Here is a 72,089-nt window from a genome sequence, read left to right as displayed (position 1 = left end):
GACTTTAGGTTTCTGCTTCATATGCAGTGTAACACAGTAGACCGTCATTTTCATTTGAAAACTTTATGAAAAGAAACTGTCAAGCAGCACTAAGGGGTGCGTTATGAGGGACAAAAGTGATGTACTTTGATTGTGATGCTTAATGTTTTGAAGATTTCTGTGGATTATCGGTGAGAAAAGTCATCTGCAAGCTTACATCTGATTTTACAGGCAAAAAAACAAACAAAAGAAAAAACAAACAAAAGATCAGCATCATTAACAAATCTAGATTTGTAGCATATTCTTGCTACACTCATTAAGTCTTATGAACTGTTGGTCTGTCTCCTGATCCAGCCATTCACAGCATGTGCTGTTTTAGTTTATATATTTTGATGGAGAGTTTCAACTCAAAAACTGTCCTTGAAGTGGATACAAGAGACATGTAATCGGTAATGGGAAAAAAGGGTCATTTATTGCCGATGCTTGGTAGACAGTGAAGTGATCATCTGAATACAAGAGGGAGTCAGGCCAAAATCGTGAGAAGATTCTAGTAATAGGCTCCTCTGCAGGATCAGAAGAAAAAACACTCCTGTGCTTTTTCTCTCTTTTCTTGGTATACTGGGAAAAACTGTGACAGAGGAGGAGAAAATCCACAAACACAAAAAGAGTTTGGGAACGGGAAACCCAGAGGACCCTGAGGGCATCACCCTCTGTGTGAAGCATCTCTGATAAGAATCAAACCAGGTCTGGGCACACCAACTTCTCTGTCTCCTCCTGTGTCATTGCATAACAAGTTTGTCACAGCCTGAGCACACGATGGAGTATTTGTTAGGAAAATGTGTGACTTCAAACTTCTGATAGGGAACCTTTCAGTGTTTAGAGTTTACGTGATTCCTCAACTCGGCTCCTGAAGTTTTCTCATTTCTCAGTCCTCCATCACTCATCGTCACAACGGACACCAAAGAACAGCCATAACGTAACAGGTGAGCAAACACTCTAACTCTAAGCTGTAATTACTCTGCCATTCCCATTAAAGTACTTCTCTCAAATGGTGAAGGGTAATTTAAATTCCTGCCACTCTAAGCTCTGAGATCATCACCTTTCTGCCCAGAAAGAGGTCGGCCTCAAACACCTGGAGAGCTGGTTCCTGATGAAGCAGTGTCTTACTCACACATATAACTGGTAACAACTTTTACCGCCTCTCTTCTTCCAGATTATCAGGGTGGTAACACCTGACCAACACCCAACCCCTGCTGTGCCCATTGGGATCCCAACATGTGGCATTCTCAGTGGCAACCATATACTCCTAGCTACACACACACACTCTCTCTCTCACACATACACATTAATGACTGTCTTTAGCTAGAGTGAGTCAGCATTTCTCTGTTTAAATTAACAACTCTCAGGAATCCAGCCCGAGGGGGAAGCTTGTCACACTGACACTAAGAAGCTGTTAACACAGAAACATATTGAGTAATGAACGGTAAACTATGGAAACAGTTTTGCTATGAGAATCCAAATTTATTATTCACAACAGAGATGTAAGAAAATCTTTTTTCTGATATAATCACTAAAAAAAACATATCACACGTGACTTGTTTGCTACTGTAGGTAGGCTAACCAAAAACTAAACTAAAAAATAAAAACAATAAAATATACAAGCAGTAAGTTCTTTAATATCAGGTTTGGTTGGATTGGGCATTGGGTAACTTTTGAGATTGGTAATGTTTTACTGAGATTCTCTATGATCCTTAATTATGTTCGGAAAGCTGCTCTCATTTCCCCCTTCGAAATAACTTCCAGACAAAAGGTAAAGTTAAAGTTTGACTCATTTACTTTTTTAAATATGACTCTTTTTTGACCAATATATCACTATCATTATCAATGTTAAAATTGATACTCTGTTACATAACATAATGGATAGCACTTGTTGAGGTTGGGTCCAAAGTTGGTCCTCAAGTTGCCATGTCATGCGTAAATGCGGTGTGACATGTGAAACCTATGAATTGTGTTTATCTAAGGCAAAGTGAGTATTTAAGGGGTCACACCAAAGATGAAACAATGAATTTGGATTGATGTTGGATTAAAAGTGGTGTGTATGTTTTATCCTGAGTAAAGCGTGTTTTGATTTCTAGATTCTTGACAGTTATTAATCAGCAAATTGACCTTGGTGTTGTCAAACTTAACTCACAGTGACTGTCACAGAGTAAATCCTTTTTCACAGTTTGTGTGTGTGTGTGTGTGTGTGTGTGTGTGTGTGTGTGTGTGTGTGTGTGTGTGTGTGTGTGTGTGTGTGTGTGTGTGTGTGTGTGTGTGTGTGTTGCCCATCTCACACGTGCCTATAGCATCCGTCTCACGTGCAAGAAATCTTGAGGATAGATACAAATCTCTTCCCTTCACACCCAGCACCTTTCCCTACCCAGCTGTGTGACCTTTCTGAGTAATAACAGGTTGTGTGTTTTTATTGGTTTACAAGGAAACTACAATAATGATCTCTTTCTTTGGTACTGTGTTACTGGTTGAGCTTTAAGTCCATGTGTTCATTGGCTTTCTTGGTGCAGTCTTGAATCATTCATGTTTAATGTTTGCCTCGACACGTGGAGTTAACAGAGTTTCACTGCTCCAGGAAGTGAATACAAAAGCTAGGATTTATACTTCTTTTAGAGTTGCTGTGTTTGACCATTAAATTGTGCAACAGGACCACTCAATGTTCTCTTGAACCTGCTTAGTGCATGACCACACGTAGCCAGATACTTGGGAAACCACTTATATTTTTAGACCGGTCGTCCACACGAAATGGCAGCTGTATGTCACTAAAATCTATGTTTTCTGAAAACTCTGCCCAAAGTGAAGATTTTGGAAAACTCCTGTTTCATGATTTTGGTGCGACGCCAGTAAACAGAGTTTTCAGTTCTCAAACGCCACAGCTGAATGACAGGGGCTCATTCAGATTGGCTGGCACAGGTTTTATGTTTGGAAAACACTGCCAAGTATGGGTTTGGCGTGCCTGAGCCACATTTATCGGCAGATTTGCCCTCTGTGTGTGGATGAAAATATTTTTTTAAAACAAACAAAGGGGGATATTCGTTTTTGATAACACCAGGCTACATGTGGACATGGGCAAGTTGACACTTGATGAAGCCCACAGCCAAATGGTTTAACCTAAATGTTAAAGTGCAAGGAATTTATGAAGGACCTACTCTCTCAGAGCCAGTCACTGGCACAAACAGGAAACTAAACAGCAGGATAACCAAGACTCTGTGACTGCTCTGAGGCTAACAATTCCAGATCAATGCCACACTTCTGCTGTCATGTGATATATTTCTGACTTTTCATGGGGCACAGGACTTGCGTATGTGGTTCATTGTCGTGAGCCTTTCCCTCAGAGGACAGGGAAAGAGTCAATACAACTTCTGAATTTATGCTGCATTAAAGCTGTGTGATTCCCATCTGATCCAGTAGCACGGGTCACAAAACTGGGGGTCACAAAACAGTGAATGGGTGGAGGGCACAAAATCTAAAAGTATCCAAAATATCATATTTCATCCATTTTTGTAAAAAATATAAACAAAATATGGAATACATTTTATATAAAAGCATGCAAAAAGAACATTTTTATTTGTTTTCTGAACTTTGTTGTTACCACAAGACCTCTACAGTGACAATGATATCTGTGGTGGGAGACTCATTTAGGAAACACAGGAATGGCCAAATCTTTACCCCTTTTCTTTAGTCCTTTTTTGTCTGCTTTTAGATTGACCTATTAGTGTATATTCCCACCGCAGAGGGTTACTGGTCTCTGGCACCGCTATTATGAGGGTTGTGGACTGAAAAGTTTGGGACCCCCTTAAAGGGGAACATTTGCAAACTACAGCATAACAGGAACAAAATTATGTTTGGTCATCTGATCAGGATCCAGATATAATCTCTGATCCATTAACTGTTTCGTTGAGCAAAATAAATAAATATTTCCCACAGGCCAGACTCTGCTGCTCACCTCAACCATGGAGGTAGGAAGAAGAGGGAAAAACCCCCGAAATCCCCACTTTCTGTGTGGCCTGTGTAGACCCCACTTTTACAAGATCCCCAACTATTTTTCCCACAGCCACACCGGACTCTTTTGAACCCCACTGAGGTCGACAGCATTAGTTGAACTGAACAAACCCAGAAATTAAACACAAGTCCAAGGCTCAAAGGACACAACTCCTGATTTATGGAATGTAGTCCCAAAGAAATATCTTTAAAAAATATATATGTATTTTCATCAATTTTGTCCTAAAACCTGCTTCTTTCCTCTATCTGTCTGACTTATTAGTATGAAGACATACTGTATGACTCCACAAAAGGCTAGACAAGACCACTAACAAGCCCCTGCTGGCCTGTCATAATAATCTGAGACTAACTGATGGAGACAAGCCAAATTTAGGGAAGGAGACTTAATCCCTCAGTGCACTAACAGAACTACTGTGCCTGTGTGAGTGTGTCTGTGTAAGCCTGTGTGTGTGTGTGTGCGTGCATGTGTGTGTGTATGTGTGTACCTCCCTGAGTGGAGGAAATGTTGCCTCTCTTGAGGCCATTACCCAGAAGCACCATTAGCATCGGAGAAAGGAAAACGAGCTACTCAGTCTTCTCAACTTCCGTCTTCTGTGGAAGTGCCACTCACAAAATGTGATTAAAGAGAGAAACAGAGAGGTTGTGGTTTCTGAGTTTTACTGGTTAAGTCACATAAGCCACTAAAAACAAACAAAAATGTCAACACTTCTATATTTTTCAGGCAATTTCAAGACTTTATTTGTTTTCAAAAGGTGAATCCTTTGCTAGAGTTCTGTTGCTAATCATTTAGCTACCATGAAGATAGTATTGCTTGGCTCTTATTTAGTGTTATCCAAAAATATCTTCAAGGCTTTACTGATTGGACTGCCATCAAATTCAGCCCAGTAATGAATGCACCAATATGATGGTCTCTGGAGTTGGATCCTGACCCCCAGTGCTAAATCCAGAATTCATCTAGAATTTCTTTTTGGTCTTTGGTTTAAATACTGCCGTACTGAAGCTTTACACCCCTGTATGAATGAACCTTACAATCTAAGTGGGACTCTTGTCTTCTGATCAGGGTTTAATGACTGTTTCAACCTCCAGGTTTAAGATCTGAAGAAAGTGTTGCCTTTGCATCAACTCTCAAAAACTCCTTGTTTCTGGGTGTAGGACCAGGAGAGTCAGCCTTCAAAAAGGCAGCTAAAAATTTTGTTTGTTTGCATAATGCTTAATCTTTTGTGTGTTGCTAGCTTTCCCTGTACTCCTATGTTACCTCTGTTTCTGTTTTTACTAAAATGTACTCACTAAGAATAAGTACTTTTATTATTTTATTCATTGTCTTTATTTTATTTTATTTTTTTTTCATCCTTATTTTATGACCTCTGCTCTGGAAAGATTCTTTACAATTAAACATTTTGCTACATTGTGATAAGTACTAATTGACAAATATTGGCATTTTAATCGTATTCAATTCTTAGACCAGCCTGAGAGGGATTAAGTTTGTATCACAGTGTCAACAGGCAGTAGTCAAATGTGGTGACCTCCCTTAAGAAGATAGATTTAACAGAAAGTTTGTGATCAGTTTGTCCATGATTTTTATTGTTATGGAGTTTTAACCAATCAGAAACAAGTATTCAAACAGCCTAGAAATACAGACTATTAACTTTGCTTTATCTCATAACCTCTAGATCAGGGGTTCTCAAACTGTTTTCCCCCTAACAAGTGCAAAGCAGTTTTGGCTGGAAAAAAATGTGCCATACTTTTAGCGTCTATTGGATATAATTTTCAGTTTATGAACTTAATATTATATAAGATTCAAACATTTGTTGAATAAATGGTGTTAAAGAATTTTTTCTTGCTTGCTTTTTTTGAATATATATTTTTGAATCTTGCGTACCCCCTGGAGTGCCCTCACATACCCTCAGGGGTACACACACCCCCATTTGGGAACGACTGTTCTGGATCAACCATAAAAGCACCTCTTTGTGCTTTCCTGTGTTTTATACGCATATGTTAAAACCATAGACTGTATAATTAATGGACGTAGTCGCCCTAACATCACCCTTCTTTTTCTGAAATGGACTTTTAAAGCAAATTGGCTATCAAGGTTATATTGGATGTGATGGAGGCTTCGGGTACAGCTATGGGGCGCCCATCAGTCACATGAGCTGAGCTGTGTCTCTGATTGGGAGAGCACATGATCTAAGTATCCTCTAAACTGCCGAGTTAGAAAAAAAATTGCTTCCTGTACAGTGGGTGCCGATTGTATAATTAGCAATTAAGACAGGATTTTTAGACGGAAGGTTACCGCTTGGATAAAACACAAATATAACATTAGCACTTCTTCACTTGTTCAATTCAAGCATCCTAAAATACAAAATCAAACTTATAGGAATGTTTAAAACTCTATAGACCTTTTCTGTTGACATAAAAGTTGTCAGTTGTCATAAAATTCAAAAACTGTATTAGTATACACAACCTCATAAGAAGAGAATAGAAAAGTACTCAAGACCTATTCTCTCCTCTCAAGGCCCAGGCACCTTCATCTTTTGCATGGGCATGTGTTCCAGATAATGCGTAGTTAATGGAAAATACTGCATGCAGCAGGCATCTCTTGCTCAGTGTGTACACATTTAGGTTATTGTTGGAACCTGACAGTGTTTAGAAAGAGACCTGAATCACCACCAGTGAAGCAAAGCATACACCAGCTGCAAATATGACGAACATAAAACCTGCTGAAGCTGCTGCTTCAAATGATATGGACATGTTTAAACTAGAACAAGACAAAAAAGAGGTATTTGTTCACCATTTAAAAGTCTTCAGTGTTAAATCTATTTCCCATCAACATCCCTTTCTATGTACAGCTCTCTAAGGAAATGTAGGATGAAGAGCTAAACCCTCTGATAAACAATGATCTCCTGATGCTTTGCTTCAACATCCAAACTCAACGAGTAATTCAAAACAGGTGCTAGATGAAGTAAGAGAGCTATCTTAGAAAAATACCATCATAGGGCAGATATGAGTTTGGGCTACAATCCAAGAATAATTAGAGAGTAATATGGTGAACAGGTACACCTGCAGAATGAGAGCAGAAGAGCAAACACAGGACACAAAGTCCTGTTCCTGCAGACACACAGCTTACAGAAGATAACTGCATGTTGTCAGCATGTTGTAGCACATAGAGGCAAAGCCGTGTTCTTTCAGCCTGTATAGATATGGCTTATCTTCTCTCTACACACTTGGCACATACATACATTCATAAATGTAATGCATGATCACAAATATGTACCTACTTAACTACTCAGGCTCTGTCAATGGACAGGCTGTCTTTTTAAGAGCTTGTGAAGAGTTCAGAAGTTTCACTAGAAATGTGATTCAATTACATTATTCTCTTGATACATATAATAACAAACTCATAGAATTGATTAATCAAAGTTGTAAAAAAATGTTATATATTCATGGAGATCAGCCATTGTCCAAAAAAGTTTATTATTCTGCCACCCAGCACAAAATTCTATTAATCAACAGCTGAAACTAGGCCTTAACAAATGCACTAATTGCCTATGGAAGAGTAATATTTGTTAGAAAAAATTGTAATGCCTGATTTTTTTTTCTTAAATGTGTGTTTACCGCAGATTTTTTGAAAATAATGATTGAAGTTTTGTCTTGGATTATTGACATTAAAAAAGATACATCTTGTGCTTTTGTGCTGCTGATTTTTAGTTCACCAGGGGGCTGACAGGAAATCCATCAGAAGCATTGTGATTTTCTGCTGATAGCAGTTTTTAATGATGATTAGCATAAACTCTTTTAAACATCAATGCTGAATATAAACAGCACACAAGTTCAAAGCAAAGTTGTTGTTTTTTTAAACTTAATTGCGTCCTTTTAAATGATATAGAAATCTGATCCTATTGTACTTGACTGTTTTTTTGTGAAATCGGCATTTACGTTATGTGATTTATATTTCATCCAGCACCTGTGCTCTAGTTTTCTGTATTATACAAATTCACACATCCATTAAATTCTCTGTTTATCCAACATGTAAGACAAATCTAACTCCATCACTCAGAGTGAACCTGATGTCCTGCTTCAGCCTGATGCACAATACATAAAAGTCAACACAGAACCAATGCAGATTGTAAACCAGACTTAGCACCCGCCTGGAGGAGGAGTCACTTTCATAATAATTTTGCCTTGGGTGCATCTAAAGAAGTTGTAAATGTAGGTTAAAGGTAGGGTCTGCAGGGTTTTCCTTAAAACAAAAATAAAATATCAACTTTTACATAAATAATTATGCTCAATCACCACTTCTTGGCATCAATAAATGTGTGCCAGTGTCTACCTCAACCCTTCCCCTGCATGTATGTGGATGTTTTGGCTGTTTTTGGACATTTCTGGGTGGAGTATAGCCATGGTTACCTCAATCACGGTGTGCAAGTGAATTTGTGAGTTGATTAGTGAGTGGAAGAAGCTATCCTGAGCGGCTACTTGAGTGAACGTAGAAGGAAGGAAGAAAAACACAACCAAAGTAAAATGAACGAGGTAAAACAAACAAAGAGCAGCTCAAGATGAAGAGCAACGCAGGTTGGCTTTCTGTGTCACCAGGTATGTGTCAAATGACCAAGGAATCAGCTTGTGCTAATTCGCTAAGGTAGGTGCGTGACTCTTGAGTGTCTTCCATGTAGAAAGGCGATGCTACAGGTGGTTGCTGGGCTAGTGACTGTGTTCATGTGGCCACGGTCAGAGGCTGCGGGTGTGGGCTGCTGCTGGCACTGAGCCAAGGATGATGAGCCAAGTTTGAATGTTGTGTTTGTTAACAAGTAATAAAAATTCCTGCAGACCCTACCTTGAAACATGGTTTTTGAAAGTTTAGATTTAATAACACTATTAATCATTTATTTTTATAAAATTTACTACATGGAATTTACTTTGTTGGGTTATGTTGAGTTACATTTTCCTTCTTATCATGTGTTTTAGCTCCGTTAGGCTACAGTACGTAATAGAACAACCCCACATCAAACTCATTATGGGCATTTCTGTATCTTTACATCAAGTTTGTGTTTGTATGTACATAATGTGTACACATGCATGTTATGGGGGTTATTTTCTGGGTTTGAAACCACTCTTCATACTGGAGCAGTGTTGCTGTCTGTGCAGTGTTGTCTGACTTGCAGGATTATAACTAACACACTTAAAAAGTCACAAACACAAACAGGCACACATGAATCAAGGCACGTATTGCTTATTCCCTGAAGGACCTGACCACAAACTGACTCTGTAATGCAAAGAGGAAGCGAGGGGTCTCGCTGCCAGAGAACTTCAAAGGCCCCAGATGAGACGCTCATTTGCTCGGGGAGATTTTGTATTTAGATGCTTTTGCAGCCTTGGCACCACAGCAGCACTATCACACATCTAGGAAGCCCCACAAGTGGAAGTTTATTCCGTTGACCGGCCACTCAGTTGACCTCATTCCCTCCATCCTGCCGCCTCTTGTTTGTTCATGCAATCGTTTTTTTTTTTTTTTCAGGTCTTAAGCTTGAGTGAGAAAAATATACACTGCATGCATGCCTGGCATAGCTCTCCACTCCACATCAAACAGCATAAACACAACGATAACTTGGGTATATTTGTTTGTCTTTTTCTTTGATATGGATCTCCATGCCATGCGTTGTCTAATTCAAAGCTTTTAAGGGTCCTAGTGATTCATATCCTCGGAAAAATGTTCTTCCGGCTCCGTCTTAGTTCTTTAGTTTCATTTTTCATATCAGCGGTACTTTCAAATATTTATAGATGAATTAAAAAATGTGCTTTTGAGATGTAACATTTATGTAGAGTCTACAAACCATTAAGAAAACCTCATAAACATTTTTTTTATGACAGTGACTGCTTGATAATACTCAAGTATGTGTGTGTGTGTGTGTGTGTGTGTGTGTGTGTGTGTGTGTGTGTGTGTGTGTGTGTGTGTGTGTGTGTGTGTGTTTGTGTGTGTGTGAGACGGAGAGAGAGAGTATGTATAAAGGCCCCACAGTCATTAAGTTCATACAGACAACTCATAAACATAATTGACTGATAAGGAAGAGGAGACGTGATGAATGTAGCTCAACTTATCCTTTGGCAGCTGACACACACACACGCACACGCACACGCACACGCACACACACACACACACACACACACACACACACACACACACACACACACACACACACACACACACACACACACACACACACACACACACACAGACTCACACACACAGACTCACACACACATACACACAGCCTTTCTTTTCGAGGACTGTGATAGGTTATCAGAGGTCATGCCGTACACAAACAATGAGGCAGACGAGTCTGCAGATAGAAAAAAAAAAACTTAGCTCACACAAACACTTAGCTGTTGATTCTGGTAACTGTGTGTGAGTGTGTTCTCATGAACATAAACGTTGTAAGGTAAGGGTAATTATTTGAAGACAAAGAGGAAACAAAGAAATGGAGGAGGATGCAGATGGAGAGGAAGACATTAGAGGATTAAGTGTTTATCATGTTTCAGGTCTTACAGGCTGAGAAATATGAATCAAGCTCATCAGGTTTAGCAAACTGAACTCACTGCTTGTTGTTTTCAAACAGGTAGTAAACCACATATATTGCTTCTGCTGACACACAATGGTCATCTGAAGAGCTCTGAAAAGCTGGAGAATAAGTACTCTTGAGCTATTTAGGAAGCAATACATACAAGTCAGCAGCACAGCTTCATTACATTCAGCATTTAAACTTTGATTACCAACACCCTGAATCTCCAGTATCTTTTTACCTTGTTTTTTCATGGAGCAGTGCACCCATCAGACCTCTTTTATCAAACAGACCCACCTGCAAACCTTCCTGCTACTCACTATAATAAGAATCAAACCCACGCAGTTAGCATGAATAATACTGCCCTCCGGTGGTGAATGTCAGCAACGTCTTGAATCAGTCTTTACATGAGGAGACAGCTGAGACTTAAGTACTGTTTGTTAACATAGGTTTAAAAAAAATAATGTATATTATCTGAAATGAGGCACAATGAAGGACCAGTTTCTAAACACAGAAGACATCCGTTTCTCAAAAAACAAAAAAAAATTATCCACTATACTGCAAGTGCATATCATCACACTTCAGGTGCTGTTGTGCAGCATTGAGAAATATGAGCTCATTCTTAATACCTAACACAAAAGGCAATTTTCCAAACATTACATAAGTGTTTTTGTACTCAGACAAGATCTTTGTCTCTCTCCATCAGCTCACTTTAGATCACTATCTGTGCTCAGATGAAAGACTTTTTTTGAGATCAACTTACCTCTATCACTTAAACACTCCTTCAACTCTCTGTTGAATCATCTCTGATCATGGTTAAGAGATTTTTACTCACCACTACTACGGTAGACGATTATGAAATCAGCTGATGAAGTTTAAGCTTGGATGGTAAAGATACAGGCTAACTGTTATCAATGCTAAGGGAAATATGCTCCTACATGGAAGCTAGCTGTCTTATCACCCTTTTATTTTCTTTGACTCAACTTTTTTATTTGGTAAAATCAATAAAAACGTCAAAATAATTTTAAAAAAAAAGAAACTGTTGACCAAAAAAACTCTCCCACAACTTTGGTAACACTGACTGTATTCTACCTGAGGGCCATTTTAAAGCTGAAACTTCACAATGAAATATCCGCCATAAAAATTTGTGCCATAAAAACATGAGAGCACACATCCTGATGTTTGATCATCACTCATGCCAGTTTGATAAGATCAGCCTCATAAATGTGTATGAATGGGTAGTAAAACCTGATTCTTTAATGACTGCATCTGTTTCACAACTGTCAGGGTGAAGTTGTGCAAGAATGCGCATCGGCAGTTGAGGAGTTGATACTGTTTTCTTTCATTGCCTGTGTGATTCACGTAAGTGTCCACAAGAGGCCAGCTCCAGAAGCCCAGGATGACCCTTTAGCACTCACCTTGAAATCTCTATTTAAAGCAGAAACAAATGTTTAAACTCTGGTCAAGAAAACAGTGGTGGAAAGAGCTAGGATTTTTGCTCGGTAAAAACGGTTGACAGCGACCTTAAAAGAGTGGCTGTCACTGTTTGGACTTCCTTCTTCAGAAACCAATGAGATGTCACTGAAGCTACCGTTTTGTCTACTGCTGCTTGTTGAGATCACTCACCAGTCTTTGAAATTTGTCCTCAGCTATTTCAAGGGACTCAGAAATATCGCCACCATCGTGTTGACTCGTGTTGTCCGTTTCATTTTCTGTAGTAGAAAAAAGAAAAAAAATATAAAATATCTTTGTTAGATATTTATGGATCCACATTTTTCAACTGCTACATTTCTTTCTTTCCTTCATATAGTGAAGAGTGTCTAAAAGACATTTGCCCTCTCTGGGACACTTCTTCAAGTATGATTACAAGATTCAAAACCAAGAGGTCTGTTAACCGGCTGGAAAACCTTGAAGTTACTGAGTTCAACACTTACATGTTTTAATGTCAGACAGGTGATATGTGGCACCAGTGCAGGTGCTCCTCATGTAATTCAGTTATGCAACACACCAGTACACTCTGTGCTGAAATCTCACTTACTGTGAGAAATATCCTGTTACCACCTCTGAGGTTCATCCTGCCTGATGAAGCTCAGATATGATCCTTTCATGATTCATGATGGTTTTACAAAGACATGACAGAGGTACAAGTTGATTCACTGCAGCAAATGAACAATGAAAAAAAAAAAATCTTTCAAGTTTCCTGAGGTTAGCATGAAGCTAACTTTAAAATATATGTTAGTTACTCATCAATGTGGAGTTATGTTTTAAGTTATTCTCGGGGCTTTTATGCCTTTAATTTGATAAAAGAGAGGACAGTGGATAGAGTAGGAAACAGGGCAAGAGTGAGGAGTGTCACGCAGGAAAGAGGCCACTGGCTGGATTCGATCCGTGGCCACCTGCGCAAGGTTGAACCTCATGGAGTGCAACTTAAACCACCAGGCCATCTGCACTCCTAATTTCAAGTTTTACACATTGATAAAAAATGATTTTGACATTAAAACATGAAAAAATAGCCGCGACAAGATTAAATTATCACAGATCAAACACCATTCCTCTCCCTCTGCTGATGTAAAGCATTTTTACTAGACCAGAGGTCTTATAGCACAAAAGTGTTTTTAAATTTTCCTTTTGATATCATAACGATTTTTTCCACTGCGTTTCCACATTTTACTCAAAGATCATAGTTCACAAAAAAACAAAAAAAAAAACAAAAAACAAAGCCTGAAACCACTTCTGATCATTCTTTCTCATGCTGGGCCCCAAAACGTATCCTTCCCTTCCTTGTGAGTCTTGGTTATCAGTGTCACCAGGTTTGATCATGACATTTCACTCATGTCTGTCTGCTATTTCTGGATCCAGTTACACACACACACACACACACACACACACACACGCACACGCACACAGCTTTTGTAACAAATGCTACCTGATGGCACTTATCCAGAAGAAGGACAAGCGTCATGAAGGCACAGTTAGTGTGTTTGTGTTTGAGTGTGTGTTTGAATTTGTGTATGTATGCATTGTGCACAAAAGTGAGTGATCAAAGTCAACAGGTCTGTCTTCGCTGTAGGTCACAGGAGGTGACAGACACAGCTGCAGTCACAGAGGAAACATTCAGGTTGTGAACGACAGTTGAACTGGTTCAAAAGATTCACTTCAGTTCAAGTCTGGAGTCAGCTTCAGCTCAGTGGACATGTTTGAAATACACTCAAGCCTGTTTGTTATAAAGCCAACCATGTCCTGTTACACTCTAACTACCTCTGTAAGAATCATCTCTCAAGATAAACCTCCAACAAAGTCCCATTCAGCACTGACCTACATGGTGAGGCCTTTTCAAAGAATGCAGGAACTATTTCAGAGAACTTCCATTTAAAGGAACCTAATTCAGTGGTTAATTCATGTGCCACAATTAATTTTGCTTAAGTTCCCAGACCTGAAGTTGTTGAGTTGGCAGCGCTGAAAATCACTGAGTCAGAGAGTCATTTACATTCCAACATCATCTGAGCTCTACTCACACACTGCAGTTCATCCACAGTTGTTGCCAGCTTGAATATTTGGCTTTGATATTTGCTGTCCTTTTCCAACTCGGCACATGTCCTAGCCAGTATCCGAGCAAGCACCAGTCACGCAACTGTAATTAAAAAGTACATGTTGACTCTGTGTTGTTGTCATGTCACAAGAAAAACTTACATCTTAAAAAACAAGTGTCTGTTTGAGACTGGCAACTGGCACATTTTGTGATCGTAGCTGTTTGAGAGATGTTTACTACACAAATATATATTTATGGAACTCTGTGACATGATAAACTGGGTCACTGCAAGCTCATGAAAGGCCATTGGAGCCAGCAATAGCTCTTAAGAGTGAGAACCAAGACTGATCCAAGAACACAGCTCACACAAGAAAAGTGGAGCCTTTAGGTTCATAATCAGTGCCAAAAATCATTTTTAGTTTTTGTTCAATAACATGTATGAATTAATACAGAGCTTTTTTCACAACAGACAACCTGATGTGATGTAGAATCAAGGAGTCACTAAGAGCAAGAACAGGACAGGATTAAGAGCAATAACAGCCACAGGAGACAAGAAGCTTAGAAGGAATGAGACCCAACAGATAGCAGCAGTGTTAGCTAAAAACATCTAACACTAAGTTCACGTCACAGGTTGTTGGTTCAACACATGGGTGGCCAACCTGTGGCTCGTGAGCCGCATGTGGCTCTTTGCCTTTTAGCATGCGGCTTTTTGATCCATTCATAAAAAAAATATGTATAGATATGTATAGTGTTATGAGTAGTGGTGTGCTGCTCAATCTAAAATATTGATATATGGATGCCTACGTTGGGATCAGTATTGATCAATACTTGGGTGATGAAATTGATACTTAAGTTTCGGTTTCTCTTCTCTATATGTGCTCCTCTCAATCGCTCATGCGCTCATAGGTATCTAGATAGATAGATAGATAGATAGATAGATAGATAGATAGATAGATAGATAGATAGATAGATAGATAGATAGATAGATAGATAGATAGATAGATAGATAGATAGATAGATAGATGGAAATGTATTGCTTTTCATTTTATGTCATTTGGTTTATGTGTGAGAGGAAATGTGTTTGTAAGACCACATGTGTGGTGTGGCTCTTTGTAGTACCACAGTAATTTTGTGGTTCTGGGTCTCTGACTGGTTGGCCACCCCTGGTTTAATACAACGCAGTAAAAATATAGTTGATTTAGAGAAATAAATATAACTCCAATGATTAGGCAACATAGGCGATAAGGTCAAGAACAAAAATTGGCAGAATCAAATACGGGCCGTAAAACTCACCTGTGCTTGCAGTTCACCACAGGAAGTGGTGGGGGCAGTATTGCACAAAGGATGCTCAAAACAGTAGAACCAGGGCTTCCAAAGTTTGGGGACATTTGATCAAAAACGAATTGGTGAAACAGGTTGAGTACAAAGTGTGTGCCATTATTCAAATTAGCTTTAGCTGGTTGAAATTCATTGGTGTGAATGTTTCAGCAGCTGAGGTAAAACAGGGATCCAAGTAGTATATAGAGTAATTGTAATTAATTGACAAATCCAAAGTAAATAATGAATAGATTAGCTAACATAAAAGATAAACATTATTTTCAGCCCTCAATTTAACATGGATCTGCCTTTTTGTCATGCTTTGTTTAATACTTGGTAAGGGGTTCAGCCACTTTGTGTTTGAGTTGATTCCCTCTGATTTACATCTTTATGCTTTTTTCTCTATGATCAGAAAAAGAAACCCACAAGCACTAACATGGATGCGATGGTCATCAGTCTGCAGTCTGAAATTTAGTGATTACTTCTTCATCGTCAACATTGCACCTCATGCAGCTCTTTTTCTGTGTGCTTTTGCATCTCTGTACGATATGCATGTATTTTTTTTTGCAGATAAAGGAAAAGTAAGGGATAGAAATAAAAAAAAGTGTGAAAGAGGAAGAAAGACTGACAACTGCATCTAAACACTTTAAACAGAAAATTTTCTGCCTCCACCTTATGGAAAGAAGAGTTTAAAAATATGTTCTGACATCCCAATGTGATGTAATACAAAGAGATTTTGAAAAAAAAGTGTTATTTCATTAACTAGAAAACACTTGATATGTAGCCAATTGTCTTGGAAAACATTTTTCAATTTTCTCAGCAGCTGTTTGTGACAAAGTTCTAAATCATTTTTGCAGAACAACAACAATCTGCAGACTGCACTAAAGACTTCAAAAGTATCAGAGCTCCTGAAACACTGTCATTGTCATTTGAAAACCTGCTCTGACTCCATCCCTGGCTTGCATTATCTCAGTATTTATGGCTGAATGATTCTTCAGTTTAGAATTTAGTTTGCATTTACCTTAGCACAAGTTTCTTGCCCTTTCTGCACAGCTCTTTTGCATGTAATTTATCTGTTCTATGAGAACAGAGAAGAGAAGCACAAGTTGGATTTCAAAGCCTGTTTCCGACATCAGTAAGGAACTGATGCTCCTGTAACAGCCTCAGGTCAGGAACATGCTGGGGCAGAAGGAATCTCTACATTCAGGCTGACATTTCCTGATTAAAAGATTTGCAACCATCCATGTCACTCCAGTTTATCAGCTGGCATCTCATGCACTCATTTAGACCTCCTGATGTGGATAACGCCTCGTCACTTTCACTCACTTCTTTCACTCGTGAGCATCTTTCTTAACAACAACAATGAGAGAATCATAAAGTATTCCGCATGAGCACTACGCTTGACTTTGACTGACTGGAATCCATGAGCTCATTACACCTGAACTTTGAAGAGAAAAAAGGAACTGACAGTGAGGGCATCACTGAAATCAGAGAGAGGATTATATCATTTTTTACTCAACTTAAACATTAAAACCATCTAATCACCACAGGAACATGAATACCCTTTCTAAAACCTCCATTATCCAATGCAACAAAAGCCATTGTTTCCCACAATGCACAGGTCTTTCCTATGAGGAGAGACTATCCCTGTGAAAGAGCTGGCTGGTGGTATCAAATACACGGTTAACACTGCACGTCAATCCCTCGGTCATTGGATCCAATGGATAAATCACTAAATCACACCACAATAGCCGTGGACTCGGCTCATTCACACAGGCCACATGAAAAGGGAAAGGGAGAAAGAGGGAAGTCAGACTTCCATGGCTCGGGCCAGACAGACAAAAGGCTCTGGAACATCACTGCCTCGGGACAAAATCATATGACACTAGCACACAGGAAATCACCCAAATTGTCTATTGTCTGGGACAACATCAAAATCCTTCTGTCTCTCCAGCATGAGGAGAGACTGCTGGGGTAAGGAAGACAGGAGAAAGGGTAAAGTGTGAGAGCTGGTTAGATGGTGCAAGAAATTTTTGGTTTATTTCTTCCCCATTAAGATTGCATGAATGTGTTGAAAGGCCGTCTTTGTCACCTATGACTGCACGATCAGAGCAAATATCTTTAATATGCATTTGAGTGTAGCTTTTGGCTGCAAACTATGTCCTACAGCTATTAAACAAAGCTAACAACCATGGATGGAGCAAAAGAGGATCTAAGTCTCTGTTTTGGATTGACAACATGTTTTCCTCCCACTTCAGCTCCATCAGTGAACAAGTCAGCAAGGCTTTTGATTCACAAATGAAACTTTTATGAAGTGTTTCTTTGCTTAGGAGTAAGTTATGCTAAATTTTAGACTTAAAGCTCATAAGTTCACTGACCATCAGACATGACTCAACACTAGACCCATCTGTTCCAAGCTGCATTCTCCAAATTCACAGATCATTTTTAACTTGATGTTACTTTTTGTTGTTGTTTTTTATTTACTTGTATTGTGTAGTTTCTTTTTAACTTTGTTTTATTCAGTAGTAAAGTTATATATATATATATATTTGTGTGTGTGTGTGTGTGTGTGTGTGTGTGTGTATAAAATCTGACTTATTTTACAGAAGTAACATGCTCACACGTGCTTTATTTTGCTTGTATTATAGTTGAACAAGGTTGTATAGTGATCTCCATTCATAATGACATCTGTATCTGACTACAGCCAAGTTTCAAAAATTGCCTCAAGACATTTTTTCTTTTTTTTGTTTTCAATATGAGTAGACTAGAAATGCAAATATCTAAGTATGAGTACACAGCTGGTGAAATTTAAAATTCCTGGCGTGCCAATGAAGAGAAAAACAGCCACACCAACAGAATAATGATAGGCCTGACCAACTGTTGTATGGTCCATGAGGAGGACTTCTCCAAGTTTAAAACTCCAGACATGGACGCCAGACTGAGTGCTGTTTACACATGCTCATTGAACATGGTGAGGTGTGATAAATCCATAGTGCTAACACCCTGTCAGTTATTGTTGACAGCTATCTGCTATGTATATCAAATCATTGATTTATGTGCTGAACCAACATCACTTTATTTGCATCCTAAATGAAAAAAACAAAAACAAAACATGGGTGCTCTAGTGGTATGGTTTTGTAAGGCCCATGTGTTTGAAATACCACATCACTGGTAAGAAAGTGAACACAGAAAAAAAAAACATGGAAACTGAAGGTAAATTACCTGGAAACAGACTTAACCAAGGCTTACACAGAAAGCAGTAACATTTGTAGAGTGTCAAAGAGTTTGATCAAAACAAAAGAAGATGATATGTAACCTTTAAAACCAGACTGACTCCCCCCGTGTTCAGAGATGTATTTGAACAGGTGAGTACAGTCAGCTTGAGAATGATGAGCAGGTCGGCAGCGAGCCAGCCTGTCAGGTAGAGCCTGAGGCCACACCGGCTCTCATCTATTCATCTACACAACACACAGAGACAGACGGCTCTCCTCTGACCTTCTCATTCATCCCTCATTACAGCCCCCTCTCAGGGAATGACACCTTACAGAAACACACACACACTCACACATACACAAACACAAAGTTTGGGGGTTTTCATTGGGTATCTGCATTGTCTCATGTCTTTTTCCTGCTAATTCTTTTTTGACCACATCTGAAAAAAACAAAAACAAAATAAAGCTATTATACAGTCAAAAAGAAAATACAGCAAACCAAACAGATTTAAAAAAATCCACTTTCATGAGGGTTTATGTTTTCAGCTTTTGTAGTTACAGTTTTAGGGGGTTGTGCATTTTAGGATGTAGATTTTGGTTTGTACTAAAGTTATAAAGTTAAAGATAATGTAGGGATAACTTCCATCCACAGTAAAATCCCAAACCTTGCTACAGTTTGTGGTTTTGTCAGTGTCAGTTTTCCATATGTTCAATCAAAGTCTTTGTTAATTAACTCCTAGTGTGTGAAAACATCAGGAAGCTGTCCCTGACTGCATTTTGCCTACCTCTTTCAGCTGCTGACAATTTAACTATTAACCACTTTTCTGAAGTTTTAAGGTCTCAAAGTAAATTTAGAGAATATTGGGAAACAGTTTTTAATGGTTGCAGTGCATGGTTTCCTCTTTGCATTGTTTAATTTTAACCTGCAAAAGTGGATGCAGCAATAAACTTTTTCACAGAAAATGTTTTTTTGGAAATGGTTTTGATCTCATGCAGTGATTTCCACTAAAGAGACATGTCAGTTTTGGTGCAGTTATGCTTGGGGGACCTAAGGATCACACAAAACAGCAGGTATTTTTTTAGATCTTTTCCCTTTGGTGCAGATGTCTCCATTCACTAACAGAGCGGTGAACAGCTCTCTGAGACTGTAATCTTAGAGACTCAGTATCTCTGAAATGCCCTTTTTAAAACAGTCACGATTCTTAACTGCTGCAAATTAACCCTCTTAGTAGGGAGTCTTTTTCAAAGTGTATCTTTGGCATTATTATTTTTTTCAGTGGCATCAAACTTAAAACCAGCATTTTGTTTTCATTAGTTTAGAAAATATTTTGGATACAACATTTCAACTGATGCCTTTGCTCTATTTGTAACTAAGCATGTGTAAAATGATTATCAAACTGTCAATACTGGGACTCTTAAATTACAAAAGTATGGAAAAAAGTTTGAATTTAAGTAGAAAAACCAGTAAAATATTTGATTGTGTTCATGCACATTAATGACCGTTGTATTTTTGGGGGGCTTCTTTAGGATGGGATGTTTGGAAGGAGAAAAAGCAGTGGGTTGCATTCAGGACTGTTTAGTATTGCTGCAAATTAATGACAGCCATTATAGATCTCAGAAAGACTTCCTGTTTCTAAAAACCTAACAAAAACTAAAGCTCTATGAAACTGTCAGTTATCAGCTTTTTCTGCATCACCGTGAGCAAACAGCAGTCAGTCTGCACAAACACTTGGCTGTGCACACATCTCGTCACCTCAACAGAGGTTGTGTGTGATCTTAAGTGGCATAATGGGAATAGGGGTCATTATGCAAATAGTTACAAAGCCTGTTGTGTAAAAACACAGTTTTCTGAACCATATCATTTTGCAAAACATACACTATTTTGTATTTGTTACAATTTGTAACTTTTAAAATCAAATGGTTCTTCAGAAGGTTCTAGCTTTCCAGTTCAGGGGTTTGATTACTTTAAAAAGTTTAGAGGATGAAGCATCAGTGATGAAGTTTGCAGTTCAGTATTCCCTTCTTTTAATTGGGTCTTGCAATGAAGTTTTCAATAAGGGGAGAAGGATTAACTTCAGATGCTCTGTCTTATTTCACTGAGTTTATCCAACTGTGAGCCTTTTGAGCGTAACTCTAAATTTCACCAGCTCTAACTTGAGTGAGCGTGACATCTAACTGAACAGTTTAGTTTGAATATGACATTGTGTTTTAGAATTTGCGCTTGTCTTTACGTTTTTTTTTTTGTTATTTTCTATGCATTATGTGTTTAAGATCCATGACAAAGGCCACCATGATCCTCTTAGACAGTCAATGGCCCTCTGTGTGTCCACAGGCGTGTGTGCATGCATGAGTTCAAACAGTGAAACAGCAGGACCATAATCCGTGTCTGTGCTAATCCCTCACTAACCAAGCATTGTCCCTCTGTTTGCTTGAGTATGAACATGAAGTTTACTCATTTGCTTTTGGAAATCTTAACAACAACAACAGTCACACTGGACTCTTCCCCTTTGACAAACTGACGTGTTAATCGTGGGATTGTGACATGGATTAGTCGCTGTCAGTTAAAAGTGTTATCACAGGATTACTAGAGGATGGTCCACAGTGAGTAAGGAAGGGGCTCCACAGGAGACTGTGTAAACTACTGTCTTTAAGGAGAGGAGCTCAAACACCAACTGAACTCTAATGAATACCCTTAACTTACAGAGGTCTGCTGGATGTAATGGCACTTGTGCTGTAATGGCCCCAACACTGTCCATGAGGAAACTACAATGTTTATCTTCATCAGTTTCCATTAGATAATCTTCATCATCACTGAGGAGCTGTGTGGACAGTGTGACCAGGCTCTTTCACACCGCCGGATTCCCTATACACATAGGTAAACAAATAGCAGGAGTTCCACACGCGCATCAGCTCAGACATACACAGAGCTGTCCCATCCTGCCAACATTGTACTGTGACACCAATTCACCTTTGTTATGCCTGCGTTACTATATCAGACCCTGGATCAGTAGATAGGAAAAGTGGCCTCACTAAACCTTTCTGGCATTTACACAGGCAGAAAAATATAACCAAGCTGCAATCTCTAGTGATATACGAAAAAAAGGTCATTACACGCCAAAATCTGCAGTTACTTGAAAGTCCACTTGAGGATCACTCAAAAACCAGGAATCCCCATGGATGGTATTCCTAATTCTATGTTAAAAAGTAAACATGTTTAAAGCTCTCTTTTTATTATTATCTTTTCTACTCTAAAGATGCATGAATCTGCATAATTATGGTGTGTCTACTTTGACAAAGGGTGGGAATGTTGGAGTTGTTTGCCAGGAGGCTCACCTTACCTTCACCTCTGTCTGTTTCCAGGTTGACCGAAAGTTGTGTTAAGCCATAACTTCCTATATCGGGAGTCGGGACCACTTTGGTTGGCTTCACAACCTCAGGAACCGACAGTTTAATTTACTGAACCAACTCAGAGTTTTCCCTGTCTGTGTTCAGCGTCTAACATCCACTAGGTAAATGTAGCTCTTTAATCCAGTCTCCATGTGTGCTCCAGCATGTTTGATCGAAAGCAGCCTTGGCCCTTACCTTGTCTGATCGTACAGTGAGCTTCGTCAACAGGCCACTTTACTTTTGGTGAAGTGAGAGCTTTTTTGCTGCCTATTTAAGCCTTTTGTATACACCACAGACTGCATAAAGAGAGGCCAGCGTGGGTCTGCCATTTATAATTGTACAATTTTGAAGCCATAACTCCCCCATCACAGGCACTGACATTGCGCAACCAGAGTCTGTGCAGTAGAGACTATGAGGGACTCTGAGAGAATCAGAGTGGAGCCGATGACAAAAAATAATTATTTTTTCTTTGGGAGAGTCTAATCTGTTCTTCGTTCTCCCTTTCGACGTATTTTATTATTTCCGAAAAAGTGAACAAGAGCTGCACCTGTCAACCATTGTTGAATATGACATGAAACCCTGTTTTCAACGTCTAATAACTTATGACAACAAAACTTACCGGAAAAAGGAGGACTTTAACATAACACAGCCCAATAATATCTTCACATTAGCACAGCAATTGGATGTGAGGAACATTTCTTCAAGGGGTATTTTTTTTATTTTTTATTTGTAACATTTGATCACAGCTCATCTTGAATGCCTGGGGAGATTGATTTTTTGACCTATACTGCTGCCAGCCACCAGGTGGAGCAGTTTTTGTGCAGCCTCACTTCAAGCCGAGCAAGATTACGTCATTTTGTTTTTGTTTTTTTTACAGTCTATGGTATACAGCCTTTAGCTCTGATCTGAAAAATGGAGACTCAGTTATATTGTATAGGTTGTGTCTATGGAACAAAAGCTGGTGGTGCTAGCTCTGCCAACCTTGGCCCCACTTAAACATTATTTGAGATTTTTTTACCCACAGACTCTGTAATCCCATGTCTTGAATATGTTGTGCTTAACTTTATGTGACGGTTCAGTAAATCTGGCTCTTTCCTGATACAGCTTCCTCTGAGTAATCTTGAGTCTTGATCTTAAGTGTCCTCCTCTCATTCTTAAAATGAACTTTCGGTCTTTAACGTCACATGGGTCAAATATTTAAACAGAGCTATAACTAGGACAGCCTGTGAATGAGAACGAGCATGTGTGTCTACCACCTTTTGTTGATCTTCATTTCAGCTCCTGGAGGATTAAAGACAGCACCATGCAAACAAACCCTATCATTAGCTCACAGTCAGGCTTTAGAGAGATCACTTGAGCCTAGAAACTGGCCTTTGGTAAACTGAAGTTTTAAGCTTTCAGTCAACTGAAATAGTACTTTTTGGGGACTTAAATCAAGCCAAGGCATAAACAGAGAATTAGATTTAATGTTTTGTGTTTTTTTTTCTTTGATGCTCAGAAAAAAGACACAATCGAAAGAAAATATTTAAGTTTGTAAAGAAACTAGTAGGGTGTATAAGAAATAGAGCACATTAAGGTAATAGTTAAACCACAGAGCCTTGAGTATATGTAAAACATTACTGTTAAATGTTTCAAGGGCTGGAGTAAAAGACAAAACATTAATACAGTGGCCTCTAAAGTAGGAATAACACAAGAGTCCAGACCTGCTGTGAGGTTTAATTATGTCATTTTTGTTTGTGTTTTGGGGCCCACTCTCATAGTAAAAGATTCAAAATTTGACCAAGTGTCATGCTGAGCTGAAATAATACTTCTGGATTTTATAAAAGGCTTTGTATTTTATCTATTGTGAAAATAATTCAGCAGGTTTAGGGGTTTTGTTTAGTTTCCTTTGCAAACATTAATGTCAGTTGAAGGTTCTGAGGAAAATGACCACAGTGGTAGCATAAAATCCTGGAAGCTTCACAAGCTGTTGAGAAAGTTTCCCTATAGTCAAACTTTCCTATAGCCTTTGTTTGTTGGACAAGCAGCCAGCCACAGGACCAGGAAGCAGAGACATATGGCTTTAAAAATTGTGAAAGTGAGTAGTCTTTTAGCCCATAGAATGAGCAACCTCACATGGTTGCTAAAATGGAGAGAAGTCTATTGAAATGTTATACCAGGAATCATCCAGAAAATCCTCTGTTGCACTAACTTTTGAGATTATGTTTGACTACACTACAGATATATCTATGGGGCTGATGTGTTTTGTAATAGGGATACCACAACTCATATGTTCAATGGGCCTTGTGATCATAGACTGTGTATAGAGTGGACAGCGTGGCTCCGCCATTTACCATTGTACAGTTTTGAAGCCAAAATTCCCCCGTCACAGGTGCAGCCATTGGCAGCAATGGCAGCCAGAGTCTGGGCAGTAGAGACGATGAGGGATTCTGGGAGAATCTGAGTGGAGCTGGGTGACAAAACAATAATTATTTTTTTTTCTTTTGAGAGTCTCATTACTTCTTGATTTTACCTCCCGACACATTTTACAATCCCTGAAAAAAATACACGAGAACGGCAGCTGTCAATCATCGTTAAACGTTACGTAAAACCTTGTTTTTAACCTTGTATAACTAATCAGAATGAAACTTTTCAGAAAAAAAGAGGACTTGAATACAAGACAGCCAAATGATATCTTCAAATCACCACAACAATCCGATGTAAGAAACATTTCTACGAGGTGTATTAATTTTTTAAAGTTTGACCACAGCCCATCTGGAATGGCTGGAAAGCCAGATTTTTTTACCAATACTGCAGCCAGCCACCAGGGGGAGCAGTTTTTGTGGAGACCTCACTCCGAGCCGAGCAAGCAGATGTCCATTTTTTTTTCACAGTCTAAGCTTGTGATACATAGACTATCAAAGATCCAAGAAACAAGCATCAGTATTAATGAAAGACCCTGCTGAAGCTCAATTTCTTTCAGCAGAGGTCAAGGACAAAAATAGCCATGAATCCTGTCTATGATGATTGTAACTAGGTTAAAGTAAATCTCTATTGTCTAAATGTGGCTACCCCCTAATTTCTTGACCTCAATGACATCAAAACTGGTTAAAGCCTTCATCACACAGACACAGAGAAGTACGCTGTTTTTTTTAGCTATTAGCTGTGCTGTCAGCAGGTTTGAAATGTGCACTGTAGTTTACATTACCTCTACATTACAGTGGTATTCAGGGAGAAACCAGGCATGATTTCCCACAGAGATGGACAATAAAACCAATCCAAAGTAATCTAAAGATGTGGTATGTTCTCCGTCTCTCACCCCGCCTTATGTCAACAGAGTCTTCTCCTAAAAACAAGCACACATGTAAGTGGATTAACAATTGGATGCTGGTCCAGGATCATCAAGCAAAAACAGGTCATGGTCGATTTGCTCTGTTTCAATCAGGAGCAGGATGTGAGTTTTGCTTTGTGTACACCACATCAAACATGTGTGTTCTGCCCAGTCACTGTGTATCAAGCAATAATGTCAAAGATGACAATATAGAGTGCCACTGGCAGCTGTGTTGTCTGACACCTGTGCGTGTGAGCACAGTTGAGTTAAACTATAATGCTTCTCTGACACAGTGGAAACATTGCATCAATGTGTTTTAGTTCCTCTGTGTTTTTATTTTATGTTCAACTGTGTGTAATGTTTTGTCTATCTTATATCCTTTATATTGTGGCTTTTGCGGATGTTTTCAGCTTTGTTGCCAATTTGATGGGTCCCTTTTCTCCATTCCTACTCTACATTTATTCAGGCATTTTTCAAAGAATTGAAAAACCCATCACCTAATAGTGCTTTACAAAACAAAGCCACTAGGACGCAGGAGAAGCTGAACCACATGATGCAGAGCCAATCCTAAATCACAGCAAACAAGCTTGACTGAGAAAATCTATACACCACAAGCAAATTATATGTAAGCATTGCAGAATTTTGCAAACGCCAGGAAGTCAGGAGGATATTACTCAATCCAAAATCTAGTTAAACAACAATTGAGTCAAAAAATCTGAAAAAAAAAAAAAAAAAAAAAAAATCATGTCTACATACAACATGAGATTATTCTGATCCAGTACCAAGGAGTACAGTTACACTGAACCTGGTTTTTAACATGAAGACACACAGAAAGGGCGCTTATCAAACCAAAGCTACCATCAGAAAGTTTTCAAAACAAAGCTATTGAAAGAGGGGTATTGTGCCCTTTTTTTTTAGAAGTCTGTATATTCTTCGTCTAGTCGTGCCATAGTAGCTTTACAAGAGTTACAGCTCAAAACAATCCCTATTTTTCTATCACTGTTGTTTTAGAAAACTCTGAAACACTTTAAGACTCCCTGCTCCACAAACCCCCTTCCCTCTGATTGGTTATCCTTCTAAATACCTGTCGGGGGGAGAGCTATGGGCAGACCTTGGTGTTTGAGGCCTGCCTCTCAACAGTCATAAACCAGTTAAGAGAGACTCAAGACGTCATTATTTTAGGAAGTCTCGTTGGGATCTCTCGTTGGGATCTGTAGCTGTTTCAAAGACTGCATAGGAGCATCCAGAATTGATACTTTACATCTATGTCTAAAATATGGGACAGCAGAATACCCCCTCGTTAAACTTCATTGGGCTCAGTGTTGTATTGGTTAAGCCTGGCAGTCTTAGAGTTTTGATGAAAATGTTTTTTGTTTTGTTTTTTGTTTTGTTTTTTTCTGGGAGGTTTTGTAGTAAGAAGAAGCCACACTTTTCCACCTTTATCATCCCAGACACTGAAGTGTATTAGGTGTATGCTGATATGAAGTAGCAGATGTTGAACTGGACTTGACTTAAAGCCAAGTGAAACTACAATTATTTCTTCAAATAGCTAAAGAAACAGAAAGAACAGGTAAAGTAGGTGTATGTTTAAAAACTAAAGGCTATTGTATTGGCATTATGACAGCTATTGAATAGAATAGAATAGAATAGAATAGAATAGAATAGAATAGAATATTCTTTTATTGATCCCCCATGGGGATTTTTTTTTTTTTTTTTGCCACAGCAGCTGCAGTAAATACAATAACAATACGAAATGGAATAATAATAAGAATATGAAATTACAAATTTGTAGGAAAAAGTAGAAAATATAGAAACAATGGATTTTTTTTCTATTTACATAGCCTATTTGCATCAAGACAAAACAACATTTTAATTTACCTTTAGAATCTCTTTGGGCCGAAATTTAATTCTATCAAGTTGTGCAATACAGAACTGCTGCAGGTTTCTGCAGCCCTTTGCCCACACAGCAAAGTGTACAAATAGCCTGACATGCACCACCTCTTAATGTAACTGCCTTTGGAAACAACGCAGACTACAAGCCCTGTGATTGGTACATTCAGTAGTACAATTTTTCCAGCTCACCTCTTAGGTCTCATTTCTTTTCTTCTGTGCATATAAAGCAGTAGGATTATCTCCCCTTAACATTTAGCAGCTCCATTTTTTATGTCACTACAGTGTTAGTAAAAAAAAAACACACAATCCCCAAATAAGGGAAATTGAGGTTTTGCATGATTTCAGTACCACTGAAATCTTAATATTAAAGCAAGTGCACGAAATAATTCAATTATTATTCGAAAAAAATGAAAACTCAAACATTTCCTAATGTTGGGAATCTACTACTTTTCTTGCTGTGACACAATCTGCAAAAGGGCATGGTATTTTAACCTTAAGCAAAAGCTGAAAAAAGACTGTTTTCCACACTTCTCACTTCAACAACTTCAATTCGACTGTGCCATGAACACTCTGAGCCAATCTTGTATTTCTTCTACTTCCTTTTTAGTGTTTGATTAAAGACACCCATCCCCATCCACTCTGTTTTCAACAACCTGCTTTATTCATCTGTGAACTCAGCAGAGAGATCACCAAGTGAGCAGGTAGAATATCACAGAATATCGGGCTTTGGGGGAGGCAATGACCCCCCCACACACACACACACACACACACACACACACACACACACACACACACACACACACACACACACACACACACACACACACACACACACACACACACACACAATCCTGTCACTCCTTTCCACTATTATCTCATGTTGTCATCTCCTTCTTTCAAGATGTAGGGACCCTGATCCTGTGGCCAGACCCCCAAGACCCCCCTCTTCTCCTGACACACACACACACACACACACACACACACACACACACACACACACACACACACACACACACACACACACACACACACACACACAGGTCCAGTGTTCTCCCCTAGGGGCCTTACTGAGATAAAAGGAGGAGTGGTGACGGGGGCTAAAGGAGAAGATGAAACAGAAGAGGTAATCTCGCCCCTCGTCTCTTCTCTCTGCTTGCTCTGCCACTCTCTCATGATAGAAACTTTGCAGTCTTCTCAACTTGAGGCTAACTTTGAAACCAAAGTGTGTATTCATCATTTATCATCATTCACTGGACTTTATCATGCTAAAGACGTTACTTTTTATGCAAAAACAGTCAGTGAAACTGGATGAAAGTAGTTTTCTGTCTTCAAATCTTCTCATCAGTGAATGCTTCACTTTTTTTGATTTTCACATCAGCGGTTTGCAATTGTTCGACTATTCTTTTATTTTTCATGGGATGAGATGGGTTAGGTTACATTCTAAAAAAAACACAAGGAGTATAAATGCCACAGCAACTTATAAGTGCAACATCACCTTTAAACTGTGTGTTTGCAATCAAATGTTGCCACCTGGTGGTGACATGGAACTACTGCAAGGGGAAACATTGAATTCGCTTAGGCGAAAAATACTGTCATATTATTGGAAAATAAAATACAAGCTATGAGACAGGTGAGAAAGACATTAATACACAGTCCAGCTTCTGTACTTATTTGTTCATAAAAGGTAAAATAAATGGGGAAATGCTGGTGTGCCTTTAAATAGATAGAGCAGGGTATTTTTTTCTTCTTTTGTTTTTGTGTTGTCTAAATAACATTCTCCTGGATTACTCCTGATTGATTTCTGTTCATTAAAACATTTCTTTAACTAAGAATGATGAGGAACTGAGATAAGCATCTGCCTTTGGCTGGTGAGGGAAAAGCTTGAAAAAAGAACAGACCTATGTGAATAAGACAGATTACAGTCATACTAAAAGGATAAAGTTTTTCCAGAATTTGCCAGAATGTATTTAGCCAACTAAATGTGTCGCAAACAGACAAGTTTATTATTATCAATAGATTAGATTATTAAAAAATTATTAGACAGAACAGGACAGCAAGACAGAAGGTCAGGACATATGGGCAGGGAGTAGATATACTGTACCGTTGGGAGTAGAAATCAATCCTACAGCCACTGCAACAAGGACCACAGCCTCTGGATCTGCAGTGCCTGCTTTACCAACTGATATACCTGTGGTATATGTGTGTTCCTTATGTGTTTTTAACCGCTGAAATGAAGTTTTATTGGACTTACCAGTAGGGATGCACGATATTATTATCGATTATATATGCCGATTATATATTATCGGCACAATATCGGTATTGGCTGATAAAAGCTTAAAAACACGTTTATCGGTATCGGCAGATATGAAAATTTCTGCCGATAGGCACAGCCGATAATGTGCTATTCAGTTAGAAATTATGTTTCTGTATTTCCATACTGAATGTCTTGAGTTCGAAAAAATAATACATTTCTCATTCATGGTAAAATCAAATGTTTTTTTGTCTTGTTTTATGTGTGTTTCTTAAACAAATAAGACCGTCACAATAAGAGTAACATATAAATTCCAGTACAGGATAGACTTAGCTTTCTTTACAGTGAAAAAAACAAACAATTTTGTGATTATCAGTCTCGGTATTGGTATCAGTATCGGCCAAAAGGGGTTTCGATATATCGGCAAAAATCCAATATCGTGCATCCCTATCAGGAAAGCATTGTCCCAAATTGGATCAACAGTTTTTTGTTTCAATTTCATTTACAGAAAAGTTATTTTAATACGGACCAAACACACATTTTTCTGGTCATTACACCTGCATTATGTTGCTGTCCCCTGATCCAGATTTTCCACAATTTTGTAGACACAACCCTGGTGTTGAAGAAACTCATACCACTGACTTAGTAAAGGACACTAACCCATAGTAGCTCCTAGTTTGGGTGGAGGTTGATGAGCTAAAAGGCCTTAATGACTATAGAGCAGCCTTCAGGGGGTTCTTCTGTCAACTGGGTCAATTTCCTCCCTCTTTCGGCAGGCGCCTCCTCAATAGATTTCCTGTTACCTCTGGCACCCAACACACAACCACACACACAGTCACACATTGTAGTTACTGTCTCATATTATTTTCCACATCTGCCCAAAGTAAGTCAGTGATTAAATCAATAAGTAGGTTGTGTCATACTGTGTGCAAGTGTGCATGTGTGAGTGTGTGTTTATGGGTCAATCCAGGAAGAAAGACTTATCAGGGACAACCCTGTTTCATTGATTATCTGTGAATTTGTGTGTGTGTGGCAAAGAGCCAGTGTGACCACACCATCATACTGTGTATCTCCACAGCAGGACACACACACTTTTGGACCTTCAAATGACCTTTCCTTGGATCTGACATGTGGTTCACAGCTGCACACAAATACTTCAGTAACTCAAAGTCCTGACCATAACTCGTATCAGCATCACCTGCTCATTTGGCTACAGAATAAAACCACACTCATGATGTTACATAGGTTTGAATTTTGTAAAAGAAAGCAGACTTGAGGAATAAACATGACCATTAAGGATTTTTAATCTTGTGCCTGGATTAGCCCTGGTGGTAGATGTAAAACCAGAGTAGTAAAAGCTAATCACTGTTGTTTCTCTTTAAAAAAAAGAAAATACTTAATAAGGTTTGAGGGACTGCTGTGTGAAAACAATGTTCCATACACTCAAAGTCAAGATGCTGTACAAATATATCAACACGGCAGTGATTGTCTTCAGCATTGGACCAGAAGCATTGTGGGTATGACATGGTATCACAGCCATGCTGATATTCACATGGTTGAATCGTTGCCATTAAATTTTTGTGACTTTCCATGTATTTGAGAACATTTTTTTCTGACACATTCTCTGAAACATCTCTATATCAAGGAAAATTATAATGAAATCCATATTAAAATTTACCACAATATGTCTTCACCAAAGTTTATGACATATGCATCTTTATTGAACTAATGCTGACATACTAGGAAGATAGATTTCTTAAGGAGACAGCGACAAGTTTTCCACAACTTTCTGCCAATCTATTTACCCAAATCTGATCCAGGCCTTCAAATTGACATTTTCAAAGCCCATAAACTTTCCATATCTTTTATCACCATGAACCATTTAAAGAATTGCATGTATTTGTACCCAGAAAGAATAACAGTGAGATAAATTGTGTTTGAGAGTTTCAGAGAAAGCCTCTTTTCACAGAGCCTCAATCCTCTCAAACTATGTTCACTCCTTATCATTATCAGCTGCTTCACCATGCCAGTGGTCAACACCAAACTACAAACAACACAATAGACATGATGCTTAACCTCCATGTTGAGTAAAAAGCACACACATCCCAAAAACGTCACAAGATTTGCATATGACACATGAAAGCTAACTACCATACAACCTGAGCCATTTAAAGCCCACATTTTGCACCTGCTAACGCCATATTGCTAATTTGGCTAACAACAGCTAGCTAGACAGCTCCTTTGACAAGCCATATTACAGGCAGAATTCTGTGCTCAGGCATTTTAAATCAAACATGAACAAATATGAACAAAATGAATAAATTAATATCGTTTAATTGACAGCTTCACTTACTGAAAACTGCTGTGGTCTTGGCTTGAGAAATGTAGAAGTTCATCTCCTGCTGTGGTTGCCTCTAATTCAGTACAACTTTATTAGCATCTGACAGCACTTACAGGAGCGCTAACTGGGCAGGTCTGGGTCTCATAAGGCCTTGCCTTGGTCTGCTACACACTGCTTTTGTTTAAAGTTTGGACACAGATCTGAGCACCAAAGTGTGGTGAGCGAGAGAGCATACTGTTTTAATTCATGCCAATTAATGCTGCTGCTGGCTGCTAAATGAGCTCTGTTGTTTGGCAGGTTGGTTTCTATAACATTGTTTAACAAGAGCAGGCGGGCGCACATACAGTCCAACACACCTTTCCTCCAGGCCTGCTGAAACCATCTGGCACATGGAGAACAGCAGCAGCAAATTCAGTTGTAGTTGTTGTGATGGGAGTGTGTGTTTTAGTCCTCTAGATGGCAATGCTGCATTCTGGATCTGCCTTATCCCAAATGGGAGCGAACACTCAACATTAGCTTTTTAAAACTATAAACTGGGTCAGTGTTATATTGTAGGATGAAAAATAAGATTGTTGTAGGGTTATTTTTTTAATCCTTGCAGCTTTTTCAAGGTGGTCAAGTCATCCTGGCTTCAAAATGATGCATGTTATGATTTAGTATTCATGTCTTACCAGTTGTAGGTAATGGATGCTGTTGTTCATTTGGTCTGATAGTAGGAAGATTCAGGACACGTACTGGGAATAGCTCAGGAGCTCTTGAGCTAAAATTTTGAGGAAAAAGGATAGGAGCACTTTTGAAACTTGACATGTTTTAGACTATTTCTCCCACCTTCAGACTTTTGTTTGTGAAAGAATTCAGAAATCAAAACGGTTGACGCAAAAAGATGTCCAAGGAGTGGTCCAATTTTCTTGACATTTTGTCTGAGATTTTTTGTTGTTGTCGCCAGGCAGATGATAGTGGAGTACCCAGGTCACAGAGTCTTGTCAAAACACAGTTATACTGAAATATGTAGAGATTATTTTTTTCAAGTTTTATCTACAAAATAATTTAATGGTATCAAGTAGTTTCAGTCAGAGGATTAAGGGCCACCATGCAGTATGTGAGCATACATGCCCTTTGAGTTGATGCTTCTTTGGGCTGAATTCACCCACTCTGTTTGGCAGGACCGAGGAATGCACAAATAACAACCACACAATCAGCACGCCATGCAGAACTGATCACAGAACATTCAGACTCACCTCCCGCTGGGACTTCCTCCTTCACAATAAAATTTGTAAGCCTCAAACAACACTTCATAATGGCTCACTCTGTCAAGGATGCACTGAAATGTACATGCTTCGAATAAAACAGGCTTTAACATCGTGGCATAGTTAACAAGCCTGCATCAGCAGCAGGGGTGACAACAAACATCTCCGACGGCATTTTACTGGAGGACATAACAGTGTGAAGAACTTTTCACAGAGGGTACAAAAAAAAGCATAGTACCAACAATTTCTGATAGATGCATGAGGAGGCCTCAGGGCAACAATGAGCACTTGACCCCCAAAGAGTCAAACTTACCAAAACCAACATGGAAAAAGTTACTGAGTAAATCTAACCTAGTGATACATAAAAGTTCAATGATATTAGATATTTTGAGTATTCTGTCACCCCAAACTTTGGTTGAAATTTTAGAAGAAACAAAACTATTTTTACTCCATATATATAGTATAAAGTAAAGTAAATAAAATGTAAAGACTTACATCCAGACTAACCAAATTAATTGCAAAAAAAATGCAAGAAATGAAAAAAGAGAAAAGTTCACTCATTATTTTGTAAATGCAAAAATGAAATGGCTGTATCTCTCAGAAATGTAAAAGTAAAAAACATAATGACTTGTGTTCAACATATTTCAAACGTACAGCCTTGTTGAAACTTAATATGTAAAATGTAGCGGGCTCTATAGGATCAAAGCAGTTGAGATGACTCGGATCTGTTCTGCCAAGTACAATAACAAGTGACCTGCAACTCGCACAACCCCAATTAAAAAACTGGAACAGTCCTTTAAGAAATTTATTTTAAAAACAGCACTCTTTCAAACTAGAATTTTCAACAATGAATCTATGGAGAAGGTTCAAACACAGAGAAGTCTCATCTTACACAAGCATTGATGTGATGCTTCAGTGTTTCACATTCTGATTTTTGCCCAGTGTTAGACCTACGACCTATTGTCTGATAATAAGCTCAGGAAAATTTTCATCGTTCACCAAATATTCATTAAAGAAAACTTCCCCCTTGTCTTGTAAAACCCAATCCTCTCCTCTTCAGGCTCAGATTCAAACCCTGCGTCTTGTGAGGAAAAAAAAAGACAGCGTGTTGTATTTGAGAAGTTTTATTTTTTCATTTTTTTCAGCATTTCTTACAACAATACAGACGTCACAGAATACATAGTTTTACAAACACAAAGCACACCACCACCTTGGTTGCTGCTGCTGCTGCTGCTGCTGCTGTCGTAAAGGGAAAAGGGGGAAAGGATGCTGCAGGTCCTGGTGGTTGCCAGTTCGGCCTCGGCCATCCTTCTTTTACAGGAAACTCCCCAAATTTGTTTTAGCTAAAAAGAAGCTGCCCTTCACGGTCGCCATTTTAAGGAAGTTTTTGCAGCATAGCAATGGAAAACACTTTTAGGGAGATATGAAGGGGTGAAAGAAAACGTCTCTAGACTATGATCTGAGCAGGATGTTACTCCAGGAGGAGCAGAGCTGGAGGTCAACAAGAGGAGGCTCAGTTGGACAGTGTTGCAACTTAAGAGCATTTTTCTGCTTGTTTGCTGAAGTAGAAACTCACCATTCAACTAAAAAAATGATCGTTCCTTGCTTTTTTTTCATGGTACTCTGCAGAAAAATTACACAATCTAAATCTTGACCATCTAGTCTTGAGTAGTTTATTATTATTTAGATTTTTTATTCCTGTACAGTGAAATAAAACTTTGAAGGATCTTCAAATGATTTTCTTTTTTAAAAATACAGAAGGCTTTTTTTTTTTTTAATTCCAGCCATTTTTTCCCAGAACATCATTCCCCAACCCTTCCAGCTAAAAACAGGACTTTGATATTATATACTTTTGTGTCTGCATGTGTTTGTGTGTGTGTGTTTGCGTGTGTGTATGTGTGTGTGTATGCGTGTGCGTGAACTCTATGTCATTTACACCCAACATTGTAAACATACATAGAACTATATTACATGTGCTTGCACTGCATCTTGAAGGAGGGAAAATTTTGGTTTACTTCACTAGAACACCACAAAAAAAGGGACAAATAGGAGTGAAGGGCTCGCGAGGAGAAGAGGAGGAGGAAGGAGTATCAAACTCCTTGATAAGGTTGTGAGGTTTTTCTCAGGTTGGTTGAAAGCTCAGTTTTAGTGGGGAGGCCCTTTTTTAAAATTCTCTTAAGCAACGGGGGCATGGAGATAAATTTCCTCCTCAAAAAAAAGGGAACCAATAAGAAAGAAGCTTTCCGACGAGTTCTTGATGTACAGCCTGTTTTTTCAGCACCACTGAAATGTCAAAGAAGAGCTAGTGGGGAAAAAGAAGTCTTTGGAGTCTGTATGAAGAAGTTCCTTCCAGCTCCGGCTGTGTGAAGCTACCAGGTCTCAGCAGGGCTTAGCTGGGTGTTGGGTGTCTCCACTGACTAAAAGTCCCTCAGTGGAAAACCACGTCACATGTACAGAAAGGGATGCTGGCGAGGGAAAGGAAACAAGCCTGTCCATCTGTGAGGTTCAAGATCTTCATCTTTTATTTTTTTGTCATGAGCCAGCACTCAGCCAGAGAGTCAGTGAGTTTCTACTCGGCTCATCCAGTTTGAACCTCCAAAAGAGTCTGTGGCTTCTCAAAGACAGCTTGTCCTGCCTCTGTTGGCTCTTGGAGGGTCTGGAGCTGGTAGACCCAGGCTAGGAGAGAGGGCGTTGAAATCCAAAATGAGCGGAGGAATGGATCAGAATGATGAGGAGGTGCAGGGTGGGAGAGGAGGGTGGGTGTGCTCTTTACAAGTAGACACGCCTTAGGTCTCCGGGTGAGGTGATGGTGTTGCACTGCGGGCACAGCTTTTTGTTCCCCTATGAAGGAGAAAGAGACACAACGGTTAGCTTTTCTTTACAAAGGGGAAACACTGGAACAAGAGGTTGAACTCCCAAAGCTAAGAGATGACGATAGTTTTTTTCCCTCTGTGACATAATGAAATCAACAGAACTGAGCACAGATTGAAACAGCTTTAAAAAGGGCTGTTCTCAGTCTAACGTCCAATCCAACTTGTACCTGTACTGTTGCAAAAGGCGTGTAACACTGTTTGTCTCTTGAACGTGTACCAGCATCTTACAGGTAAACAAAAACCCGTCCTGACACTACTTCTCCCTCCTCTGTGTGAACGTGTCTGCAGCAGTGCATCTTCTCTCAGTCCTTCAGCCCTCTCCTCCTCTCTCTGCCCTGCTTTGATAGTGTGCCATCTCCAGTAAAGCAGCAGGTGATAATATGCACCACAGAGCTGACACTGTAACAACACTCTGACTGGGTGGTCTCTGCTGCTGCTGTCCTCCAGCTCTCCGTCTGCTCCTACCAACCACTCAGCGCGTTCCTCTCTTTTTGCAAGTGCAGGCACATTCCCGCCAACAGATTTCACTGTCTGTGCTGTTTTTTGCATTGGTTACAGATGTATGAACGAATGTAAACAGATTGTGGAAGTGTCGTAAAACATCTGGAGTTAACTTAGAGAGAGAGCTGCAGAGATTGCTGCTTCTTTGTGATGAGTGTTTACAGCTTCCAGAAAACAATAAAAGACACAGTTTTGCTTCTCTTCTTATGATTTAATTCTGTTCTACATGTTCTGCCTCAGCCACCTGTTTGGCATGTCCAGGCAACAAAACTAACCCTGTCAAATGTGTAAAAGGTAAAGTCTGAATTCTGAGTGGGAAAGCATCCTCTGTGTTCATTCAGTATTTTTTTAGTAAAGGGTTTAACTGAGAATATTGTGATGTGATATTATCTAAAGTTTGCTCTGCTGGGATTACAAATTAAAATCTACCAAGCAGCCCTGGTGGATAGTGTGTGTAAGAGTGAGTTTGGTCTTTCATTGAGAAACACTCAGGCTGTGTGTGTTTGTGTTACATCTCGCACTGGTACCACAAAATGCACAGATTTCATAGCTGAAGAACCTGCAGTGCCTCTCAAACCCTGACTGTCCAGAAAAAGTGTTCAGGTTCCTCTGACCCTCACAGATTTATGAGCTTCTTTTCCTGTATGCTTCTGTATAAATGTGTTCCAGTGGGTGCACAGGGTCAAGGTAAGACCAAAAGGTGAGAGGACTGAGGTGGTGCAAGAGTCTGACAGATCTCACACACTCCTGCTAAGAGGATTTGTGGCTCCACAGCCCTCAAAACAGTCTCTTCATGTCTGAAGAGTGCAAAAAGAAGGAAAAAAGGAGGAAAAAAGGAGATCAGAGGAGCATATATACTTTTAACTTTACATAAGTTTCCAAGATATGACCACACCTGTCACTCTATGATCTGTCTTCATCTCTGAAACCATCAGATGTACACTGTGTTCAGGAGCCTACCTCTTGTTTATATCCCAACTGTTCTGTGTATTTCTGTTTGGTGCAGGCAGTAAGTGTGTGGGTGTGTGCCCGTCACGCTGAGCTCCAGCTGTCTCGCTCATTAAAGCGGTGAGGGGCTGGACTGACGTTAACTAGATTCCCAGGCATTTACTTTGATCAGCCTGGCCCTCCCTGTTTTATAACTGTCTCCAGGCTACAAGTTTAATGCCCCATACATTAGAGCAGCTACGGCAGCAAGCATGGCTGTATGAACACACAAACACACACATTCACATCAATCCTCAGGAACAGGGCGGATGGAAAAAATGGCCCTCAGAAGAGAATCTCTTCTTATGGTCTCTCTTAAAAATTGAGTGAAAAAAGGATAAAATAAAATAGCGAAAGTCATTTATAAAACATGGAAAGGCTGTTTGGTTTGTGGTCACGTGAAGCTTTTCATGAATCAGTATTGATTTTATCTTAAACACATGTTCCCAACAATCATTGGAGACATCAAAATGCCAAATTATAATTATAATTATTAATTATACTGTTTCATTACCTCTGCCAAGGAGGTTTTGTTTTTGGGAGAGTTTGTCTGTGAACAACATAACTCAAAGAGAAATGAACAGATCTTGATTAAATTTTCAGAAAATGTTCAAAATGGGATAGGAGAGAGGTGCTTAAATTTTGGTAGCAATCCAGATCACCGTCTGGATCCAGGATTTTTTTAAAGGATTTTTTTATCATTGTGAGATAGGGCTATTTTCACCATGTGTGTATATAACTCCACGATAAATGTCCGGATTGCTTTGCAAAACAGTACAAGACAAGGTCACGATAATTTCTGACACATGTAAAAGTACGATCCGGATTCTGGAAATTTCTGGATACTAAAATCCGGAATATGAAATATGTACTGGGTCATCATAATTTTCAACACTGTCAGGTAACAAATTATCATACAAACCTGCAACTAACACCAAATTGTAGCAGACAGTCTGCTGAAAGGGAGTATAACGTTAAAGTAGTAATCTATGTTTACCAGAATGAGCTGGTAAGAAATGCATGTCAGCTTTTCTCTAGAAAATGGTAATAACTAACTGTTAAAAGAAAAAGAAATCACAAAGATGAGAAGAAGTAAACAAAGATGGTAGAATCTAACTACAGAAAGCTAAAGAAAGGCATCGAGTAGAGCATTAATCCTCCCGGCAGCAGAAATACTGCGCTCCATTTACCACATTATCACCAGCTAATTACACGCTACTGAATATATTAGGCTAACTAATAACCAACAAAACCACTTTGTGTGTGCATGTGTGTGTGCGTGTTTAAACCTGAGGCGCTGTGTAGAACTCATTGAAGGCTGGAGTTGACCACTTTATTCCCACATTTTAACAAGCCTTTTGGGGGCCATTCCATCTAAACTTTCCACCACTGAGAAGTGAATGTGTTTGCATTGCCTGGGTTTTGTTCTGTGTGTGTGTGTGTGTGTGTGTGTGTGTGTGTGTGTGTGTGTGTGTGTGTGTGTGTGTGTGTGGAGAAGAGGTCATTTGGGGAATATTCCATTTTAGTTTCCCTCCCTGTGGGGCACAGCTACAGAGAGAATCTCACAGACTATGAAATGAGGCTGCAATAACTGCATGTCATGAGGAGCTGGCCTGTAGCAAGTACAAGGTGTGTGTGGGGAAGTGTGTGCGTACCAGAGTCCTGAGCCAGCATTCTTCACAGTGGACGTGCCAGCACTGGATGGAGGTGAGTGGCATTGTGTACGAGTCCTAAAAACACAGAGAGAGAAGAAAGGAGATGTTACACTGAATTCAAGAAAGACAAAGGTGTCAGGCAACAACTACCAAAACAACATCGTACACTCCCTGACCGATAGCATCAGACCACTAACCATGAAACAACACAGCCAACAGCCACAGAACCACTGAGCAAGGCAGCATGGGGAGCAACTGAACCGGCAACCTGCATACACACACGCACAAATACGACATATTGGGCAGGCAACGAGCAGAGACGAGGGAAGCAAGCAGAGGGAGAGGAGACAAGGAAGACAGCCGTGAATGAACCCAATTTGATGGGCGCTCTTTTCTTTTCCTCAGGAAAAGAATGGAGGGATGAGTGAGGAGGAGAGGGAGGGTGAGGAAGAGGAGCGGAGGAGGGAGGGAGTGCCTTACCCTCCGTAGGGGCTGTGGGAGGAGCCTCTTTATGCCGCTGCCGTAGCCACCAATCACAAGGCCCCTGTACAGGCAGTACAGGCCGAGGGGGAGGGACTTAGGCTGCCTCTCTCCGACCTCATTGGCCAGTGGCCGGGGCCCTGGCCACACCCCTAGACTCTTGATCTCCGCACCTGACTGGATAGCAGGCTTCCTCTGCGGAAGGGAGGGGTGAGGGAGGGGGGAGGAGAGGGGAGGGGAGGCGAAAGGTGGCAGCTAATCATAGAGGCGGGCTGGTACTGAGCGCAACACTCAACAATCACGCAGGTGGACAAAGTGACAAAGTCTCAAACGAGGGCTGAATGAGACCGGCCAATGAGAACACTGCTGTGATGTACTCCACACTGACTTTCATACAGCAAAGATGAGCTGCTGACGGTCACTGAGAAACTTGAAAAACTTTACTCAGGAGTGTGTAAGCCACCACACACGTGATTAAATCTAAAACTGAAAAAAATCAACCAAACTAGAACTCCTGAACAGTGCAAGTCCATCAACATTTTCCAGGGATCACTGGATGTCAAGGAGTGCTTAAAACCAACACATAACCACAACACACCACATTAACACTGCTGTTGTTCACTCTTATAGGATCGTCTAGCACTGTATGGTGCCTGCACTGATGCTTTTACACAATCAGAGTTCCCACAGGTAAAATGATGAGCTCTGGTTTGGACACTAAAAAAAATCATGAATACCTAAAAAATGATTTGGTAGCTACTTCAATATCCTTTCACTACCATTTGCTCCACTCCCAAATGCTTCTACAATGAGTGATCATGGCGTTCAGTCAAAAAATTAATCACAGGACCAAAAAATGATAATGTATGTTCACTGAAAGTGTTAATGCACATCAGCACTATCAAAAGAGATGTGATTAAACTATTTCATTCCGAGTTAAATATGTGATTAATTAATTTTTAGTATGATTAAGTATATGCGTGTGTGTTTTTAATGCTGTATTGTTGCTTGCTCAAATGCAGAACCTCAAAACAGACCAACAGTTCCTTGATCTGCCAGTAGATGGGGGTAGAAATCTACCAAAAGGACTAAAGCCGCTCTGCGCTTGTTTCAACACGAGGAAAGAAAGACCTCTGGAGCCAACTCGTTCCTTTTCACGTACAACTCGCTCAGACCTACAAGATAATGATCAATGCAAACCGTGTTGAGTGTTACTGAAGCTGCAGAGGACATCTACAGCCGCTCAAAACTAACTTCTCGGAGATACACAACGTTTAGAACGGTGACAGGATGGAGCACAGTAACAAGGTACAGAGACAGAGTACAGGTAAGACATCTGTGTGTGAGTGTGTGTGCGTGTCTGTGTAAGAGAGAGAGGGAGAGTGAGATGAAGGACAGTGACAGATGAGTGGAGAGGAGCTGTGTGTCCAAGGAGTGGTGAATGATCGATCGCTGTGCCTTGCCCTCCGTGTCACCTCAGGCACCCGTCGACCTTTAGGAAGCGTAGGCGTCGGTAATTACCCGCTTTGCACTCACAAACACATGCACACACACACACACACAAAGGATGCCGATGCTGCTTTGTCCACAAGCTCGAAGGGTGACAGGATGGGAAGTTGTCACTAAGTGGGGGACACAAACACTGATGGGGGTGCAGGTGGAGTTGAACTCTGAGAATAACACTGTCATGGCTGAATGCCACATGGTTGATATTATTGATTGGTGAGTCCAATCAATCACCTGAACAAGTCCAAAACTGTTGTCACACATCACAGTAACACACCACTATTATCACACTCCTCCAGAATCCTGCATTTAATATTTAATCTGAGCTCAGTTTGTCAGAATATTTCTCAGATTTGAGGTTTTTAAGGCCTTGAAACCAGACGGGGAAAAGAAGCCAGTATTTGCAGGAGGATTTTCAGGCACACGTACAGCTGACTTGCAAAGCCATGCAGGAGCACGAACGACCACAACACCTCGAGTTCCCTTACAGAGCAGCCAAGATACCAACAAAGTGAGGGGGAATGAGAGGCAGTTTCTACAGTGGTTACAGAGACTGAACAAGTAGTGTTCAACACACAGGAAGTCATCACAAAAGGAGGAAAAATCTGGTCCGTGGTAAAGGATGGTCACTATTATCCTGCTGTGGTCTTATAATACTCAATTTCAGAGGACCAGACTCAAGACTATCACGACATCTCTGTGACTGTGAGACAGCGGTACATTAAACCAAACACCAACATCTTTCTCATGCATTATACTTCATCTGCTGCTAACTCTTGCAGTAATCAGCGTTCTATAAACTTATGGACCTCTGTATGAGCTTGAAATAGTTGGGCTTAGTGTCTTCAGAAAAAAAGGGATGAAAGTACTCATAAGAATTGATGTACATGAAACATTCATATCACATTTGACTCACCATGCAGATGAGACACTTGTATCTGTCTCCTCTCAGTATCTGCCTCTCCAGCTCTCTGATCCGAGCCTTCAGAGCCTCCATGGTGGTGGCCGTGGACTCCTCCTCTGTTACCCTGAAGAAGAGAGAAACAAAGAAGACACATTGATGGCAATCTGCTTAACAAAATTACAAGACATTCTGAGGGAAATTAGACAAGCTTTATTGGCCACACTACAGTATATCATGACAAACTGTCATCATCAAACATGACGAGGGCTCCTATTTTCTATCAAAGCCAAATGCAGCACCACTTTCTCAACTTTATGTTATTTTTCACTGTACTCTCAACACTCCATTAAAATAAGTTTAGATCTGTGAACACCACTGTGCCCAAGAGATTATAAGTTAATCACCAATCAGATGCAAGCAAGAAAATATGAAGCATATAGATTAATTTAAAAAGACTCAGCAGTCACTATTAAGTAGGAGTGGAAGTGTTGCTTAGCAGATTTTGAAATCTAGCAACGGTTTACCGCCAACACAAAAAAAAACACTTATACCATCTAACATCTAAAAAGAAGTTATTTCATTTTTCATTGCCTTCAATTTTAAAGCAAGTTTTTAAAGTCTGATGCAGCAAGATTTCAATCACAGCAAAGCTACAACTTACAACTTATCTTCAAAATGCTGTAGAACAAACTCTTGGTGGACACTCATCTTTCTACTCATCATCTAAACACTTGAAACCTGTACACTTTTGACATTTCTTGTGGAAAATGACTAAAATGAGTGAAGTTTTTTGGCTTAAGTCATCTGAACACGGACCTTTCTGCAGCACAGACCTGCTTTTGCTACACACACTTGCTACTGAACACTTGCACGTCATTATCTTCGGAATCTTCACAATTTGCTCAAAGATCCCACCTCAGCACATTTTCAACTGCAGCCTGTCTTTAAATAATCCTCCACTCTTTTGTTCATTGTTCAGATTTTCTCTGGATACACTTGAGTTTAGTGACTGTTTTTTTCCTCCCAAACTGTTTATGTTTACTTTCCATCCTCTGAACCTCCTCTTTGGTGTTTCCTTCATCTGGTCCATCCTTCACTGTTTATCTCCCCTCCTCTGTTTTTGTTTCCTCTTCACTTCATGTCCTCTACTTCATCCCTGCTTCCTTCCATCCAGCGTTCTCCCTGCCTTTAAGCAGCCTCTGATTAATGTGCAGCATGATAACAGAAAATGTGCATTTAACACTGTCGGCCAGCATATGAAGCAGCCATAACTAAATCAATACAGCAGTCACACAGACCACAACGCTGCTGCTGCTGATGATTTGGCGCTGCGAGACGAGGCCGTACGAGCCAGCTGGTGTTTATTATGGCCATCCACTTGCAAGAGCAGTGTGTGCATTTGTGTGTGTGTGTGTGTTTAAAAGGAAGTGAGTGTGTGTTTATGGTGATGTGGTCATTTTGCAGCCTGATAGCTAGCTGATCTATGGTATTGATCTGGATGGGGAAGGACAAGCGTAGAGAGGGAAGGATGAGGGCAGGAGAGAGCGATAAGTGGCTGCGTGTGCGTGTGTGAGTGTGTCTCGGGATATGGCTTCATTTGCTGCATCCTCAAACAGCAGAGGCCTCAGGAGGAGAAAACAAGGATGGACTTTCTCCATTTCCTCTTAGGAGCTGGGTGCTGTACTGTATACAGTATGATTGCTTTTGCACCTTACTTCCTTGAAGCTTCTGAGGCTCATTAAAATTAATCTAACATCCAAAATCAATAAAAAACTAATTCAAAACTAAACATTGTAGAGCTCAGCAGAGAGGTCTCATATGTACAGACTGTTTAGTCTACTTTTTTTTTGCAAGAAACTACTGGAGGAGCAACAAAGACTTAGTGAAAACTTAACAGTGGTGCAGGTTTGGTTTTCTGATACTAAATATTTAATCAAGAGTTACTATTTATGAACAGGCCTTAAACTCCTGTGCATTAAAGTCAAAGACCACTGAACTACCAGCATCTAATTCTGCTACCTTCAAACAATCCAAAGGAAAAGTCGCCTCCTCCAGCTCCTCCCCCTCCCTCTGTCTGTTAAGTCCTGGTTGGGACTTCCAGTCTGACTGGCCACTCCATCCCCATAAAGTGCTTTACCCTCTCCTCTTATTACTTCTGAGCTTGTAAAAAGCCATTTAGCCTTGATTGGTCTGTGAGCATATAAAGCAGTGAACAGGTTTGTCCCTAAAAAAAATGCTGGGCTCTTTCTTTTACCAGCTCGAATAAAGACGTCTGTCGCTTGGGAAGGAGAATCCCTCCTGTGTCAAAGTGAGTTTAGGGGAGGAGTCGTGGAAAGCTGTCCTTCAGACACTTCTGTCCCAGAAACATTCCTTCTAATTATCCCATCTTCCTGTACTATGAATATTCATCCAGCAGAGCTAATTTATAGAAAGTTGTTTAATTTCCCAATGCTCTAAAGGGACATTTTAATCTATCTTTATGTGGCTGTGGCTGTTGAAACAGCGTGCAAAGAGGTGGAGGAGGGGACGAAAGATGCAAAGATTTACTGGTGGTAAAAGAGAGAACAGGATGATTTCACAGGGCCAAGGAAAGGAAAGACAACTCTCTAGGGCTAAATCTGACACGCAAGGAGATAAACAGCCTCTCAACAAGCAAGAAGCTCAGGTGAGAATCCTTGAGAGGAAGACGGCATGGTTTTTGTGCATGTGTCAGCTTTTTTCCACTGTAAGGCAGAAAATGACATCACTCTGGGACCTGGGTTAAGAAAACTTGTTATCCTGCTCCAAAAAACATGTCAACAGCTTAATCTGGGTAAGAAAATAAAATACAAGGTGCTCCTGGGTGAGTGTTTGCAGCGTGGGAGGGCTTACATTTTTAACACCGCATAAAACTTACAAAACTCATATTTGATTGCGTTTCTCTTGACTATACTAGAAAAAGAAAAGATTGAGTTAGTGCTTCTAACTAATTGATTCATCACAGGAAACAAACGCTTACAGGAGATGATGCAAAGTGATTAGTTTCCTGTTTTTTAAAAAAAAATGTTAAATCTGACTAATAAATGTGCCTAAAAGTGAAGAAACTGAAAATACTCAGATTAAAACCCTCATGATGTCTTTGTTTCATTTTCATGTTATACATCTTTGTGTTCCCAGCCAAAAATGACCGGTCCATTAGGACTAGGGCTGCACGATTATAGCAATCGCAATCGCAATTGCAATGTCAGCACATGCAATTCAGATTTTTCTCCATGATAACCAAGCAAGTCTGTAGACTCATCATGACACAACTTTTTTTATTAAATCGCAAGCACATTTGCAATCGCAATATTGTCCACCTAATCGCAAATCGCACCTTTTCCCCAAATCGTGCAGCACTAATTAGGACTCATCATGAAAACTGAGAAAATACAAATATTGTAACTTTTCGAATTTGAATGTCTTTCGTTCTCATGGTCTCATGGTCTTTTCTTTTAGAATAAGGTGTATACAAAGGTTAAATTCTTTCCATTCCTCTCGAGGACATGAGGTCTTTTTAAAATAGTGACCAAGAAGCTAAATTTACAGAGAAGTCACGTTTTTTTTTGCAGACTGCACACTCGCAGCTTATTTTTTAACCAATGGAGCAGGTTTACACACTACTCTTTGAAAGGCAAGTTTCTGATTTAGGTTGATTAAAAAAAGGGAAACTCCAGATTTTCACTGGTATGTTCTAAACATCTGTCTGCTGCATGTTTGTGAGTGGTTTTATGTCTGAGGGTTTGTGAGCAAGAAGGGACGAGGCTCTGGCTCGGTGGGTTTTAACTGAAGCTGTGGCCTTGATCTGAAGGTCTGGCATCATAAAACCTGAGGAACTAACGCTGAAATACAACTTCCATTCACACAACTTGTGACTACTCCAACTCAGTTACTGCCCCACAGGGCTTTTTGACTGCTGCAAGCGTGTTTGTGAGTGAAAGAAAGTGAAACTGCTGTGCATTTCTCTCTCCACTCATCCCTATGGTGACTGGTAAGAGCAGGAGAGGCTGACAGAGACAGATAGATGGCCTCACCTCCCCTCTATTTAGCGCTCTGTCCCCTACGTGTGTGGGGCTATTTCTCATTTCATTAGCGTGTGTGTGTCTGTGTGTAGCTGAGGGCCTCCACCATCCATCTCAATCAGACCTGTGTCTTAATCTACTGTCTTCCTACATTTTGGCCTTCCTTGTTCCTCTCTCAACCCGATGAAATTATAAAACAAGTCATGTAAAAGAATATGTTGGCACAATATTCCAGAAAATATTTTATACAGGAGGTAGGGAAGTAAATCTCACATGTATGTGCGGTGAAAATAGCAGCGGTAAATCCCTTTAGAGCGTCGTTCCCAGCTGCACCCTGTTAACTGAGGCCTTAACTACACTGACACACCGTGATAAAACATTTAAGTCACTATTGATTTCCCCTGCCTCAGCCCAATGCATGCCTGTTTCTGTGTGTGTGTGTGTGTGTGTGTATGGGGGGGGTCTCAGGTGGCAAAAGGGAAGGAGAGGACGCTGTTTAGTGCCTGGGAAAAATTGAGACAGAAGACGGGACGAGAAGAGAGATGAGAAAGAGAAAGAACAGAGAACCTGAGAGAGGTAACAAGAGAGACTGGGAAGTGTGTGTGTGTGTGTGTGTGTGTGTGTCTGTAAGTATGTGTGTGCCGAGACGAAGAGGAGGGGGGGAGAAATCTAGCTTCATCACTTCCAAATTGAGGACAGATTCAATTATTTGCAGAAACCACATGGAAATCTCTCCGCATTGTTCCAGCTGGAGCACCAAATTTGGCAGCAATCGCATTGGCGGCATTGGAGGGGCCATTTATCTTGGAAAGGGAAAGAGCGTCTTAGGCATTGTACGTGTATATATCTGTTTGAGTGTGTGTGTGTGTGTGTGTGTGTGAAACAGAGAGAGAGAGAGAGAGAGAGAGAGAGAGCTCATTTATCTTGCAGGGGAATGAGCAAGGGAACGAGGACGCCCCAGGAGGCGACCAGATCATTACCCATCTGGGATCAGAGACACTGAGAGATTTCACTAAAGCTGCCCTGTGCAATGCCACACACACACACAAATACACACACACACACACACACACGTACAATGTATCAATGTAACGAAAGGAGACAAATCTCATTTTCATTTGAGGACGGAGGAGCACAGAAGCTCCACAAATACGTGCATTTATAGCAAGAGGAGAGGAGTGAGGCGGGGAATTGTTGCAGCCAGCTGACTGCTTGTTCCATTGCAATCATTCAGCATCTCGCTGGCTCCCTTTAAATGGATACTTAGATTAAGGCATGTTCTGCTCCAGGTGGCCTCTAACACTTAAGGTGGAGGATCATGTTGCAATACACAGACATCTATATTACAGCCTTTGCAAAGTCATTACTTTAGATTTTCTTCAGGAATTATGAGAATATATGGCGACTCTTGGAAACAGTAGTCTTATTTTCATAGTACAGTCTCACTCACACACACACACACACTAAGGATGAACCAATACTGATCCTGGCATCAGGTATCGGTGGATCGGTACCCCCCAAAGCTGGATCTGTATCGGTGGGAAGGGTCCGATCCATGGTGCTGATCCAGGTAACCAGCCTTCTCCCTTTGATTTGGAATTAGGGATGCACGATATTGGATTTTTGCCGATATCTGGTATGCCGATATATCGAAACCCCTTTTGGCCGATACTGATACTGATACCGATAATCACAAGTTTGTTTTTTTCACTGTAAAGAAAGCTAAGTCTAACCTGTACTGGAACTTATATGTTACTCTTATTGTGACGGTCTTATTTGTTTAAGAAACACACATAAAACAAGACAAAAAACATTTGATTTTACCATAAATAAGAAATGTGTTATTATTTCAAACTCAAGACATTCAGTATTGAAATACAGAAAAACAATTTCTTTAGATCACATGAACTTTAAATGTACAATGCATTTTTAAACATAACTAAGTTGCATTTGATTATTTTAGAGCTACTGTAACAACCTGGTGACAGACACAGAGCTCTGCAGTGCAAATAAATGAAGTGCTACATTTAAAGCTCCTTAAATAAGAGTAACATATAAATTCCAGTACAGGATAGACTTAGCTTTCTTTACAGTGAAAAAAAAACAAAAACTTGTGATTATCGGTATCGACCAAAAGGGGTTTCCATATATCGGCATATCGGATATCGGCAAAAATCCAATATCGTGCATCCCTAAATACAAATTCACAGACTGGTACATTTGGATGTTTTCAACCTCATTTTTTGTCACCTTACTAAGACTTGCATATCATTTGAGACTGTTCAGACAGGAAACTGAAGGACAGTGATTTCACCTCATCTCAATACACTTTCTATTCATCCTGACCTGCAGACTTGACTGTGAGCACCTCATTGTTGCACAATGACAGATGATCTTGAAATGTCCGAAATGAGAAAATACAAAGAGATCACCACACATTTCTTCTGGATATCAACGGGTCTACAGTTGTGAGGCTGCCTTTACAGACAGCTTATGGTAGAGACATGAACATTCAATTAACAGGTGACAGCTCTGGTGGACACTCCTGTAGGCAGCATGCTAGTTCTATGCTCCCCTCAAACCTTGCAACATCTGTGGCATTGTGTCGTGAGATAAAACTGCAATTTTTTAAAGTGTCCTTTTATTGTGGCCAGCCTAAGGCACACCAGTGCAAAAATCCTGCTGTCTAATCAGCATCTTGACATGCCACACCTGTGAGGTGGATGGTTTATCTGGGCAAAGGGAAATGCTCACTAACATAGATTTGGACAAATTTGTGAACAATATTTGAGAGAAATGGTCCTTTAGTGTGAGTTCAACGCATTGAAAATTGAAGAAAAAATAAAAGCATTGCGTTTGTACTTTTGTTCGGTGTAAAATTGGTGTGTCAAGTGTTGGTATATGTTCGTACACACAATAACACACACACCCAGGACTGCACTAAGTGAAACAATGATGATCAACAACTTATTGAGTACACCACATCACTCGGCAAACACTGATACACACACCAGCATCCTGTCTGATCAATACACATCAAGCAGCTCTGCTTATTCACCAGTTATGCCCTCTGCTGATACTTAATATGGGATGTTCATGGAGAGCAGACTGATTCATTTAAATCACAAGAAGCCTTTCCAGTACGATGGAAAACCCAGCCCACTGTGCTCTCTAACAAAAGTTTACCTTACAGAAAAACAACACTAGAAACCAGTTTTATCTTTGATATTTATCCTGAGGAGAGGCCTGAGGTGGGGGAGGCTGAGAAAACATCAGAAGAGTGATGATTGGTTGGAGCTATCCTTAAAGGCGCTGCAGGTGGACAAAAGAAATCACTTAAAGAAATAAAAGCTGAGATGGAGGCAACAAGCAGACTGACCCCAGCTCAATCTGTGTGTGTGTGTGTGTGTGTGTGTGTGTGTGTGTGTGTGTGTGTGTGTGTGTGTGTGTGTGTGTGTGTGTGTGTGTGTGTGCGATGGTGTGGGGCAAAAGGACAGGAGAATATGCCAGACATGCAGAAGCAACCAATCAACCAAATCCCTCTTTCTCTTTCCTGGTTCGCCCACAGACGTTTCTCTCTCTGGCAATGAGCTGACCTCCATTACCCATGCAGGGGACAAGGTGTGTGTGTGTGTGTGTGTGTGTGTGTGTGTGTGTGTGTGTTTGTGTGTGTGTACCATTCTGTGTGAGTGAATGCATGTGCATGTGCATGTGTGTGTGCGTGTGCAAGATTGTTTACTTGTACCAGAATATGGATGAGGAGATGGAAATGAGGGAATTACAGAGTGCTGGCCTTTCTCACACACACACACACACACACACACACACACACACACACACACACACACACACACACACTAATACACACACACACACACACACACACACACACACACACACACACACACACACACACACACACACACACACACACACACACACACACACACACACACACACACACACACAGTGTTTTAATGAATAGTGGGTCTCTATGTATGTTTATGTCTGTGTGTGTGTTTGGAGCCCAGCTTGTTGAGGAGACTTTTTGTTCTGGTCACACTCAGGTCTGAGTGGCATCATTTGCAGAAAAAAACATTTTAAGACGTTATATTTCAACTTCCTGAAACATCGCTGTCACCCACAGCACATCGTTCTGTTAGTGTAACACTAAATATGGATTAACGTGTGTAATTGACAATTATATTGATTATATTGATAATTGTTGCTAAGCACCACCCCGTTGTGGCAGCCTGGTACAGCAGCTCTCTCTTCGTTGTCCTTTTTTGTTATTTTTGGTCTCTTTCTTTGTCATCTTTTTATTTGGAGTGGATCATTACTTTATATGGCTCATTTGTTGGACACCAAACTGTTTTTGTCTTCAGTGATATTTTTATATTTTTTGCTCCTGTGTTTGCCTGGAGGTCCTACATGTAACCATGGCTGCGTTGTTTACATGTAAAATCAGCTGTTAGCAGCCTTTAGCATGTCAATGCTATCTGGTGCAAGGCCAGATGTTTTCCCACAAGGTGAGGAAAAGGAGGTGAGGATGACGTGCTGGTTCTCAGGCATGAGCTAAGAAGTGACGTCAGTGACCTGTCCTTCCATCCCTCGTTACTGGGAACGTAAGATCTATCTCCAATAAGATGGACACGCTAGCTGTGCTAACCCAGCAACAGAGGGTATACCAGAAGGCAGAGTAGCATCATGCTACTCACAGACAGAGCTAAAGGAGCTTAAACCAGACACCAGCGCCACACTGAAAGAGCTTCACCTGCTGTGAGCAGACAGGATCCAGGAGACAGAGACTGAACAGACTGCTGAAGAAGCTCAGTCCTGGACCCTGTGGAGGTGGAGGCTGGCTGAACTGGAGAATGATGGACAAGCTGTCATCATCTATTTTCTTATGGACCTTTTTGCACTTTCTATACACTTTCTTACTTTTGTTTTCTTGATTGCTGCTGTAACTTCTCCTCAATTTCCCCTCAGGGATAGACAGAGGTTTTTTTTTTGCCACTACCAATATGGCCGCCATAGCCGATGTGCTTCATTTACTGTTTTAGAGACAGACGGGTGACGTCAGGGAGACTACGTCCATGTTTTATACAGTCTATGGGTCTGACACGTTTATTATATAGAAGCTAGACAAAATGCATCATTTATGAATCTCTCCAGGCCGACTGCGCCACAAGTAAGAAAACTTGTCTCTTAGTAGAGAGTGTGTCTGGGTGATTCTGTGTACTCTATTTTACCTTTTGGAACTAAATCTGGAATTTGAAGTGTGTTTTGTGTGTGTGTGTGAGTGTGTGTGAGTCTGCAGGTTGTACATAAAAATAACTGCCACTTACTTTTCAATCTCACTGTTTTTACAGGTGCGTGGGACACAGGAGGAAGAGCAGGAGGATGAAGGAGTGCTGGAGTCTGTTTTGCTGCTCTCCCCATTGCTCGTTGAAGGCATCTCTGTAAACACATAAAGAGAATGTTAACACTTTAATACATATTTACAAAATAAATGTAAAAAAAAAAAGTCAGGAGAACTTATGGTTAAGGATTCTTGGAAAACTCTTCTTAAACAATATTTTTAAAGATTCCAGTGTTCATGACTGAAATAACAGGTCAAACATTTTTACAACAAAGATCTGCTCTGGAACTTCAGGTAATTTGCCAAACTCACCGTCACTGGCCCATTTTGAGAACTCAGGCGTTATTCTGTTGGAAGGCATCCCACCGCTGCAACACAGACACACAAAGTTGGTTTAAAGTGGAGCCATTTTACATTTTGCAAACAGTAAGAGCTCCGTTGACTCTCTGTGACAGGAAAAGTTTCATACTTGAGCACAGCTCCTCGTAGCGCCTCCCTCTCTCGGGCCTCTCCTTGGTCTTCCCCGGCCCCGGAGCAGGGGATGATGTCGGCCTCGGTGTACTGGGCCTTGCCGTATTCCAAAGTGTCGTCTCCGTCCACGTCGAGGTCAGCGTCACTGTCGGCTGCGCTCTCTTTGATGCTACACGTGGCAAAACCTGTTCCTGTGGCACAAAGGTAAATGATAAAGTTTAATTTTAGATTGACTGCAAAGATTTTCTACTTCCCTGCATAATAAGTAGTTGATAACAACATGTTTTTGGTTGGCACAGCAAAATATAAACACTGGAGTTGTTTTTAACCCCAGTGACGATGAAGAGTTTGCAGAAAGAGAGTGTGAGTTGGTCAGAGAGACAGCGTTTAGACATGGGTGAACTGATGCAGGCTGACACTTCACCCATCAATCTTTGAGAGAGCAGGAGTGTGTGTGTATGTGTGAGTGTGTGTGAGTGGCACTTCTATAAACCCAGTGATGAACGCTCAGACAAACCCTCACCGCTGCCTGACTGCTCCCTTCAGCTCCACTTAGCCAGCGAGCCAGCTGTGTGTGTGTGTCCGTCACTTAGAGGCGTCTCCTCAGTGTTTGTTTCACACTGTCTGTCCCTCTGTCACTTAGGCCCTGTCTCTCCAACCCCTTCAAGGTGTGTGTGTGAGCACAAGTGTGTGAGTCTGTCTACCTGTCACTTACACCATGTCTATCTACCGTGTGAAGGTGGCTGAGGTGTGTATGTGTGAGGACTGCAGGTGTGTTGAAGTGTGTATGTCACTTACAACCTCAGTATTGGAGCACTTGAGGCTACATGGGTGTGTGTGTTTGTGCACTTGTGTTTCACTTAAGATTGGGCTCTGAAGGTGTCTCTGTGTGTGTGTCTACCTGTGACAGGCCTGACAGCCATCTTATTTACACCTATCCCAATCCCTACAAGCTCCCAGCTGGACTACTGTGCCTGTGTGTGTGCAGCAAGAGTGTGTTTGTGTGAGTGTGTGTGCACGTGTGGGTGGAGGACCAGATACAAGCTAGACAGAGCTGACAGCCATCTTATTTAACCCTGTCCCAGTGTGTGTGTGTGAGTCTGGATACTTGACTTCCTCTCACAGTTGGGCTCAGTGCACTACAGTATCTCTCAGCTCTGTTCTGCCGTGTCTTTGTCAAAGTGAAAATCGCCCGTTTGGGCTCGTCATCGAGGGTCTGCTGGGATTTAGACATCTGCTGCCATTTCTCCCCCGAACTAATTCTGTAATTTATTTCACTATAACTTCAGGAAAAAAATTAAAAACGAGGAGGGAGGAGGACTGTGAGTGTGGGGCGATAAAACGCACCACCAATGCGAAGTCATTTTACAACAGGCCCATGGTTTTTAGTGATCAAATAAAAAGGACCTTTTAACTTTTATTTGGTCTCAGCAGCAGAAGGGAACATATGGGAACAATGGCTGTGCGGTATAAATCTAGCATAGTGCTGGCTACTGAGGCTACAGTTAGTCAGGATTTGGCAGAGGGTGAGTAGAGTGGAGCGACATGGTGAAACGTTTCAACAACATGTGTGCATTCTTAACAACAAGATCTCTAAATTAGCAGAAAGTCTAGTGTTTTATCCTCCCTGATTTAACATTGAATATCTTGTTAGCTGTCTGCTAAATCTGTGGGTGTATTTCAGACTCGCAACTGTCAACAGCCTCTGCTCTGCTACCAGTTTTGCCTGCTGGCCATTTCAAGTAGTGCAGCCCTTAGATCCCAAAACATTTCTTTGACTTCTTCTGTTTGGTTTGGCAACTGTTCATGCATTTTTGGTCAGCTAATTCAGGTTTTTGAAAAGTGTTTGGGGGAGTTCTGGTGGCTCAGTGGGTCAACTAGATGACAGCTAAACAGAAAGCTTTGACCCCAAACTGCTTGTTTATGTAAGAGAGCTTAAGTGTACATTACAATTAGCTAGACTATACTCCAAAAAATGGATCTAAAGTAGCCAAAAAAATAAAAAACCATACTTTTTTTTAGTTTGAAGGATGAAGATGGTTCATGGACAAGCTGAATACGTTAAACTTTTAATCAAACATAACACAGACAAAATGGTGAAGATAAGATTGGTGGTTGGCCTCCTGGCAATCAGCTATGACAAGCCTGCCTGTCAATTCAGTTGCAAATATGATAGTGATGAAATCTACAGTTTATGGTAACACGTCATAAAAAGGTCCATGCATGTGTAATGTGTCGGGGTAAAGAAATGAGCAGTTCAGCCTATTTCTGAGGTGACAACAAACATGTTTGATTCTGTCTCCAAAGGTTGGAATTTCAAAGTTGGAGGCGGGAACTGGCCTCCTTGACCCTAGTGGGTATAAGAGAGCCTGCAGGCTGTGGTTTGATGCTTTGCATCATATTTTTCAACACTGGATAATATGGCTTGGGTTCAACAAAACAACCAGAGATATGTGGAAACAGAAGTAGAGAGCCAATGGTCCCTTAAAGCAGCTGCACTGAAGCTGCACTTTCAGTTACAGTTTTAATGTTCAAAATCTCTGTGTGTGTGTTAATTTCTACCTAAAGTTTTTTTTTCCTTTTAGAACCATATCAAAAAACATCATCAAAGTCTGAAAATTGAATCCTTAAGATGTTTCTTCTTTGTCTTCCTCAAGCTTTATGCACCAAATTTAGATCTCTCTCACAGGGAGGTGATTAAATGTTTTAAGTGTGGTCGAGTATGAATGCGAATTAGCATTAGAATGACCCTTTTTAAAGATGAAACGATGCTGTATTTTAATAATTTAACATGTGTTTAACTATTCCACATGGCCTAATTTGTGCCTGTTCACAGTCTTCATGCCTTAGGTGTGTTAACTGTGAGTGTACGTGTGACCTGTTTGCACTGTGTGTGTGTGTGTTTCCCTGTGCTCCTATCTGTCCCTCTAAGCAGTGTTGGCAGGCCAATCTAATCTGGCGAGGGAAAGGTCAGCCCCACTCTAACTGCCTTTCACTCACATTATGCACCGGTGCCCCCTCCTTTTCCTCCATTCTACACCTCTCTTCCTCCTTTCTTCACCTTTTTCATGTCATCTCCCTTTTTTTCCTGCTCTCATTCCTCCACATTTCTTCAACTTGTCCTTTTTACTCTTCCTGACCCCTTTACTTCTTTCCATTTCTTCTTCTACCTTTCTCTTTTTAGCGGTAGTCCTCCTAGATGAACCGTTTCCCCTCCTCTTTGCCTGACAGGCGTGATCAATAAACACGTGTGCTGACGTTTACAGGACCATGCTGGTCTGTCTCATTATCATAACCATCTCCTGAATATCGTTGACTTTACATACTAACTACACATTTTATCCTGAGAGTTACACGCTTCATGGCAGCAACACAGGAGACACTCTATCTACATACATGTCACCAAGACGACACCACGGATACAGATCCATAAAGGCAGGCCGGATCAAAGGACTCATCAGGCCTAGCGACAGCCGGATCAACCAATCGACCCACCTGGGCGACATCCTGTTACCATAGCAATTATCGGACCCCTCTGAGAGGCAGAGGGGGGGTGTCAAAGGTCATCGCACTATCTTTCTGCCATTTACAGGTCAGAGAGTTTGGAAGAGCGATGGGGAGAGGGACACAGACACAAAGACATGAGACAGTTGTCTTTGAAGTCCATTTACAAAGCACAGATTTCTCCTCTTCTCAATCCCTCTGGGCCATCTCCACCTGCAGTAATCCCTCTCTACTCCTCCTCAGCCTCTCAGGACAGCCGGATATCAAACCTCAGGATCTCTCAGTCTGCCTGCCTCTCTGTCTGTCTCTCCATCTGTGTGTGGCTGAACACAACAACTGCTGTGCTCTAAACCTAGAGATGAGATCACCACTTACACTTGAGAAACAAAGAAACCATGAAGTTAAAGGACAGACCAAAACTAAACTTGATGTGTTACAGATGTATTTATGATAAAACATTACTTTTCAATACCAAGTTATTTTTTTTCCCTTTTGTTCTGTTTTTTTCTTTTTTGTGTACACTTAGGGTCTTGGTTATCTGTGGTGTCTGTGGTGTAACACACTCCTCTGTTGAATCATTGTCCCAATTACTCACAACCAATGACGGCTCACAGCAAAACGACCACATTTAAACATGTCTGTTCACCCTCCTCTATGTCTTGTACACTTCCTATGCAGCCACAGTAAGCTGCTTAGCTAACTCAAGGAACATTTTAAAGAGCAGAAATCTATTTCAATTGGGGAATAATTGGTCAAAATCTCTTAAGACAGTGTTCCTGACTGAAACAGGGATGTAAAATGTAAAACTACAATTTAAAGTTTGGCTGTAATGTCCAATAGAGACCAGTCATCGTTGTAGTGTTGTTTAAAAGTGCGTTTGCTCAACGCTTATCGATGAAAGCTATACCTGTTTTATAAAATTTTGGGCTTACTTTATCAATGGAAACAGAAATAAAATTAGTCAAAAGGCTTTTTGTAATAAATCAAAAGCCAAGTCTTGGTTGTAAATAATAAATTTGGTCAAACAAACACAGCTGATATTCCAGAAATCAGATCTCCTAAGTCAGAATTTGATGTTGTTTTGCAGCTGGTTTTCATTATTTAAAATTCTTTATTTCAAAACACAAAGTAATCAGCATATTAATAGCTCAAGAAGATTATCCTCAGTGCAGCCCAGGGATGACAAGGTTGGATAAAACTTGAGTGGGCAGAATAAAATGTACTGATGGAAGTCTTAAACTAAGCTCAGGTCTATTTCTGTAAAGATGCTGAAATATATCACCTATGATCTAACTGAACTGTAAATATTCATGAAAAGGACCACTCCATTTGTCAAGTTCAGCTGGGAGTCAAGTGAAACGTTACGAGGCTTAATAATGTATCCTGCAAAGTCTGACAGTTAACTGTGGCTGCTCTCATAAGACAGACAGACAGATGGAACCACAGACAGACAAACAGTCCAGGCTACAGATATAGAAAGCTCTGTCTGTGTTGCAGCTCCTTTCAACCTGGCTAAGCTGGTGTGAGTCACAGGGAAGTCTTCCTTCACACAGAGTTGAATCATAAACTGATCTTGTTCGATTTTCCCTCCCTCCCTCTCGGCTCCCCCTTTAAAGGATCCGCTCCCTCTGCCTTTCTTCTCCCCACTCTCACAGAGGAGGTAAGGATGGTAGCACTTCACAGAGGGACGGTCCTTCTCTTCATGCGGCCAGCTGAGGAGACCCCCCCCCTCACATCACCTTTCTATCCGTTTAGCCGTCTGAGCAGCTCTTGAGAGCCTGCAGGATTCAGCGGAGGCTGTTAGAAGCACTGAGGAGCTTTCAAGACAAAATCCACCTTCTGAGCCTTTTGCAGCGTGTGTATGTGTGTGTTTCAAGTCTCCCTCCTCAGGCCACCTCAGTTATCTATGTCACATCACAAGGTGCCCTATTAGAGCGCGGCAGAAGGGTCCTGTGTCTGCCCGTTTAACATAGAGAAAGAGAGAAGGCAGCGTTGGCTGGGAAGATGGATGGATGATGGTGAAGCCGCCTCCCACCCCTCGAGCTGCTCGTTGGCGTGGTTTAGCTGAGATTTCAACATTGATCTGTCCTGTCTCGTCTCTCTCTGGCTTGCAGGGAGGGAGGCAGGTGAGGCTCAGCATGTGTGTGTTTAACAACAGATCGAACAGTGGGAGACAAAGGTGGGCAGGAAGGGACAGACGCATGAAAGCACCGGCTGAGTGTTTAAAGAGGCTCTTGGAGATGACGACAACTTTTTACCTCCACCTGAGCACCACTCCATGGTGAGCCTTTTGTGTCTTTCTCTCCGATTTACAACCAACACCTGAGGCCATGGTGTTTATTATTTGTTTTTTATTTGATTATTTGAGTTGCCTGACTGCAACTCAAATAATCAAAGTGTACATCTTCAAATGATGTCAAGGTAAACGCCTTAACCCAAAGCACGTGATTAGAGCTGAAACGATTCCTCGAATGATTCGAGGTACTCGATTACAAAAAACACTCTAGTAATTTTCTCCGCCTCGAGGAATCGTTTAATTTTAAAAAAGATCAAAGAGTGGTATTTCAAATAGAGCTGAGGACATATTAAGAGTTTTCAGACCCCTCAAGCTACCTCTTATACAAAATAGCAACTAGCAACAAATCTAGCTTATTTTCTGGAGTTTGGAGACTAATGGGTCATTCTACGAAACGGGTGCCATTTGGGTCCGCAATGTTTGATGAGATGTCCAAGGCACAAAAAATGTGTCAAAGTGTGTTTACAAATTTTGGAGCTACCAAAGTAAGTGCTCTTATTGACATGCTGTATCAGAAAATTCTATTTCTTAAAGAGAAAAAAAATTCATTTGAACAATAACTGCTCTTTAACTAAATAAAAATGTATTTTATCCGATTACTCGATTAATCGATGGGATTTTCAGTAGAATACTCGAATACTAAAATATTCAATAGCTGCAGCCCTACACGTGATGTGCTTTTAGAAAACAAAGTTCTGGGGAATATTTATTTTAGTTAAGTAAGCAAAAAAGTTGGAAAGACATTTGTTGGCAATAAAATGTCAAAATGCAGCTCCATTTACACAAACTTTAAAAGCTGCTTTCAGTGACTTCTCGCTGAGCTGAATCATTGAACTAATGTCTCATATAATGTTAACCTTGTGCTCAATCAAGTAAAAGTTGCTAAAAGTATGTAAACTTTGGTTTGCCGTGTTTTGCCCTCTGAGTAAGACAAGATTGAACAGAATTTTCAGAAAGAGACTTCCAACATACACTTAATTAGCAGTTACTTAATGAATTTTGATGAAGTCTAATTTAATTTCCTTTCAATAACTGAAGGCTGAGATGAAAAAGGTCAGGACATCAGATTGGGGTTGTGATATTTTGTTCTGACTCCTGGGAACATCTAAATTTGTTTCACTCCAAAAAAAAATGATGACAGAAGTTGGTTAAATGTGATGATGTTCAATAATGAAGATCAGAAAGCAGACAGAGCTGAGCCGGAAAACCGCACGAGCGCCATGTCACAGAGCTGCTGAGCTCCCCAGTGACCGGCTCTCCCAGCCACCTCTGTAATTGCATTTCTGGGCACGGGTACACACATGTACACACACACACACAGTACAAACACACATAGTGGTGACCAGTGGGTCAATTGCCCAGCTAAATGTGTTTTCCCTCTCTTTGCTAAGAGGGCTGTTCAGAGCCAGGCTGTGCTGGGCTGACCTCAGACCAATGGCACCATCACAGCTCTCTGGTCTCATTCAGCACTTCTCTCACTGGAATAAGAATGACCAAACTGGGCGGAAACAGAGGAAATGATGGATTCAGAGAAGAGAGAAAGAGGGAGACGGACAGACTGAGAAAAAGAGAAGATAAAAGCAAACTGCTAAATCTGCAGACACCTCAGCAGATCTATCACAGGTCAATCAGTCATGCAGTAAGAAGATGACTGATCACCTGCATTGTTACAACAAACTGTAATACACCAGCTTGGTGTTGTAAAAGCAACGTTTGTGTCAGTTTACCTCTGAAGCCTCCTTCGAGCAGGGCCGTGGCTCTGATCCTCTTCTGCCCCGCCCACTCGTACTCCTCAAAGCCCCGCCCGTTCTCTCCATCCATGTCTGCGGAGTCATCGTCCAGCGCACCCTCACGCTGACACACAAAGACAAGCATTGTACTAAATAACTGAAGGAAACATGACAGAGCTCTTTAGGCTTATTTTTTTATTTGTCATTTTAACAATTTCGATTTTTTTTAAATCATTTTTAAAGAGTGGTGTGAAGTTGGACAGCACGCTTTATCTGAAACATGCCATGAGCAGCTGAGACAGTTCCACTAATGAAGATCAGAAGTTTCTAAAGCAGAAAGAAGGGAAAACACATTGGTTTCCAAATCCAATCAAAAGTTTAAGGTTTGCCAAAACTGCACTTGACAACAAAAAGAAGGGCTGCTTCAGGGGACCCAAGATGGTAATGACTGTGGGCAACAAGCTGTGTACCTCTCTACTCCTCCTTACTATTTCATAAGTAAATAATTAAAGAGGGAGTATTATGCTTCCTCACAGTGTAAACACAAGGAGCCTTAAAGACACAGCAGCTAAAATAAAGTGTTGCAAAGCAGCTGAAATAAGGGTTTTCTAAAACTCAGTGTGGGAAAAAAATTACTTTTTTTTAATTGTTTCTCTTACCCCCTTAATAAACAATATAAAGACTAATAAAAGCACAATAGCCCCTTTTGAAGAATGTTCTGTGCTGCCTCTTGTTAATTGGTTTTACTTGTTGGTTTAAATTGGTGAGTGTCAAACATGCATATCATTGAATTGAATTTACACTGTACTTCTTAGTGCACTGATTGACTGGTGATCCAAAATGCCTTTTTAGAAACCAGAGGGTGACATGACCAAAACTGCATCCGTGTTTGGATGGAGCAGTCATGTTAAGTGGATCAGTTTTATTGCACAGCTCACATGGCATGGTACAGCACTGAAACCTCTAGAGCATGCTATCAGGAAAATTATAGCTGTGTTTGTATAAAACACTAAGGGTTAGTGAGAGCAAATACAGGAGGAGTGGTGATGATTGGTTGTTTAAGTCTACACTAGGAAAATGACTGGACTAGTGAAGGACTAGTGACAGGACAGGAAAGAACCGGTGACTAGAGAGAAAGAGAGTGAGAGGAGAACTGAACCGTTTTCTTGTGTTGGCTACATCTACAGCCAAACTGGCCCTCATCCACAGATATTATGCTCCCACAGGAGCAGCATGCCAATGAATTAGATGCAACCATTTCATATGGGATAAACTGCAGGTATTAGCCTTCTTTTTCATGATTTATTAAAAGGGTAATTAACTATGTCTTGTTTCATAATGAGTTAACTTCCTGGACAGGTTTTTCCCATATGATATGAGCACAGTGTTAAATATCCAGAGAAACTACAGTCACTATTTGTCTCTGCTCTAATCAGGTCTAATCGGACAGTGTCTACAGGAAGAGAAGGGTTGACACGCTGTCCGGCTGAAGGTAGGCGGGGCTTCAGGGCCAGTATTGTACTACCTGGATCAGGCATTGTTCCACATGTCTACTCATCTCCTCCTCGCTCCCAGCCAATGGGGTGCTGCACAGAGGACATACCTGGCCCCCATCCTCAGGCTTCCTCCTCTTCATCTTCCCTATACGTGCTGCAGACAGAGAAAGACAGATTTTTGATCTCAGGGTCATTAAAGTTGGGACATAAACGTCCAGGTTTCATGAGACAGGTATAAATAAAAAGGCAAATGTGTGACAGAGAAACAACAAGAGCCTGATGTGACAATCTCCTTCCTATCCTCCACATCCATGCAGTACCTCTCTGTTTTTCCTCCCTTTCTTCCCCTGCCCTCCTGTCACAGCCTCCACCCTCCACATACACATTTAATTAGAAATTTAACAGAGCAGAACAGCCGTCACTGCGCCCCGAGTCTCTGTCGTTTTTTCTTAACTGCAAATGGCGCGCAGGGACATTAATTTTTAGCTGGCTGGGAAAGCAGAGGAGGCCAAGAGGGAACATGCTGAGGGATGGAGGGTGAGTAGGGGAGGGAGGAGGACATGAGGGAGTAAGGCCAGGGGATAAAGATGGAGGGAGTGAGGCCTGGCGTGTTAAAGTCTGCCTCCTCCTCCTCCCTTTTGCCCATTTTCCCCTGACACTAATCGAGGGGAGCATTGTTAAATAGAGAAGGGAAGGGGCTGCTAATTAGGTCCGGCAGGGATCTCTGCCCCCCCATCAGCCGTTATGCCCCACATGAGAATGATTCCTGGTTCCACATGAGGGCAGAAAGAAATTAATGGAGGGTGAACCTTAAACTAAGTCCTCATTGGCTCCAACTGTGGAAACCTCAGTCTAAAAAACGTCTTTTCATGAAAAAGGGACAACAGGAGGAGTCAAATATTGTCGTTACAGTTTACATCTATTGAGTAAAACAAATATAAAAAGTTGGGGGCTGTGGTTGAATAGATTTTTGAAATGTATGCAAAAAGATGGATCTGATTTTTGTGTTGAAACAGACAGTGACGTAACTCCGATGTAACACACCACAAGACGATATCAGTTTATACTGTGGCCTCATGAAACATAAACCTCATCCTGCAGCTCTTTTTAGACTCAGATCAGAGAGGAAATGCAGATGGCTAATAATAATGTTGAAATTAAAGAACACCATTGAGTCACATTTAGGTACCTGTTTCTGGAACCAAAATAAAAGGAGGGATAAAAGTATACTATGGCCAACAGTGTATTTTTTTTCTCTAATGGTTCTCAACCAAAGAAAAAAGATATCCCATTTCAACAAACAGAATCGGGAAATTAAAAATCTTTGTATTATTACTTAGCTTTTTTTAATCATTAGGTTGACAAAATGAGTCCGAGAAACCAAAAATGGCTGTTTATGGTGTTTAATATATTTCTAGTTTCAAATGAGTCCCTTGTAGTACTTGTCCACAAGATGCATACATTTGAAATTCACAGACTGTTAGTTTAAAAAACCCAATAAAAAACAAGGGAAAGTTTTCTTTCTCAACTAGTAAAACAACATAATCCCTGGTGTAGCTGCTTGTCCTTAAGTTAAAAGTATTACTTCCTTATTGCGCAGTCTTTTGTAATTAAGTACACTTTTCTTCACAGTTTATGCTTGTATTATCCCTTTTAATAAACTGAATGTACTCCATTAATATCTGATTATAACTTTGGATTAAAACTCCTTAAAAGTGACAATTTGCTACATAAAATATCACATCTTCTCAACACTGTCACATAGAAGTGGTTTTAGAGACAGAACAGGAGCAGATACTGGTATTAGTAAAGGGATAATCTTTAAATCATTCATATTCAGTTGCAACAACAAGCAATCAATGAATGAACATAATGAAGTCTCACTCAGCTGATGAGACGTTCTTTATACATACCATTCAATCTTGTTTGCCTGTTAGCTCGAACCCGTAAAAATGTCTGCAAGCAGAGGAGAAAGAAGAGGGTGGAAATATAGATTAGACAATAAATAAACGTAACATAATGTCTACAAGTACAAATATAACTTTTCAGAGTGAGATTGCTTTGGATGCTGCAGAGACTGTGCACAGTAAACAAACCTACATCTCTGTTGTTTTCCACATCCTCCATGACTCTCAGCTTCTCTCACAGCTTTTTAAACAGCCGCTAAAACTCACAGCTACAAACTACAGGTCTGTGTCTCCAGATACTAAACATCACTGCGAAATGAAGCTGCTCTGTGTTATTCAACACGGATGGAAAAGGATTGAAAGTGGCGCCTATATCGGTGAATACCGCTCATGTTCGACGCCATGATGGCTTGTTTTGGTCATGTGACGCTCTGGAGACGGAAGTGAGGAAACGTCACATGTTGTTCAGAAGTTAAACCGCTAGGGGGAAGCATGGCGTTTTATTAAACAGGTTCATTTTAATTAATGACATGTAGGGTTGATTCTCTCTCTCTGTAAATGTATCTAAAACGTGTATAAAATATCTATCTTTGTTTCCGTTTAGCAGCATCAATATTTTTGACATCTTATTTTACATTCTATCAACTTATTCTGTGATAGTTCTTGGTTTGTATTTGTTTCATGGCCTTTTTAAAACGTTGTAACCAACCTACCTACCTATTTTAAAAGTACAGTAGATTTTAAACATATTTTCAGCCAGACTAGATTATATGTGTCAACATTTTAACAACAGAAAATATTATTTTAGAATTAAAAATCATTCAGACAAAATCCCAATTGGTACAATGCACATAAAAAGGCTACATGAGCAGAAAAAAGCATGTAATTTTTAAATCCATGAGATGCCGTGAAGTGGCTTTTGCAACACATATCTTGTTTTTGTATTAAATAAAAAATAAGTATGGGTTCCTAAATTCTAAAAACTCAACTATTCACAAGAAAACATATTTGGTGTTAACTTTTAATTAAAAGGAGATGAAAGCTAAAAACTAAAATGTTGAAACACAAATATGGATTCATCCATATTCCAGTCTTAAAGCCTCAGTGGATTTTTCTTAATATCAACTCTTTCTTATTTCAAACCTAAAAAATCACATTACAGGAAAAAAAAGTTTTCTCTTCCTCTACAAAAAAAAAACAGCTAAAAACAACATTAATGTTACTAAGTTTTATTCAAAGATAGCACTTTTTACGTAGTATATAAATATACAGTAGTAAGATATTCTTTTGCACTAGTCAAGAAATTCAGTTATATCATCCATTTATAAAAGTGAATATTGGAAGGGGGTCTTTTGTGGTTCAGGAGGCCTGAGCTGAGCTCCCTGTATCATTAAGAATAATAGTCTTATCATTGAAGGTGTAGCATTGAGAAATAAATTAAATGAGGTCACATTTCTTTGTCCTCCCCTTCTTTGTCACTTGCAGAATGAGCCTCCAGAGATTCAAACCCAGGGGCCTGTAAGTCTTTAACTATGTGCTGACTAAAGCATCCTGACTCTCAGTTATGGATGCCCTCACATTGACACAGCAACGGTGAGTAGGCAGCAGCTGAGCCTGTCGTCCATCAGCCAGCAAGAAGCCCCTCTGTTTCTAGCTGTTACCCACCCACTCTCTTGAGTTATAGACCCACATCCCCTGGACCACAGCATCATTATGATACACTCACTGAATGTCTGCAGATTGGTTGGGCTTTTAGAAGAGAGGAGGATGAGAAGTAACTGAGATGGACTGACAGGCAGAGAGAAGGTGGCAAAGTCTGCCATTACGCTTCATTTTCAGGGTGGTAAAAAGAGTCACCATTGACTTAATCATTTGTATAATATAAGGTGGTTTCAGCAGTTTCACCTAATGAGAAAATCTACTTTATCGCTATAAGGTCTTTATGAGCTGTGTCATCCTGAACGTATGGATGTAACGTCTGTGAAGACTTAATAGTTCTTATTTTATGGTGTGAGGGGGGAAACCCACTTAACCCTGAGATAGATCACAGCCAGAGGAATTACATGAACAAACTTTGATGAATTTAAGAGATAAAAGCAGTCAGGTTGGCTTCAAAGATATCTGAAATTTAAGGGACCTGGCCTGTTGGTCAACTAAAGTGCTGAAAGGGCACAAAAATAACCCGTTCACACATAATTCATCTCGATACTGTCGTACATGTACCATATTTAAAGAGTGCACTGTTGATTTAATGCTTCATGGAAGTCTCATGATTTGCAACTTAGTTAAAACAGCAAAAAGGCTTCACTGAGCACTTTGATTTTTTGTCAGTTTCATTCATTCAGAATAATGAAAGTGGAACATCAGAGCAGAGCTGTGGTGAAGGAGCATAAAGCCTTTATTCTGAATTTAGTTCAGTATGAATCAATTAGCAACTCACAGAGCAATAACAAGGGGCAAAATATTCCATAGGTAGCAGCCATCTAGTTGACTTTTTACTGCAGGTCTCCCCTGCTCCCCAATCTGTTGTCATCCATCCTATCAGTGTTATACTTAGACCGCCACTCTCCTTTCTGTATATTTCATAAATCTGACTTCAGGAACAACACAAATGACATCAAACATACCTGTATTGTCCTGCGTGTGTGCAAAAAGCTTTAAGATATTATAAAATGATTGGTCCTTTAGGATTTTGAACTTACAGGATTCATTTAGAAGACGCTCTCCAGATGTTCAACAAGCTGCCAAAAACGCAGACTTAAACCAACTAGATCTAACAGCACATCATTTATTGTGAGAGACTAGAAACAGTGTGATTTAACTTTATACTGCTGAATGTGTGAGAGAGATTACTTTCTGAAAAGGTTAAATACTTGTGGTGCCAGGAGGGTTTTGGTGTCTTTCAGGAGCTTGCAGCCTAACGTTTAATGTCATGATGCTGAATGTGCAAGAGATCACACATTCCGGAGAGGAAATATAGCTTTGGTCAGATATGGAAAAAGGAAACCGGCCGAGAACTAAATTTTAGAGAACTAAACCAAGGTACCATCAAGTAAAAAACTGTTGTCAATTAATACTTATTTTTTTGTTTAACCCTTCTGTTTGTGTTTGTAAGTATATGCATGAGTGTGTGTGTTCATGAGTTTGACCTGGTATCTGTCTGAGTGGTGGATGTCGTCAGAGGACAGAGGCGAGACCACAGGAGACTCGCCCTCACGCTTGATGTGCACCGACAACAGCATCGACTAGAGAAAGAGAAGAGAAAGACATGAAGATACTTCTCTATGCTGATGATACTGTGATATTTCCCTGTAGAGGAGTGATTACACAAACACCTGCCTTCACTTGGACCATGATCATTCAGCACAAACAGTTGAAGAGGACACAATTACCTGTTATACCTTTTGGAGACACTACAGTGAATGCCAACACCACAATGAAATTCTTGATAATGCTTTTAATGTCTGTTCAAACTGGACTTGAGAATTGGATAAAAAGCAGCGCTGTAAACCAACAATTCAGCAGATTCTTGATACAGAGAAAACACAGATAAGAAAAATCTATCCCCTTGGAGATTTTGAATTTTTATTACAACAGATGCTGAGAGAGACACATCATTGGTGATGACTGTAACCTGCCTGACTTTGTCTATAAAGCCCCTTCCACTGATTAGAGTTAATGTTTATGAGATGTAGAGAGGAGACAAGGAAGAGTGGGTGATTGAACACAAGGTAAGAAGGCAAGAGAAAGGAGGAGGAGGAGGAAGGGTAAACACCTGAAAAGGAGGAGCATAACTGTCTGACATTACAGGACACTGCCTGTCTATAAATCTGTCTCGCAACACTTTGCAGAAACACACATATATGCACAGTTTTACCCTCATAGACACACACACACACATCCCCCTCTAACCCACTCTGTGACAAAGATAATCCAGGGACTTTCTCAAGTGAAAAAAAGAAACAGATAATGATGTGAAAAATAGAACAAGAGAAGAAATAGAGGAGCAGTATCACTATTTTACAAGGCTCTGGCCTGACAGAGCCCTGACTGTGTGTGTGTGTGTGTGTGTGTGTGTGTGTGTGTGTGTGTGTGTGTGTGTGTGTGTGTGTGTGTGTGTGTGTGCTTGTATATTCAAGTGTGCCCGCGCTGCAGCTTTTTTACAAGGCAGCTATGAAATATTTGTATTTACAGTCGTCTCCTATTAATCAAGTGGAAAGGGGCAGAGCAGAGGCTTAAGTGCTCGACAGCAGTAATCTAATAATAATATGTGAGAAATGACCAACCTCCAGTGCTGCCACAGTAAATTGGACATTATGCATGATGCTTTTATGCCTGTGTGTGTGTGCGGTCTCTTTTCCTCTTCTACACAGGTTTAAAAAGGTCGGGAATCATTTACCCGGGGGCCTTCTGGGGATATGTTCAAGTTTTATCATTAGAATATGACATTTAAAGGTATCCTACAAAGACATTATGAATGAAGATCTCCCAGTGAAACTTTGGTCTTTTAAACCAACCAATTAAATCGACATGCAGAGAGATCAGCTACAAAAAAAGGTTGCATTTAAAGCTTGTATCTGGCGAGTAATGTGGTTACACATTGATGACGGGAAAAGGTGCCCTATATTCTGCACACTGATGTGAGGCTACAATTTGCTCAAACAGGCACAAAGTATGTTTTACAGTGACCTGGCTGGAAGGGATATGAACTACTTTTTGCTAGCCAAAACTGGCATGTGGTTTCACTGATTCTGACAAAAATCCTGTTAGAGAATCATTTATTTCATGTTTAATTTAATCTTTCAGATAAGTTAAATTTTAGAATATGAAAAAGGTAGAGTTTGACAAATTACGTATCTGGTCAGCAGAGGGAGCTCAAAATCCTTTGGCTCCACAGTCTGTGATTGTACCTCCAGGAGTATTTTACCTTAAAGACTCCAACGTGGGGAGAAGTTTTATTAACTCGTATGACAGATTCCTAAACATGTTGAATTCAAATCTAAGAAGTGACAATTAGAGTTTTCAAAACCTTCAATTGTTTCATAATCTACCTTTATTTACTGTCAATGCTGCGAACCAAGGAGCCAAGACATTTTCCTTAGTATGCTCAGGGAAAATCAGATAAAAACTCTTGTAGTCTGACCTCTAATCTTTCAGCAACCACAAGAGGTGCTGTGGTACGGGACCTCATGTTTTCAGTCTAACCCAATCCCTCTATCTTAATAAGGGGGATACAAAGTAGGCCAAACTGCCTGCAACACGGTGTATTGGGGTTAATCTCCAGTATAACGCAGCTGTGTAGTTCACCTCTGGGACGAGACGTCGACTACAGGCCCGAGTGCTTCAGCCTGGCTCTCAACATTCAGCCTGGCCTCACGCTGAATACTAAACAACAGCTCTGAGATGCACAGTCACGACCAGAGATGAAGGCCATGCTCACCCCGGCTCGGTTTAGTGAAGAAGGAGCCCACACACGGTGCTGTGAGGGCTGGGTTAAGCCTGTGTCAGCACCCTGAGGTGTCAGAATAAAAAGGCCTCCTGAATTACTTTAGTGCGTTTATGAAGCATTAATACTTTTCCTGCCAAAGGGTCTTTGACTTTTTAATTGGACCCAGTTTTTACTCAAAAATAAATGTAAAGATAAAGGTTAGGGAGTCTTCGCTTTCTTTTGAGTCACAAGGAAACATTGGTACTGGTATCACCCACAACAACGAAATGCCTGCTTGACAGAAATATGAACATGTTGCCCAACCACCCATCTGTTTCTCTTCTTTCTTTCATTCTTCACTGTATCTCAGCTTTTTTAATTGGAACAGTACAGTGGCTCCTGGCTCCACTGCCCGCTGGACCACAGGAGGCTGGTACTTGTGAGTGTGTGTGTTACATATAAGACAGAGGTCTACACAGCTGATTTCCCCCCCAGTGCAGCAGAGCACTATAGAGAGAGATGCTAGAGAGGAACTACACCATAATACGGTTTAAAAATTGATTATTGATTGCTAATTGTGAAATCAAAATCATTCAAAATGTTTTTGTTCCTCTTTTTATTTCTGTTTAACAGAATAATGAACAGTACTCTATCATTTCAAGTACAGACAGCACATTGTATAAAAACTGAGCCTGATCTCACCTTGGGGGTCCCTGGAGTTGCTGCTCCATCCTTGGGTGAGGGGTTCTTACTGCAGGAGAGAAAGAACACAAAACAGTTTGACAATGGTAAGTTTGTCTCATAGTTCAGTGTTTAACATGTCAGTGTGCTTGTTTTCATGCTCCCTGTATGACCCTGCGATTGGGAGAGTCTGTCTGTCTGTCTGTCTGTGAACAACATAACTCAAAAACCAAATGGGATAAGGAAGAACAATGAAATATAAACTGGGTCATCATAATTTTCAACACTGTCAGGTAACAAATTATTGTACAAACCTGCAACTAACACCAAATTGTGGCAGACAGTCTGCTGAAAGGGAGTATAACATTAAAGTAGGACTAAAGTGTTGCGCGACAATCACAATATGCTTGGCGGAGGTCTGTGCTCTCTGAGTGCTTTTCTAGTTTTTTTTTTCAAAGATATTTTGGAAGCTGTATTCTCCAGAAGCTCTTCTCTGGATTTGGATTTTTTTTTTTTTTTTTTTTTTTTGGGGGGGGGGGGGGGGGGGGGGGGGGGGGGGGGGGGGGGTTCTGGGAAATGGAAATTTATGGAGCTTTGGAAAAAAAAACAAAACATGGATAGTACAACTAGCTCACCGTCGTGTTGACTCTGAAATATGTGTAGGGCAATCTACTGCCTACTAATCTGTTTAGGGGCAGAGAGATTGTGTGATGTATTAAGATGCAAAAGGATGAAATAAAAAATATTGCAGCAGTTGTCTATTTTTTTAATCAGTATTATTTCCTGACATTTCAGATTCAGATCTTAATTTATTAAGTGGCAGCTTTCCGCCAGTAAACATTTTAATGCACTTTATTTCTGATCCATTTCAGACAGTCTTACTGCCTGATTCTTTTATCCACAAATACAGTTCTTTCCTCTCGTTTCCTGGCCCCCTCCCTCTCCCTTTCTTCCTCTTTTTCCCCTCTTTTTTTTCTATTCATCATCAACTTTTCTCTCTCTCTCTCTCCCTCCATTTCTGTCTTCCTCTGATTTTCAGCAGGACATAGAGATAAATGTTTCCGAGCCTCTCCAAGCGTTTCGACAGGCCTGACGTTGACAAAGCAAGACAGGGTTGTCATGTTTGCTTTGAGACCCTGTTAGCTCTCCAGACCCTTGTGGACGCACACATGCACACACACACACACACACACAGTGACAGTGTCAAACCGTTGGTAGGAGTGTGGCTCAAGCTGAATTGAGCGGGACCTCTAATCTGACAGCGTGTGTTGGTAGACTAGGGATTTCCTCCTTTTTCAATGGATGGATGGGTGGGTAATAAGAATAAGAATCCTTATTTATCTGTCACTTATCGGAGAGAAATATTTACAAAGTGGTTCACGGGACGGCGAGAGAGCAAGACGAGGAACATATAAGACAGATACATAATGCATAGCTGCAGAGTTAGGACGAATGTATGTAGAGACACACGAGACTGAGGTATGGATGTGATGTCAAAGGTTTGCTTTTCCTTACACGCGTTCTGGATTTCATGTCTTAATCCCAAATTAATTTTAGTATTTGGGTGATTTAAGCTGATTCAAACATACTTGGAAATATAACAATCAATTTTTACTCAGTTTGGTCTGCTGAATGAATCTTAATTCTGCATTCTTTACCTTTAACACTAATGTGTGTATTTAATCCTTTAGTTCATGTTCTCCATGAAGAGGTTGCTTCCCCTAGTCTAATATCCTGTGATTTGTTGTTTTCTACTATCCCTTGTGTGCATGTTGTCTATGTATTTTTAGGCCCATTAGTTTATGAATATTGTTTTTTAATGTATGAACTTACTTAATTCATATCCTTGAGCAAATCTGCACCAGCAGCTGGTATAAAATCAGTAAATTCATGCAAAATCTATTCATACCAAAGTCAGTCAAATTAAATCAAAGTTTTAATTCATCATTACAAGAAATCCATATACTTTAGTTTCTGGACAAGGGTGGAGTATTCGGAAGTCACTTGAAGTTGTTGTATGTAATACTTAGTAATATACAACCTTGTGATCATGAACAGTGCGGTTGTGTCAGACACATTTGTGAGGTAAAAACTGATGCTACTGTTTCAGTGGTGTGCGTTCTGTCATACTGCTTTGTGTGTGTGTGCTCGTGCATGTCTTGGGTGTGTGTGAGCCTAACAGCGGGCCTCACCTCCACCAACAAAGAGAATAAACATGGGTGACACAGTCAAGCTGCTGTGTAATGCAGGGAGATCTGCCGACAACCACCAGCTCTCTCCCCCCCTTTTCTATCTCTGTCTCTGTCATCTCTCCCTCCATCTCTCTTTTATTCATTACCCAGAGCCTCTGCAGAGGCATCAACAATAACAGCCACCTCTACCTGCTCGTTGACGGTGTCAAACAGCGACAAGAGACAGGGGGGGAGAGGGGAACAGGAACAGAGAGAGACAGAGGACAGCAGCTGCATACCTGCCACGATGGGAGAAAATTGCCACAGTGACAGAGAGGGCTGATAGAGAGATGAAAGGGAGCAAAAAAAGAGAGGGGGTAAAAGAAAAGAGGTAGATGGAGATGAAATGTGAGGTGAGGGTGAAGGTAAAGAGAGATGGAGCAGGGGGGAAGATGAAAGAAGACAGAAAACAAGAGGAAGAGGAAGAGAGGGAGAAAGCCAGTTGTTGTGTCGTCGGCTCTGTTTGCCTGGTTCTATGAATTTTTGATGGTTGGGGTTATAGGTTTGGAAATTCCTGCTGCCTGCCACGTCAAAGCAAAGAGGAGAGAGTGGAAATGAGCAGCACAGAGCAGAGAAACAAACACAGACAGACAGAGAGACGGACGAGGGAGAGGAAGAGAGGAATTAAAGAGGGGAGACAAAGCAATTTGTGTTTGTATGCGAATAGAGGGAGGTGAGGTGAGGGCCTGTGTACCTGAAACCACACAGAACCCTATCTAAACCTGTATGAGCAAAAGTCATCACAGTATGCCTCTGCTTTGGAAGAACATTTTTGTTTTGAGAAAAGCAGAAAGGGATCTGTGATATTGAATTAATGTCATTGTTTTACATCAAAAGGTTCATTTTACAGTCTGTCCTAACATCTCTTCGTCCCAGTCTTCACTTTGAAGCCTCACAGTGAACACTTCTTGAGTGACTGAGTCCAAAAATATGTCAGAGATGAGCTGAGACAAATGTGACACAC

General features: G+C 40.5%; 1 protein-coding gene across 5 annotated transcripts; it reads right to left on the bottom strand.

Moving 5' to 3' along the window:
• Positions 1-34,204: 34,204 nt before the first annotated feature.
• On the bottom strand, positions 34,205-63,232 carry LOC141804248 (E3 ubiquitin-protein ligase RNF220-like). 5 transcript variants are annotated; one of them, XM_074688588.1, is made up of 11 exons: positions 62,975-63,232; positions 62,792-62,834; positions 60,986-61,032; positions 59,380-59,506; positions 51,851-52,043; positions 51,694-51,749; positions 51,368-51,479; positions 41,992-42,103; positions 39,570-39,764; positions 39,090-39,164; positions 34,205-35,914 (listed from the first exon to the last, which is right to left on the bottom strand). In XM_074688588.1, exons 3-11 carry the CDS (start codon positions 61,016-61,018, stop codon positions 35,843-35,845), a joined length of 975 nt encoding a protein of 324 aa, XP_074544689.1. In that variant the 5' UTR covers positions 61,019-61,032; positions 62,792-62,834; positions 62,975-63,232; the 3' UTR covers positions 34,205-35,842. The 5 variants fall into 5 exon arrangements, with proteins under 5 accessions (XP_074544689.1, XP_074544688.1, XP_074544685.1 ...); XM_074688587.1 differs by having other exon boundaries at positions 34,206-35,914; positions 60,908-61,032; XM_074688584.1 differs by having other exon boundaries at positions 34,206-35,914; positions 60,908-61,032; positions 62,979-63,231.
• Between the last annotated feature and the right edge of the window lie 8,857 nt (positions 63,233-72,089).

This window comes from Halichoeres trimaculatus, unplaced genomic scaffold (genome assembly GCF_033239565.1).
Source record: "Halichoeres trimaculatus isolate MK-OKI-2021-1 unplaced genomic scaffold, fHalTri1.1 fHalTri1_scaffold_15, whole genome shotgun sequence".
Taxonomy (NCBI): Eukaryota; Metazoa; Chordata; class Actinopteri; order Labriformes; family Labridae; genus Halichoeres; species Halichoeres trimaculatus.
This window is presented reverse-complemented; position numbering and strand designations above follow the sequence as displayed.

Excerpts from the sequence above, each read along its gene's own strand:
- LOC141804248 (XM_074688584.1), bottom strand. The coding sequence starts at position 63,005 with ATGGAGGATGTGGAAAACAACAGAGAT. Across the intron at positions 52,044-59,379 it reads GCTCGAAGGAGGCTTCAGAG|GAACAGGTTTTGCCACGTGT; the intron begins GTAAACTGACAC and ends TTTGTGCCACAG. Across the intron at positions 42,104-51,367 it reads AAAAACAGTGAGATTGAAAA|GGTAACAGAGGAGGAGTCCA; the intron begins GTAAGTGGCAGT and ends TCTCTTCTTCAG.